A 60948-nucleotide genomic window follows, 5' to 3' on the forward strand; every position below is an offset into this window, starting at 1 on the left:
TCACAGTGAGTTTAGCTGTCCCAGTTTAGCTTCATACTGTTGTTTGTATCGCCTTTTCCCCCATTCTGTTAATAAAGCTATATTTTGAGTTAAGTCCCAGTTCTGGTGAGTTTGCGTTTGGGTCCCTCTCCTGCCTGCACACAGCGTTTCATGACATTTACCATAATATTTATTGTTAAAGTTACCGCCCTCTAAATCTTCTGGATCTTCTCACATTCCCATAAGCGGTGGAAAAGAGTTCCCTTTTCTATACCACATTTCACACATGTATCCAGGATATTATTAGTAAATGAATGTAACTTAACAGGTGTTAAGTTACAATTATTTGTAACTTAAGTCACATTCATTGTGTTAAGTTACATTCATTTGTAACTTAAGTTACATTCATTTGTAACTTAACCCCTGTTAAGGGTGCAGGGCAGGTGTGCCGCAGCGGTCATTTCAGTGGAAGGATCTTGTAAAAGCTGCAATCTGGTGTTAACAGTTTGAGTATGAGCTTTTAAGCACACTGATTTCCACTCTTCTAAAGATATATCAGTTCCTATATCGTTCTTCCACGCGTTTAGCCGGCCAGCAGAGGATTCAGTAGAATTGGAACATATCATACAAATATGAGATCTGCCGCTTGGTGTAAGGATAGTCAGAAGCTGCTTTTTCTATTAGTGACAGGCATCAGTAACTAATTACTGATTACTTCCCCCAAAAAGCAATTCCATTATTTTACTGATTACTTTTTTCAAAGGTAGTTAGTTACTTTTGAAAAACTTGATTTACAACCTGAATAGGTAATAAAGCAATAGATCTTTCAGCCCAATTCTACTTTTTCTGCATAATCCATCAGATAAAATGTAATCAAATGAAAAAGTCTCTTTGTAAAACTTGTTTCATTAGTTTTAATCTGTTAACTTTATGCATCAAGCAAATAATTAAATTATATGCACCATTCTCTGACTGGGAGAAATTTGTTTAACATTTAAACTTATTTTCTGCACATTCCAGCACATAAAATAAAATATTTTTTTGTGTTTACACTCAGTCTTTCAAATAGATGCAAGTAAAACACAGCAGAAAATAAATAAAATCACAGACTCGGCGGTCCTGTTGTTCTATTTTCACCTGTTTAGCAGGAGTGGGGCAGGCGGAGGTTAGCCCTGGTGCAGGTGTGCCGCAGCGGTCATTTCAGTGGTAGGATCCGGGAGTTTCTCTGTGAATTTCACATTCCCGTGGCAGCGTACTCGGTGCTTGCTCTGAAGTTTAGGGGTTTTTTCCACGGTAAAAAGAAGTTTTCTTCCCACGCGGTGAACAGCGGACACTAATGTTTTTGTCATTTTTTACGGAATCAAACTCAAACTAAGGTCAGTACTTCCACACTTTAAACGCTGCACGCTCATACTCTCTCCCGCACTCGTTATATTATCCGTTTTTGATCTGCACACATTGTCATGAGACTCTCTCGCAAACGAAATCGTGGTTTAGTAACGCAGTAACGCAGCGTGCTTACGGGAAAGTAACAGTAATCTAATTACCTTTTATTGCAATAATAATCCCTTACTTTACTCATTACTTGAAAAATTGTTATTTTGTGAGGTTGCCACAAAGCTCCTTACTTGTAAGTATCTTTAAAAAAATTGTTTTAGGTAAGTTAAATTTAACTTAGGGGGTTAGTTTAGGGGAGGCTGTAGCTCAGGAGGAAGAGCAGGTCACCCACTGATCAGAAGGTTGGTGGTTTGATCCCTGGCTCCTCCAGTCTGCATGTCAAGTATCCTTGGGCAAGATACTAACCCCAACTTGCTCTCCGATGCATCCATCGGTGTGTGAATGTACTTAGAAAGCACTGAGTATAGATAAAGGTCTTGTGAGAATGGGTGTGATTGAGTGAATCTGGCATGTTGTATAGAGCGCTTTGAGTACTCCAAAGAGTAGAAAAGCGCTATATAAGAATCAGTCCATTTAACTCTCAGCTGTTTAAATGACATCAATACACCATCACAAAAAAAGTCCTCAATCTTATTCAGCCCAGACCTAGTCCAAGTTCAAAATCCTGTATCGATCATACCAGGTTTAAAATGTTCGTTTCCCTGAATCAGACTAAAACGAGACAGGGGTTTCCCTACTCCCAAAACATCATGTACTTTTTGCCATACATTGATCATGTTCAAAATTGCTATGCTTCTTTTTAGAGTTTTAACTGGCGCTGAGTACAAATATGCACTTAAGGGCAGTTCTGAATTAAGTAAGAACGATTCCATGTAAACCCATGCCGGAGGTGGATCAGATGAGAAATAGTACATCAACATGCACAATTGTGCAGCCCAATAGTACCACTGAAAGTTAGGAGCCTTAAGCCCACCCCTGTCAAATGGCAGATATAGTAGAGTTAACCGAAGCTGATGGCGACGATTTTGCCAAATAAAATTGGTAATAATTTTCTTTAATTTAAGAAAGAGACCTACAGGTACTGGTAGAGGGATAATCTGAAATAAGTATTAATTATTAATAAGTATTAATTATTAATAAGTATTAATGCGCCCAATAGTTGATATGGATAGATTTACCCACCTATCTATCGATTCTGTAATAGATTGAAGAGTAGGGTCCTAATTAACCTCGGCTGTCTTGTTAACATCTTGTACTATACGAATTCCCAAATAAGTCAGACATTCCGTTGGCATCCTCGAAAGCCAACGTTCACATTTTGGACAGAGAGAACAGATGGTTTGAAAGAGGAGTGAAAGAAGCATCTATGTCCACTGTGAGCGACCATCTTTGAACAGAGGCGGGGGTTTACGACACCAACTGTCTGCCATCTATAATCCAGTTTTGAGATCCCTCCCCAGACGCCTTAAATCCTTAGATTTTGTTATGTAAAGTTTACATGTACTAAGACGCCAAGCTGTTTAACCAAACTTGACAACATTTCTGACCCCACGGAGCAGAGTGACGGTTTCAGTGTAGAGGGTATCGGGCTGATCGCTGCTGGACTCTGTCCACTTTGGTCAAACTCGTTGTTTTTAAATGTCCTATACAAATAAACCTGACCTGAGAGTTTCAGCATGTTTGAGCCTCCGTACATCCATCACACCAAACACGTGTGACATCTGCGTGTCAGTGCAGCGTGTGGGGCAGGTGTGGGCTCAGCACAGGTGTGCTTTAAACCCTCCCCCAGCTGTGGTGACCTCACAGCTGTGTCAGCTGCTGGGTGCAGGGAAACATCGCCCTCTGCTGGACGTCCTGCTCACCATCTGAAACAGGAAGTCCAGCAAATGTCGTTGATTTTTAAGACTTTGATGTTTCCACATGGACCGGGAGAACTATTGATCAGATTATTGATTTCTCCAGAATAAAGCTTCACTTCCTGTTTAATAAGTCTGAACAGCACAGAGTGGCTAAAGAGGAACTTTGCAGGTGTGGACTCTCAAACGTCATCAGTGGTCTGATCATTGATCCGTGTATTGATCAGAGGCTGGTTTCTTCCTGTCGTCAGAGAAACATCAGCCTGCAGCTGGATGGAGACGTGTGTTTAATGTGCAGCTTGACCTGTTTGGAGCTCACACATCGCCCACCCTTCATCATCATCATCCTCAGACCACCCTCAGACATGTGATGACCTCACAGAGGGTGAGGTCATCATTCTCAGTCAGCTAAGTGTGCAAGCCGAGCTCCTGTGGGTTAGACACTTGAGCTGCTCGCTGATCAGGTGGTCAGGTGAGCACGCTGACATCATGCTGACATCACGCTGGTCCACTGTGTTATCCTGCTCAGACACCAAGGGAGCCTTTGGGAGCAGAGGTCACATGATGGACTGGTTGCTGGGATACCAAATCAATACGGGTCCTCAGGAAGTACAAACTGAAATCCAACCTGGTGCTGACCTTCTGCCACTCTTCCAATGAGAGCCTGCTAACAAACTGCATCACAGTATGGTACGGCAGCTGCACTAAGGCAGACGGAACGAGACTTCAGAGTGTCGTCAAGGCAGCGCAGAAGATCATCAGCTGCCCTCTCCCCTTCCTGATGGACATTTATTCCTCCCACTGCCTCAGCAGAGCAACAAACATCATCAAGGACGGCTCCCACCCTGGTTTCAACATGTTCAGCTTGCTTCCCTCAGGGAAGCGTTACAGGTGCATTAGCACAAAGACCCACAGACTCAAGAACAGTTTCTTCCACCCATAACCACCCTGAACTCACACATGCACTGACATCATAGTTCTACCCCCCATTCCAAGAATTCCCTCTATAACCCACCACTGTGCAATAACCCAAACTGTACATACTATTCATTTACGTATTTGTTTTCCTTTTTATGCCATTGTACATTTGCACATTTTCTATATTTTTTCTGTAAATACTGGCCATATGTATATAGTGCTGCAGAAGCTGTGCACATCACCCCCCCCCCCCCCCCAGAGATCAAAGGTCACACAACTGTGGAGGCCATGCTCTCAGCCTCTTCTCAACCACAGCAGTCCCAATCGTAAGCTCGCCCACAGCCAGAAGAAACATCTGTAAACATCTGTATCGCTGTGAGCCAATCAGCTCAACTCAGACCTGCCGTCCACAACACAGATTCAAAGCGTCACTGAGCGCGCTCAGACAGACTGCACCTGCTGCACCAGGAGCTCCTGTCCTGTCCTTTGGTCACCGCGTGCCAGAGGACCCCACTCATCCTGACGAAGAGCCTGAAACATCTGGAGACATCTGAAACATCTGACATCACTGAGTGTAACGCTGAGCGTGGCCAGCAGGGGGAGCTGTTTACTCTGACTGCCTGTGTTTAACACACACACACACACACACACACACACACACACACACACAGGGAGGATCCACAGAAGCTCTGTCCAGGCTGACCTTTGACCTCCATGCTGCCAGCAGCTGAAGGGCTTTTATGATGAACAAACTCACTAAAGTGATGTTTCTGTGTTTACAAAATTAAAGACCGAGCTTATCTGATGGGGCCTGCATTCCTCCACAATAAAAGCCTGTGTTTACATACCTGAGGAAGCAGCTGCAGCTCAGACTCTTCATTAGGGAGTACCTCCTCCTCCTACTCCTCCTCCTGCTCCTCCTCCTCTTCTGTTAAACTCCAGCGTGAGAATAAATATTCTTGTTTTCATCACAAACATGTTTTAAGTCTTTCAGATTTTTATTGTTATATATCTTATATAAAAATAAAATATTTTTATTCTGAAATTTGTCTTAGAAATTTTGTTTCTTCTTGAAATATTTTTGATTTCTTGTATTTTCTGTTATTTAAAAAATGACCTGCAGAGTTTATAATTCATATTTTTATTCGTGTGTCTGCTGTGGTTTATCTCTGTTACAAAAATAAGAAAATTATGTTTTAAATCTGTGATCAAAAATAATATGTGTGTGTGTGTGTGTGTGTGTGTGTGTGTGTGTGTGTGTGTGTGGAATGTGCTGATCTGCTGAAGGTAAACACACAAGGTCAAAGGTCAACTGTAGTCACTTCTTCTGTCTTTTTCTTCTGTGGTGGCAAGATGCAGTAGGTCAAAGGTTAGCGCGTCACACACACACACACACACACAGTCATATTTGAGCTTCTTTCTTGAAGCTGCTGCTTTTAATACTCATGTCGTTATGATCACCGGTAATCAGTGATCAATAAAGCAAACCCCACTGAGCATGCTCAGTGTGAGCCTCTGTGCCTGCTCTGATTGGTTCCTTTAACATGAGAAGTTGCTGATGACCGTCCCTGCTCACAGAAGTCCATTCAAAAAATGCTTGATTTAAGACCAGAAGACAACAAACACAGTCCAGCTACTATTAACACACACACACACACTGTGAGGTTGCTTACTGACGTCACAGATTCCACAGGCTGACCTGAAAATCCTCAGACTGAGAGACAAATAATCTGCATCAGAGTGAGTGCAGACAGGAGGAGGTCTGGGGGACTCCGAGGGGCTGTGAGGGGGTCTGAGGAGGTATGAAGAGGCCTGGGGGGGGCTCTGAGGGGGTCTAGGAGGTCCTGAAGGATCCTCCAGCCCTGAGCTGCCTCAGTAAGTCTGATGGTGACTCAGTGTGTGAGCATGAAGCAGAGTATGGGTTTGAGGAGTCTGGTTTTTCAGATGTTCCAGGGGTCTTTGGAAGGTCTTGAAACTCCTTGGCTCATCCTGGATCAGACTACAGAGGTCCTTAAAGGCATGAAGAGGTCTGAAAGTTCACCTGTTGAGCATGCTCAGAGCCGTCGCCATGATGACTCGGGTCCCTCTCAGGCCTGTTGAAATTCCTCCTGCTTCTCCTCCCCTTCTTTCAGTGGTTGCCATGGCGTCCGGCACGGTATCCGCAGAGAGGCCCGGCAGCGTTTTAAGCTTTCTGTGATTATTTAAAGAGTTCACCTCCTCTCACCCGCTGAGCACACTCAGTCTCTGTGACCTCAGCACTCTCTTTGTTGGGAGGTGAGACCTGCTCTCATTACTTCACTCAAATCCTCAGATAATCTGCAGATCAGCCGCTCACAGAAGTCCATTCACAAAACGCTCGATTTAAGCCAGAGCCCGCCGCGCATGAACAGCTCCTCCTCACCTCACGAGGATGTTTCCTGAGAGGTAAAAATGATCCGGATTTCAGAAAATGGTTTCCTGACGCACGCTGAGAGGTCCTGGAAGGACGTTTTAAAGTGTTTTAGGTCCACAGTTGGGTCAGAAGCTCCTCCCACTTTTTCTCAAACAGGTGTGGATATACCTGCCCTCAGAATCAGGCTTTGACCTCACGCAGGTTGTGAGCCTCTGATTGGCCCACGCGTCTTCATGGTTACAGTTACATAATTTCCTGTTGCTTTAGTGTCTTTCAGGTTTTTTTTAAACTTTCTTCTGGTCTTTGATGTTTTTAAAAGAAAATCCTTTTTAAAGAAGAGATTCTGGCAAACCGTCAGGCATCTCGGGAGGGGAAAGCGGTGCTCTACCTGCACTGTGTATAGTGCTGGAGAGGACCTACGTAATCCCACTGACATGTCTTCCCAGAAGGAAGCAAAGTCTGGGGATGAGGGGGATGACCCGCCAATTTCTGAGGACGAGGTCACTGAGGCAGTTAAACAACTTCTTGGTGGCAGAACCCCTGGTGTGGATGAGGTCCGCCCCGAGTTCCTAAAGGCTCTGGACGTTGTAGGGCTGTCCTGGTTGACACGCCTCTACAATGTTGCGTGGAGATCAGGGGCAGTACCCCTGGACTGGCAGACTGGGGTGGTGGTCCCAATCTTTCAGAAGGGGGACCGGAGGGTGTCTTCCAACTACAGGGGGATCACACTCCTCAGCCTCCCTGGGAAAGTCTATGCCAGGGTGCTGGAAAGGAGAGTTCATAATAATAATAATAATAATAACTTTATTTATAAAGCGCTTTCAAACAAAGTGCTGTACAACTAAAGAGATAAATAAAATAAAAGTGATACATAGCAATACAGGTAAAAGACACAATACAAGTTAAAAACAATAAAAATGTAAAAACTAAAAGCCATAGAATTAAGACATATAGGATAGGGTGAACAAATGTGTCTTCAACTTAGTTTTAAAAACCTCCACAGAGCAGCCTGCCGAATATCTTGAGAGAGGTTGTTCCACAGAAACGGGGCACGAAAAGAAAAAGCACGCTCTCCAATTGTCTTTTTTCTGGCTCTAGGAACCTTTAGAAGGCCAGAGTCCTGAGATTGTACAGCACGAGATGGAACATAAAGGTGTAAAAGGTCGGAGAGGTATGCACGTGCCAATCCGTTTAAAGCCTTGTAGGTGAGCAGCAGGACCTTAAAATCTGCTCGACCCTGACAAGGTAGCCAACGAAGAGATCTCAGAACAGGGGTAATGTGCTCAAATTTCCCAGTTCTTGTTAAAATGCGAGCAGCTGCATTTTGCACCATCTGTAGACCTCTGAAACTTTTCTTTGGTAGGTCAGAAAGAAGAGCATTGCAATAATCAATACGGGAAGACACAAATGCATGGACAAGAACCTCTGCAGTGTGGCTTGACAAAACTTGTCTGATTCTGGCGATGTTCCTCTAATGATAAAAGGCGGTCGTTGTTATCTCTTTTACATGAGATTCAAAGGAGAGCACCATGTCAAACCACACACCCAAGTTTTTTACCTTGTTCCTGCAATTTATGACACTGTCATCAATTTTCAAGATGAAATTTTGGGACAAGTGCTGAAATTTGTGTGGCCCAATGACCATCAACTCTGTCTCATCAGTATTTAGGAGCAAGAAATTATCTGATAACCAGCCCTTAATTGCAGATGGACAAGATTCTAGTTTAGAGACTTCAGCACAATTTCCAATGGTTAAAGGAACATAAAGCTGCAGGTCATCAGCGTAACAATGAAAGGTTACATTAAAAGAACGTAAAAGAACACCAAGAGGCAGCAGGTACATAGAAAACAGCAATGGTCCAAGTACGGAGCCCTGAGGGACCCCATGCCTCACTGCACAGGTCTCTGAGAGATCATTTTTAAAACTAACAGTCGGAGATCTCCCAAGCAGGTAAGATCTCAGCCACGATAAAACATTTCCTGTAATTCCAATAAAATGTTCAAGCCTATCCATTAAAATGCAGTGATCCACAGTGTCAAACACAGCACTTAGATCCAGCAATAATAAAACTGAAGTGCGATCGTTGTCTGCATTTACCAGCAGATCATTTACCACTTTGACTAAAGCTGTTTCTGTGGAGTGATTTGGTCTAAAAGCAGACTGAAATGCTTCAAACAGATTGTTTGTTGACAAATGCTCAGTCAGCTGCTTAAAAACCACTTTTTCAAAGATTTTAGATAAAAAAGACAGATGTGAGATGGGTCTATAGTTTGCAACCATGTCCACGTCCAGTCCAGGCTTTTTCAAGATCGGCACTACCACAGCTGATTTAAAACATTCAGGAAAGACTCCGGTCGTCAATGAAGTATTTAAAAGAAACAGAATGTAGGGTCCTAATGCTGACCACAACTCCTTTATAGCCCAGGCTGGTAGAGGATCCAAAGAACAGGTTGTACACTGAGCTGCTTTTACAACCTTAGTTAATCCAGACAGAGAAATAACCTTGAAGTCAGAGAACAGTTTATCAGCACCAACAGGCAAAGCAGCCGAGTAGTCTGAGAACAGCTTGAGGAGGGAGTAATATGATTTCTAAGTGTTTCAGCCCTGTCTCTGAAAAACATAAGAAAGTCACGAGCTGTCAAATTAGAACAGCAGAGAGTTGACTTACTCTCTGTAAGTTGCGACACTGTGTTGAGAAGGAGTTTTGAGTTATGTTCATGGCTCATGATGAGATTTGAGAAATAATTTGCTTTCGCCGTCAACATCGCTGATTGAAAAGAAGACAATGAGTCCTTCCAAGCCTGGAGAAATACTTCTAGTCTGGAAGATCTCCAGTGACGCTCTGCTTTTCTACAATTTCTTCTCAAGTTCAAGAGCTCCTCATTTAACCAAGGCATAGGGTTCGTTTTTTGACATTTCAACTTCCTTACAGGAGCAACAGAGTCCAGTAGTTCAAGAAGTGTATTATTAAGATTCGCAGTCAAGGTGTCCACACATAACTCCTGGGTAAAAATAGGGTCCAACACATCAGGTAGATGTAATTTAACTCCAAGCAATGCTTCAGGGCTAATATAACGAGAGGATCTGAGGGGCAAGTTTCCCCTCTCAGAAGCTGGAGATTTAGGGATTAAAATATCAAATAAAATTGCTGAGTGGTCTAGAATAGGAAAAACACAATTTTCAGTCATTGATACATTCAGCCCGTAGCCCAAGACAAGGTCTAGAGTGTGGCCCTTACATGTTGGCCCAGACACAAATTGTGTGAAGTTTAAGGAATCAGTTACATTTAAGAAATCTTTGACCAGGGGTTTATCCTCACAACACAGATGAATATTAAAGTGTCCCACTATAAGAATCCTTTCATAGTGAGTGATAATGTCAAGAAGTCTGAAAATTCTGAAATAAACAAGTCATTATATTTAGGTGGACGATAGATGACTATAATTAGAACCACGGGACAGCCTAAAGTCAGGAGTTGGGACTCAAATGAGGTAAAAGCACCAGGACTTTGTATGTGTTTGCATTTAAAACTGTCATGATCCTGGGTCTTATGACTCAGTGTTCTGAGTTTAGTTTATTTGGATGTTTATATGATTAAGCTCATGAGTTTTTCTAGTTCTTTGTTATTAGATTCCCTTTGTGTCTTCCAACACCTGTTAAGTCTCCCTTGCCCTTCATGTGTTTCATGTCTGTTATGTTGTCAAGTTCATGTAGTCATGTCTGCGTTTCATTATGTTTCCCATTTTATTTTCTAAGAGGTTCTGTGTTTTGTTTTACTCTTTCCCTGTGGCGTTGTTATGTCCACGTTGTGTCTACTGTGCCTTTCTGTCCCATGTTTCAGGTCCCTATGTTCTGTCTTCTCAGTTGCTGTTAAGTTTGCATGTCTAGAGTTCAGTCAGTGTGTTTCCTGTTTTACTTTGAAGGTCCATGTCTCATGTGAGTGATTCTAGTTTTGCTTCCCTTGTCTCGTCCAGCCTGATTACTCCCAGCTGTGCTCTCCTTCTGTGTCTCATTCCCTCGTTATCCCTCTGTGTATTTAAGCCCTGTGTTTCTCTTTGTCAGTGTTGTAGTCTCCCTCATAGCTGTCCCAGTTTAGTTTTGTTTTCCATGCCATTCTGCAATAAAGCAGCTTTTTCAGTTTAATTTTGTTGTCGTGGGTTTTGCGTTTGGGTCCTTCTCCTGCCTGTACACTGCTGAAACATGACAAATACAGTCATTGATGATAGAGGCTACCCCGCCTCCCCTCCCAGACAACCTGGGGGAGCTGAAGAAGCTGGCATCGGTGGGGCAAAGTTCCAGCAAGGGTGCCACTTCACCAGCGCGCAGCCATGTCTCAGTTAGGAGCATGACATCCAGCTTATGAGTACCAAAAAAGTCCCGAAGAACATGAGTTTTATTTGATACAGATCTTGCGTTTAAGAGAGCTAATTTAACTCTCTGTCCATCCGTGGTAGCAGGCAGTAATTGTAGGTTGTTCATATTTGCTCCACCTCCCCTCGTATCACGCTGGCATGGCGACCAATAAAGCAGCCTCGGGTGAGGGTGCTCCGATGACGTCGGGTAAACAGGAAGAAGGCAGCGCTGTTTGAGGCCAAAATAAAGTCCTTAACAGCCAGGGTCACCGATGGTAAGGACCCGCCGCATCCAAGTTCTGACCCAAACATGCTTCCTAGAGCGCATGCCGCGCATTTGTCCACTTCTCCAGCGCTTCCATTTCGAAGGATTCCAGGGGGGATCACAGCGATGCAGTTCCTCCGGTACCGACGCCAGAGGGGGCAGGAGTCCTCCACATCGCTCGCTAACGCTGGGGAGCTTCAGTAGTGAGTCACGGATATTAAGCAGCGTCTGTCGCTCATATACCAACAGGGAGTGGGTTTTTAAAACTAGCAGGGACACCACTAAGAACATAAAACATAAACATTGCCGAACCAAGAGTCGGCGTGCCATGACATCCGGCGCCATCTTCTTACAAACAGTCGAACCTCAGATACAGGAGGAACAATGCGGTTTTCGTCCTGGTCGCGGAACACTGGACCAGCTCTTTATCCTCTCGAGGATACTTGAGGGTGCATGGGAGTTTGCCCAACCAGTCTACATGTGTTTTGTGGACTTGGAGAAGGCATTCGACCGTGTCCCTCGGGGTGTCCTGTGGGAGGTGCTGCGGGAGTATGGGGTGTCTGGCCCATTGCTATGGGCCATTCGATCCCTATACAACCGTTGCAAGAGCTTGGTTCGCATTGCCGGCAAAAAGTCGGACTCGTTCCCGGTGGGTGATGGGCTCTGCCAGAGCTGCCCTTTGTCACCGATTGTGTTCATAACTTTTATGGACAGGATTTCTAGGTGCAGCCAAGTAGCGGAGGGCTTTCAATTAGGTGGCCTCAGAATCTCATCTCTGCTTTTTGCGGATGATGTGGTTCTGTTGGCTTCATCGGGTGAGGGCCTCCAGCTCGCACTGGAACGGCTCGCAGCCGAGTGTGAAGCAGCGGGAATGAGGATCAGCACCTCCAAATCTGAGGCCATGGTTCTCAGCCGGAAAAGGGTGGAGTGCCCACTCCGGGTCGGGATGAGTTCCTGCCCCAAGTGGAGGAGTTCAAGTATCTCGGGCTCTTGTTCGCGAGTGATGGGAGAAGGGAGCCGGAGATCGACAGACGGATTGGTGCTGCGACTGCAGTGATGCAGACGTTGCACCGGTCCATCGTGGTGAAGAGAGAGCTGAGTGTAAAAGCGAAGCTCTCAATTTACCGGTCGATCTACGTCCTGATAAATATCGCAATTCTTTGATCTTTGGGCTGAAGGAAGAACAACACTCGGTGTATAAATGCTCAATCAACAATCTCTTTAGTCCATATTCCATACAAACACAATGAGCATTAAAACGTCTAGACGGAAGATGTGGACAGGCGGGTGTCTGACCGTTTCTCACATTCTTATAGCTTTGGCCCCCCTCCACACTAAGCAGTCACATTCTTTCTCTCTTACGGCGCCTACGTGACGGCCTTGGCTTCCTGTTTTATCTCCTCCTTATGAGATGGGGCAGAAAACCTCTACAGTATGTTCTGTTCTCATTGTAATCAGAAAAGAAAGGCCATGATTCTGCACAAACAGCATTTCTTATAACTCAGCAGTATACTGCATCATAAACAATGTAATTCATTCACAATATATCAGCAGTCTAATGTAATACAAATCAGTCTAATAAATGTAATAGTTATCACCTTCTGAGTCAGGAGAATAATGCAACCTAAAACTACATAATGATTTCACAATCTTTAATTAGAGGTATAACGTGGCATAAGATAGTATAATGATCTCACAGTCCCTATTGCCAGTGGGTAGTGACCGAAAGAACGAGATCACAGATACAAGCGGCAGAAATGAGCTTCCTCTGAAGGGTGGCTGGCCTCTCCCTTAGAGATAGGGTGAGAAGTTCAGCCATCCAGGAGGGGCTCAGAGTAGCGCCGCTGCTCCTCCACATCGAAAGGAGCCAGCTGAGGTGGTTTGGGCATCTGACAAGGATGCCTCCTGGGCGCCTCCTGGGTGAGGTGTTCCGGGCATGTCCCACCGGGAGGAAGTGGCTGGGGAGAGGGAGGTCTGGGCTTCTCTGCTTAGGCTGCTGCCCCCGCGACTTGGCTCCGGATAAAGCGGAAGAAGATGGATGGATGGATCCTTGTTAAAAGTAACCTGACACATGACACCTGAAACACGCCTGACTGCAGCTGCTGATGGATAATCCACGGCTAACCTGCTACCTGAGCTCTGCTCCTCTGTTCCTCTCCTTTCTTTCTTTTGATCCTGATGCTGGAGGAAGACATGACTGACACCAGCAGCAGCCGCAGCACTCTCAGGCTCACCTGGATGGAAAAAAGGTGAGTCTGAGAGCGTTGCACACAAAACCTAACCAGACCTTTCACTCCAGGCTTTCCACACCTTCTGTTCAATACCCACTTCCTGCTGTCAGGAAGAGGTCACAAGGTCAACACATGCTGACAAATCAAATCAGATCAAACATACTGACTTTATGTACTCTAAAACTATTTTAATAAAGACTTTTTATGCACATCAAAATAGCTGCAGGTGTCACAAAGCCTCACGGATACCTTGTATTTTCATGTTACTGTCAAATTTGATATGCTTCCTGTCTTTGGCGTTCAGCGGCCTGCAAGGTTCATTGGACCTGATGAACCTGAGTTCATTAATCTGCAACTTTAATTTTAAATGAAATAATAACTGAACAGTTATATTTCACTGGTGTAGTAATGAAACATTATAATTATATATTTATTATTAACCTCCTAGGACCTGACGTCCACATATGTGGACACCACATTTTGGGTTGTCTAGACCACAATACTAAATTCTGCTCTACAAGGGCCTGTGTTACGCCCCAGGTCTAGGCGTGTTGAGACGCACAAAAGATTCTGAGGAGAGAGAACCAAGTACCCGCCCTAGTTCCCAAAACAAACCACGAACCCGGTTATGACCAGAGATGGGCAGTAACGCGTTACTTGTAACGCGTTACTGTAATCCAATTACTTTTTTCAAGTAATGAGTAAAGTAAGGGATTACTATTGCAAAAACGGTAATTAGATTACCGTTACTTTCCCGTAGGAACGCTGCGTTACTGCGTTACTAAAACCGTGATTTTTTTGCGAGAATGTCTCATGACAGTGACGTAAGCGAGTGCGACGTTCGTGACAACAGCTGTGTGCAGATCAACAATGGATCATATATCGAGTGCGGGAGAGAGTATGAGCGTGCAGCGTTTAAAGCGTGGAAGTACTGACCTTCCTTTGAGTTTGATTCCATAAAAAGTGACAAAAACATTAGTGTCCGTTGTGCGTGGGAAGAAAACTTCTTTTTACAGCGAAAAAAGCCCTAAACTTCCAAGCAAGCACCGAGTAGCTACGACGTAATGGGAAATTCACAGAGAAACTCGCGGATTCTTCCACTGACCGCTGCGGCACACCTGCACCAGGGTAAACCTCCGCCTACACCACTCCTGCTTTACAGGTGAAAATAGAGCAACAGGACCGCTAGTCTTTGACTTTATTTATTTTCTGCTGTGTTTTACTTGCATCTATTTGAAAGGGTGAGTGTAAACACACACAAAAACATAATTATGTGCTGGAATGTTCAGAAAATAGGTTTAAATATTAAACAAATTTCTTCCAGTCAGAGAATGTTGCAGATAATTACATTTTTGCTTGATGCATAAAGTTAAAAGATTAAAACTAATAAAACAAGTTTTAAAAAGAGACTTTTCCATTTGATTACATTTTGTATGATGGATTATGCAGAAAAAGTAGAATTGGGCTGAAAGATCTATCACTTTATCACCTATTCAGGTTGTAAATCGTGTCTTTAAAAAGTAACTAAGTAACTAAGTAATTAATTACTTTTGAAAATAAGTAATCAGTAAAGTAACGGGATTACTTTTGGGGGAAGTAATCAGTAATTAGTTACTGATTACTTTTTTCAAGTAACTTGACCATGACTGGTTATGAGTAAAAAAAAAAGGGTGATTTTATTGAGTGACAAGAAGCACAACCCCAGGGTGAACCCAGGCCAAAATAATAAACAAAACCAACCAAGTCCTGTCAGTGAAAACTAACTAAATCCTAAGAAAAAACAGAACAAACAAATGACAATAGCCCCCTCGCTTCCAAGCCCAGAAACAGGAGAAAAAAGAAAAAAAGAAAAAGTGGCTCACCCCTTCAGCTTCAGCACAAATAAGCACTGAACTTAAACACACGCCTTTGGCGGCTCTCAAAGAGCACGCTTACACATATAAAGAATTACACAACGAATTTGGAAGCCAGGACCAGGTATGAGTCTGCTGTCAAATCACTGTCGCACTCACTCGCTTCTCTCTCCCGGAAGCTGTCAGAGCGGCTTTAAACCCTGGTCACATGGTCATGGTTATCCAATCTGCAGCCCGGTGCTCTTCCTGAGAGGAATAACCTGCAGAGACTCTTAAACATAGTAAAAAACACAAAACAGCAGCTACACAAACATCTTATGGCCTCGGGCCGTAACAGCCTGATTTCCACTTACGAGGACGTTACACTGCCACTGTTCTAAGGAAATTTAAAGAGAATGTCCTAATATGTGTGGATATCAAGATCATTCTTTGTTTTTACATTCACCAGGTCCCAATTAGCCCAAATAGCAAAGAGAAATTAAAAATGTATGCCATGAAAGAGTCATTCTCCCTCCTCTTAGAAATGAGCTCATTTACAATATAAAAGGTTTGCTATTAAAAACAGGTTTCAGTGCACGCAGGTCACATGTCTGTGTGCATGTTTCCATGTGAGTGCAGCGTGTTTTCCACATACCTTGACACGCTTCTTGTGTATTTGTAATATTCCTGGTAGCAGCTGTTTATCATTCCAGGCTGGAGTGTGTGTGTGTGTGGTGGAGGTTTCCAGTAACCACGGTGACTCAGGACTGGAACAGTCGGTTTTCATGGTAAACGGTTCTCAGAACTCAGAGTTCTTTTCCACTCTAGCTGAGCACTCAAAGCATTTTATACAACTAATTCATTCACCCACTCACACAAGCACATTTTCTAAACTGTTTAGTGCTTACTGTCTAACATTCATAATCTGATGAATGCATTGGAGAGTGTCTTGCCCAAGGATATTTGGCATGCAAACTGGTGGAGCCTGGGATCGAACTGCCAACCTTCCAGTTAGTAGCTGTAGCTCGGGTGGTAGAGCACCACCTGAGCCACAGCCACTCTGCTTTTTGTGGAGCGTTTAGTTGGAGCATCACAAGAACTTTGTTTTGGCTACAATAGGAGTTTCACATTCACCGCCAAAGCAGCAGCCCCCCACCATGCAGGCTGAATCACTCCAGCCCCTCTGTGATGCTGCTTTCCCTTCGCCAGCTACGGGAGTAAAAGTTGGCGTGTTCAGTCTCCCGCCTGTCTCCGTGTCCATCCCGCAGCAGACAAGTGCTGCATTTTCCTCACCGCAACCGGTGGCTGCTTCCAGCACCACATTCACCTCAGCCATAGCAGCGCCAGGCTCCACGACCACGGCTTCCAGGAGGAGGCGACGTCCACGTCGTCACCGCAGCTTACAGCAGCATGAGCTATGAAGAGACTGTTCATGTTCATGAAGTGAATAAGACTGAGAATTTACCCGCCAAGTCTCCCTCGGACTGTCACAGTATGCAGCACTGTATGAATTTGCGAAGAGGACCCAAAATGCAGACACCGAGGAACGTGTAACAAAACTTGAATGTTAACAAAAAGTGAGCTGTTTAATAGGCCGATAAAAAAACATTACAAAACAAAAGGCACACGGACACTGGAGGAAACTAACAGAACTAAACTGGGAAAACTGAATGCTGACCACAAAATACAAAGAGCAAAACCTTAAACGTAGAAAATCCTGGCAACATGGAGACATGAAAACATGATGACCACAACAACAAACACACAAACATGAACCACACACACACTCATCTTCATCTCCATCTTTATTACAGAGTGAACCTGAAGCAGAAACAAGCAGGAACGAGCAGGAGATCATACAGGAAACAGGAGTTTTTTTACACAGAGTTTGGTTCTAGTGCAGGAGCTGTAATACAGAAATGAAGCACATCGTCACAGTCTGGTAATCTGACAGCAGACAGATTAAATATGCTGATAATTAACAAAAAAAAAAACCCTTTCTGTTTCTTTCTGAGTTTCAAAATAAAGTTTCCTGGAAAGAGCATGTGGATATTTGTCAAAAACATTACAGAAAACAAGGATTTCTGCCAGAGACAGAAAGTTCTTCCTAATATTTTGTTGTTAATGTGATGTTTGTGCGTCATTCGCCAGTTTGAACCCAGAATTTCCCGTTAATAGTTTCCAGCTTGTTGGACAGAAACGCGTCCACAGATTTCAGGGTCGTCTCTGAAGGTGAAAAATGTTTTTCTCCATCGTGTTTCCACCTCCGATTCATATAAAGTGGAAAAAACAACTTTTTTTTACTGCCTTCAGGTGATCCTGTGAGTTTCAGGTTCTTCAGGTCATCTCTCAGGCGAGTTTCAACCCTCAGCTCTGACTGTCAGGGCAAACAACTACATGACTGAAGGTTTGTGGATGCTCACTCTACATATTCCAGTGTTCCTCTGACCTGTGAACTTCGGTTAGGTGGTGAAGGATCTGAGCCAGGCGCAGCGAGTAGCTGTTCCTGACACTGAACACTGACCTGCTGATGTTTGAGCCTTCATTCATTTTCTACGTAAGAGAGTTATAATACATCTAGGAGGATATGACTTTCACATTCAGTACATTATGTTGGAGTATTTAATACACAGCGTGTGTCAGAAACAGGTGAAACCTCAGTGAGTTAAAGCAGCTGATCAGAGCAACGCTGACACGTTTAGTCATGCTGTCCACAAACCTTTGTGCTGTCTTTGTTTTGATTACTTAGAAACAGCAGAGCATGAAGAAAAGTCTGTTTTTATAGATACAAATGATTATCTGATGGCCAGAACGTCTTTCTGTCACCAGTCGATCCAATAACATACGACGTGTCAGATAGGTGTTAGGATGCATTCCCGAGTCCTAAAAAGCTTCTAATGACTCAAAAAGCATTCCCAAGAGACATCAGGGCATTGGGTCAATAAACCATCCAGGAATCACAGCTGGTGCGGTTCACCTGGCTCAAGCTGGAAAAGACTGCAGCTAGCACCAGCAGATGGAGGAACCGACTGCAGGTCCTGAACGAGTTGAGCCAGCCCAGTCCATTAAAACTGCTAAAGCACGCACACTCTAACCTGGTGCAGGTCTGAAGGCCTACTCGTCGTTGCTGTAGCAGTTCCTCTGGATGAAGTTAGGTGTGCCACCAACAGGGGTAGGTGGAAGTTATTTACAAGTCTTTGAAAGAGTCCTGGAGGGCTCTGAAGTTCACATCGGGCTGTCCATGGTCATTGCTGAATACTCGGTTTCTGAGACATGCGAGGCATCGATGAGCCTGGTGAGCCCGGTCTTGGTGGAGTACTTGAAGATGAAGGCCTTCATGAGGTCATAGCGGTAGTTCCTGTTCAGGGAGTTGTACAGGATGGGGTTGACACAGCAGTGGACCAGCGAGAAGCACTGTGTTAGGTGCAGCGACACGTCCAGGAAGTTCTCCAGCCGGCAGCTGAAGGGCAGGAGATTCAGCAGGGACAGGGTGTCCAGCAGGAGGACAGCGTGGAATGGCAGCCAGCACACCAGGAAGACTACAATGTACGTGAGGATGATCCGCCGGCTGACGCACCGCTCCTGGTCTGAGGTGGGAGGGATGGCCGTTGCCAGGAGTAGGTAGAAGATGGTGATGACAGGGAAGGGGATGGCGAAGCCGAGCGCAAAGAAGCTCAGCTGGATGCCCACCATCCACTCCTTCGGGTTGCTGGGCGGGTACACTGGACGGCAGACGGCGCCATCATAGTGCGCTGACTTCACCGCCTGCAGGAAGTAGGTGTCTGGGATGGAGGCCACCAGTGCCATCATCCAAACCAGAACACAGATCAGCCGGCGCACCACCTTCTTCCTGCGGCTGTCGGGGGTGTCGCCAAACAGCGTGACGGACAAGTAGCGGTCGACACTCATGCAGGCAAGGAAGAAGATGCTGCTGAAGAGGTTAACGCTGAAGACCAGGTGAGTAAGTTTACAGACGGATTCTCCAAACGGCCACTGACCGCCCTTCAGCAGTGAGGTCACCCAGATCGGCAGCGTGGCCACGACGCACAGGTCAGCTATGGCCAGGTTCAGGATGTACAGGTGTGTCTCGTAGCGGTTCCTGCCGGATCGCAGGTTGACCCAGACCACCAGGGCATTGGCGGCGAGGCCCACCAGGAAGATGAAGATGTAGAGGACGGAGAGGGTGTGAAGGAAGGCGGTTTGGTTGACGGTGCCCGAACACCTCAGCGCCTCCACGTGGGACAGGTTATGGTCAGTGGAGGTCAGGTTCAGCTCCTCCCACAGCTCAATGAGCTCAGAGAGGTCGTTAGCACTCAGACTCATGGCGACGAGGTTACACCTGGAAAACAGGGAAAGTCAGAAATATTAAATAAATAAAAAACAAAGATGTATTTTTGATAAAAATACATTTAAATTAATGCACTGAATAAATTTCACATAATAAAAATAATAATAAATAATATGAAAATGTCATAATGAATAAATAAACCCCCAAACAACATAATTCATAAAAATGTACAAACTGTATTTGACTATGTGAAAGTAAAGTTTTCTGAAAGCATTCAAATTTCAAATTAAAATCTTGATGCCCATTCGGCCCACAGACCTCAGGCTTGTTTATAAGAACAGTGTTTCCCACCAAACTCCATTCAAAGATTCTTTAATTTAAGAATTTTCTTTGCGCTCCCAAATAAAGATTAAAGCGGACAAAGATGAACGGGAGGTCGTATCAGGCATATTGATTACAAGCAGGTTCAGGACTCCTGCTGACAAACTGTGGCCCTCCATCAACTCGACCACACACACTGAGAACACCAGCAGCCGGACAGACGGACGGAAGTCAGAGCAGGTCAAACATCCAGACTTCATTAACAAATTGAAGTGACTGAACCAACAATAACGTCAGTGTGTGATCACCAGTGATCAATAACATGTGAATGACCAGTGCTGAGAGGTCTGAAGGTTTTACTGCTGCGTTCTTTTTCCTGCTCCCGCCTGAGCAGGAAAAAGATAACCACGTCTTCCTGTTTTAACCCTCGGGAAATTCATCAGGTGCAAAATCACGAACTGAAGATCAATAAGTTTGATTTGGCAGTGAACACAGATTTAACACAGGAAATAATAAAAGACTAATATTGGAAACAAGACACGTGCTGATTGTTTGCATCAATAATCTGTTCTTCTGCTGCGAGTGAAACTCTCACCAAACTCCATTAAAAAATTCTCCGATTTAAGGATTCTTTGACTTTTGGATGTTTGGGAGGGAATAAAATCTATAAGATATCAGGGTCAAAGGAGCTTGCAAAGAAAAATAGACACAGACAAAAAGACACAGACATATAAGATATCAGCTTATTCCTGACAAAATGTTAGTGAAAATCAAAAACCTGTCATATTTTATTAGTTAAAAAGTCATTATGAATAAATGGTCTTAAACGTCTCATTCTTCTGCCTCTAAAACTCCTACATCATAACATCGAAAGCTTTACTTTCTTATTTTAGTTCTTTTTAATCAGATCAACATTACTATGAATAATTCTTCCTGTGGACTCAGAGCATATTTTAAGATTAAAACTGATCTTGATGAGTCCACGTTTGTTCTGAGAACATTAAAACCAGAGAAGAAGAAGAAAACTGAGCCCTCAGACAGCAGACGGAGGATGAAAAGGAGGAGGAGTGTTTTATTGCTGCTGCACATAAAAACTCTGTAGGGTGCTTTAGACTGAAAGGTCATGACCTTCAAAATCAAATTTTACTGCAGCGCTGTGACAAAGACTCAGTTAGCTCTCCAATGAAACTCTAACCGGTGTCTTTTAGACCGAAAGTCTCAGATTTTACCAAAAAAAAAAAAAGCATCTAAGAGCTGAGCTCAGCACCAGTCCACACACACACACACACACAGCTGATAATTATAATGATGACAGCGGGCCTCGATAGGCTTTAATGCATTACAGTAAATATGAGCTCCTTATCATGTGACTTACACACAGGTGTGCATACAGTAAGCACCAGCTTTGATGCTTTAAAAGGGTGGAAGCCAACAAGGCTCAGCGCAGCTGTTTGAAACATCTGGATGAACCTCCAGCCACAGACACACTGTTACATCTGTAATAAGTGACGGCGTGTCTGTGTAATAAAGCAACGTGGGTCACACCTGTGTTTACCTGCCAGGGCTCGTGCTGAGTCCTCATACATACAGTCAGCACGGAGCTCCATTCAAAGGGAATCCAGGTCCCTGAACGCAGGGTGAGACACCAATCACAGGGCCATAAATTGACCTCAGCGCCCTCAGAGCCAGAGTCCGTTCAAAAATCCCCTAAGGTTCGTTTGGAGTTTGAGGCATTTCAGCATGAAGTGTGAGGCCTGAGCGCGCGCACAGCCCCCTTTTTAACTCAGCTCAGGCGCCGTGGACACAGCTCTACACGGACCCACTCTTTAACCCTTTAATCCCCGGATCTTCCTACTGCAGGCGCAGATCTCATTAAGATCCACGGCAGTTCACGTGCCTGCGCGCTGAAATCATCTCACCTGCAGGCACGTGCACGCTACAAAAACAGCTCATGTTGGCGCGTGCACACGTTAGCTACCTGTGTGCACGCGCGCTGAGCTGACTGGGTACTGCGGGTTAAAAATGCGTTAAAACGTCCGCTAAGTAAAGTTTGCTGGTAAACACAAACTGCCTAATGCAAACACGAGTGTTCGCAAACGGACAAGCTGCATGCCGAAGGCACGGGGCGACTCCAGCGGCTCGTGGGAACTTTTAGCCGTCCGCATGCATGAGACCGTGCACGTGCCCGCACAGCTAAACTTAAATAGGACATTTTTTAAACCGAGTCTGGCTAAGCCGCTGCAGAAATAAGCTTTTCCGATCAGCTTTAGTGGAGCACAAACTGGAGCAATAACGAACTCCATTTAAAAAAACGCCTGATTTAAGAATTGTTTGCTCGATGGTTTAAAGTAAAGTAGTAATATTTAAGAAGACTGATGACAGGCTTCCTGTCGGCGCAGAGTCCGCTCTGCTTCATTGCCCGTTCATCTCTGAGTCACACCTGATGCTATAAACAGCTTTTACCTGCATCCCTAACCTGTAAAAACGTCTCTTTTCCCAGCGGACCCTGGAGCGGACATCAGCCTGAACGCTGCACAACTTACAGCACAAGAAGGGCGGCTCGGTCCGGATCAGTCCGGATCCACGGCGGGTCAGAGGGCACAGAGTCCGGCAGAGGGTCGCAGGCGGTCTCCCCGGGTCCCCCCACACTCTGCGGTTTAAATGAGAGAAGAAGAAGAAACGCCCACAGAGGCAGCCCCACTCTGCGTGATTTATTACAGCTTCAGCTGCGGAACAATGAAACTGCGGAGGCGTGAGAGAAAGCGCCAAAAACAAAGAGGAACGGAGGAAAGGAAGAAGGAACACCACTAAACTTAAATAGGACATTTTTTAAACCGAGTCTGGCTAAACGTGACAGCCGCTGCAGAAATAAGCATCAGGAAGAAATAAAACATCCACTATTAAAACTGGTCAAATAAAATATAACAAAATAAATAAATTCATTACAAATAAATGCATAACAATCTTGTTTTTATTAAAAGTGAAGTTAAATTTCATAAAACATATTTAAAATTGAATACTATCCAAGAACTACATGGTAATATTAAAAAATAAAATAGATATGATTGTATTCTATCAGTATCATCAATAATTTACTGCATATTTATTCATCTGTTATTTTCACATGTTAAATGAACCACATTAATAAAGCTCTGATGGCGTCTGTAGCTTGGACCATCAGTCCGTGCCAGTCTGTGACCTATGGTCACTGGACTTTCACAGAGGCCTGTGGGCTTCTAACCTCTCAGCAGTCCCCCCTCTGCTGTGTTGGCTCAAACCTGAAGGCCTTCCCTGATAAACACGTCTTCACCAGCAGGTGTTTCTCTAAAACCTGTTCACTCCTGTCAGCACTAATGGAGCCTTTCCAGATGTGCCAGCTGTCAGCACCATCAGCAGCATCTAACACTGATCCCTGCACACAGAGATTCCTCCAGATTTTCTGTCTGTGGATGAAATGACATTCTACAGATGATGAGACTTTAAAACTGAAACTGTTCCATCTAAGATGCTCTTCTTATACCCAATCACAGTATGGACCTGCTGCCAAATAACCTTTTCAGCTGCTAAATGTTTCTACAGCTGTTTCTCCTTAGTCCCACCTACTTTTACAAGTTTATGTTGCCTGGTTACAACTTTCTGAGACATTTTTCAGCCACCAAGTTCAAAATAAGCTCAGTTTTCTTTCTTCTAATGTGAATAAATTGTTCTGTGTTATTCATGTTTGAAACGTTTCACAACTTTTTCAGGACTGAGTTGAAAAACATCAAATTAAACCAGGTTCTGTGTGAACCACAGTGTGGAGTGATGTGGGTCAGAATTTCAAAGTAAAGTCCAGACTGTATTTTAAAGATGGCTGTCACTCATAGACTCTGAGCTGTACTCAGAAACATCCAAATAAAATCCAAGAACTTCACCAAAACGGAGCTTCAGACATTCAGGCTGTTATTGTGAAGGAGCTAACACTGTCGCAGCTTTAAAAGTGAAGGATTTTAAAATAAAACCACAGGCCCTGGTGTGCTGTGGTGTTAAAGGCGTCTGAGGCAGGTTTGAGTGTAAACTCTACAAACAGGAAGCCAAACAATGAACACAGCTGAGTATTTGAATCCACAAACTTTATTCATAAAAATAGTGAGCTTCCTCCTCCTCGTCTTCCTCCGCTCCCTCAGAGGAACAAACACCGAGGATTCCCACAGGCGAGGACGAGGAAGGGGGGGCTCCCGGGCCTGCTGGTCACTGTGGCAACAGGCCGAGGTCTTCAGGTATCCAGATTCCAGGGCTCAGTTTGACCACAGGAGCTCAGCGAGCCCTGTCTGACCTTTGACCTGCAGCACACAGCTCATGTCAGCAGCAGCAGTTTGACCAAACACAGCCAATTAACTGCAGCTATAGACGGCAGCAGGAAGGTCACGCCCCCAATAATCAATGATCAATAATCATCAGTCATCATGAAAATAAATACAAATATTTACAGAAAGAAGAAGAAGTAAAACATTTAAAAACATAAAACAGATAACAATAAAGAAATAATAGAAAAATAATTATTTATAAATGTATAATGAATCAAATAACATAAAGTAAAACAAATAAATAAAAAATAACTGACAAAAAGTCAATAAAATCACGAGAAAATCACAAAATAAATATAAATATTCAGGAAGTTTAAAAATAAATGAAACAAACACATAAAACAGAATATATAAAATGACAATTAAAATAAGATGATAATAAAAATACAGTACTACTATGATTAATAAGAACAACAATAACAATAATAATTGTAGTGATGATGATGATGATGCTGTGCGAGGTCGCCTCAGGCTGTCTCGGATGTTTTTTGTTTATTATTGTGATTTTATCGTCCAGCTGCACGCCGTCCTTTGCAGGAAGTTGACGTTTCCCAACAGGAAGTGCTCATTCAGCTGCACCTGGAGCACTTCCTGCCTTGTCCTGAGAAAATGAAGCTTCACACACACACACACACACACACACGTACACACACACACACACCTGGTCCTCTGAGTGTGTGTGTGAGACAGGAAGTGGAACAGAAGTCAGCGTGTGCACACAGAGCTGCCACAGACTCACCTGACCTCACCTGTTTGCCTCTGACCCACCAAGATGCTAACAAATACTTATTATACCACTACTAGTACTCAGTACCAGTACTTCACACAGTGCTAACAGCACCACTGGTACTACTGCTGCTGCTCAGTGTGGAGAACTCAGTGTGTGCTGCCCCCTGCTGGCTGCTCCACCTCACATACAACAACAACAATAATAAGATTATTTGTTTATAGCTATAGTTACAGTACGTACACATGTTCAAATACACACACACTGTGACTTCCTCCATATATCATAAATTAGCAGGTCATTTACTGAACTGAAGGTTGGTGGTTCAATCCCTGGCTCCTCCAGTATGCATGCCAAGTATCCTTGGGCAAGATACTAACCCCGATGTATCCATCGGAGTTTAGCTTAGAAGTAAGTGACTGGGTGAATGTGGCATGTTGTATATCTTTGAGCGCTCCGTACCAGAGATGGGCAGTAACGCGTCACAAGTAACACGTTACTGTATTCCGCTTACTTTTTTAAAGTAAAGGGATTGCTATTGCAAAAAGATAATGAGATTACTGTTACTTTCCCGTAAGCATGCTGCATTACTGCGTTACTAAACAGTGATTTCATTTGCGAGAGTGTCTCATGGCAATGACGTAAGCGACTGATTACATTTTATATGATGGATTATGCAAAAAAAGTAGAATTGGGCTGAAAGATCTATTGCTTTATTACCTGATCAGGTTGTAAATTACGTTTTTAAAAAGTAACTAAGTAACTAAGTACTTTTGAAAGCAAGTAATCAGTAAAGTAATGGGATTACTTTTGGGGCAGTAATCAGTGATTAGTTACTGATTACTTTTTTCAAGTAACTTGACCAACACTGCCCGTGACAGTAGAAAAGCTCTATATAAGAATCAGTCCGTTTACCATTTCATTGAGAGGAACTACAGTTAAAACTCATCAGTCACAGAGCGTCCCTGACTGTACACTGAGAGGTGAGAGAGGCAGACCGCCATTACTGTGTCAGAGAGGCGTCTCAGTGGATCGGACTCACAGCGCTCTGTGGGTGGTGTGGATGCCACCCAAGTGGGATACATTCATCCTCTCAGGGCTCCTCACTGTGTCAGCTCAGGATCTGTGGGACGGAGAACAATCGTGTTTCAGGTCCAGACACATCCTGAAGGAGTTTGATTTAATCAGAGAGTCAGAGGAGGAGATCAGAGCCCTGCTCCAGTAAACAGCTTCCACAAACTCAGAGTCAACAGTCAACAATCAACATAAACGAACTCTGGTTGATGTTGATTGTTGACTTTCTCCTGTGGAGACCTCTGTGTGGTAGAAGGACTGTTTCATTTTCTTATACATGTTTCAGTGATTCCACTGACCCCCTCCTCTCATGCTGACTGGGTGTCTCGGTCCTGTTAGACACTTTGTTTTCTTCACTCTGCTGATTTTTCTCCACCAGACTGTGAGTTATTCTTCATGCTGGTCTCTATGCTGAGGAATGCTCATGTGAGTTTATCTCAGACATCACAGTCAGAGTTCATGTCACAGCAGTTCCATAGTTCAGTGAAGCACATGGAGACACGAGGCAGCCACCCCCCGTTTAAGACAACAAGATTACAAGCAGCTGTGGATCAGAGGACTTGGAGGACTCGAAAGACTGCGGTCGACCTCAGCAGTCTTCAGGAAAGCAGGTCTCGGTGTCACTGCGGTAAGTCTCTGATGATTCTCTATCGGTCCGTTAGCATCAGACTGTGAACCAGGACAGAAACATTAACCATGAAAGCCTGAAATTTTCAATTATTAAATGTATCCTCTGGGACAGATGCATGAAAAATGTTGGAGTACTGAAAGCGTCCAGCACTCTTGCAAAGTCCCAGGTGTGAGCAAACACACTAATAAAAAACTTCATACTGTAAAAGATACCTCGTGAAATCATTTTGAAATATTTATATTTCTCAGTGGTGCAAAAATAAAGAATACTTTGTTTACTCGGGTTCTTTGTTACTTTGCTGGATGGAGCAAATATGACCATCTGTACCACAGAAATCATCAGCACATAGTCTGATCCCAGATTCCAGATGACACTCTGACTCTGAAAATAATCTTGGTAAATATGTGCATGTGTGTACATATTTGTGCATATCCTTCATGTTTTATTTGGGAATATTAATGAATTGTAGCTCATTGAATTATCACGAATGTGGATTTTTTATGAATATGCCTCTGATATGTTTTAATGTCTCTCACATTACAGCTCCGCATTCACTTTGATGCTGAGAGCAGAGAAAATGTCAGATCTTTATCTTCGTTCCTTATCAGATATATTTATGCTCCAACATTTCAAAATATAAACACAGACTGACTCCGCCCCTCTGACTCCGCCCCTCGTCTGTCGCTTCCTGGTTGATGATCACACGAGAGCGCTTCACTCTGCAGCAGACCATCTTCATCTATGACGCTCTTATCTTCAGTCTGTCAACGGTGTGGGACAAAGATGCCACCATCGTGGTTTGATCTGTTCCTCTGATTGGATCACAGAAGTTCATTCCTGTTATGTTTCAGGCTCAGGCTGTGATCCTCCAATCACAGCACTCTGATATGACGATGTGATCTTCACTGTGGCGTGCTTCTGTCACCACTCTTCTCTTTTCCTAGCTCCTTACTGCCGCTCCTGCCCACCTTTCTGTCATGTCAGGACTCAGGATCACTGCTGGGAGTCTCTGATCATTCAGCTCTCATTTTGAACAGCAGCAAACCAAGCTCAGTGCTCACTGAGACCACAGACTGCTGATACTTTACCATAAACAAAACTCCAGCTGTCAAACATGAGAGACTAAAGTGAACTTTATCAGAAAACCACTCAGATCTGAAGTTTCACTTCCAGAAAAGAAGCAGCAGTAAAACAGTAATGCTGAGGACAATCAGCAAGGACATGTTTGATCAAAGAGTCCCTGAAACATCATAGACAGATGTTCACCTGCAGACAGGAACAGACAGCAGCAGCACTGTCCTCTTCTGAATAACTCTTAGCTCACACTGCCCTCTAGTGGCAGACTGAGTTACCCACAGGAGTGAGGAGGATGAGTGGTCAAGCTGTTTAATTTAAACGTTATAAATGAAGGGTTGGAGTGGCGACCTTTGGCTTTGTGGATATGTTATCTTCCTGATGAAGCCCTTTCTGTTATTGTTGATGTGAACAGTCACATTATCCCAGCACACAGTCAATATTCATCATAATGAATCCAGATCAGGCTTTCCAAACATCACAGGACAGATCCAGAACAGGCGCAGCAAAAATAGGTACACCGTTTGCTTTACTTGAACACATTTCATTGATCTTAAACTGAAAGCAGGTTAAACCACTCTTCTCCTGACATATCTGAGGGTTTCTTCTGTGATAACCTAATTATTATGGAGACCGGGATCTCTCCTTCCAGACTATGGTTCCAGTTAACATACTACCAAAGCTTCTCAGGTACTTCAAATTTGAGAGGTTTGCAGATTCCTGTTGTTTCTGGATTGTTTTTCCGCCTCGTGTCAGATTATTTAAATCTTTGAATTTTCATTTGCTGGGAACGCCTAGCAGAAGCCCCAGTCCATGAGATCTTCAACGCACACCTCCGGCAGAGCTTCAACAGCATTCCGAGGGAGACTGGGGACATTGAGTCCAAATGGATCATGTTCATCATCTCCATTGCCGAAGCTGCTGCATTGAGCTGCAGCCGCAAGGTGGTTGGTGCCTGTCGTGGTGGTAACACCCGAACCAAATGGTGGACACCAGAGGTGAAGGAAGCCACCAGGCTGAAGAAGGAGTCCTATCGGGCTTAGCTGGCCTGTGGGACTTCGGAGGCAGCTGACAGGTACCGACAGGCCAAGCAGAATGCGGCTCGGGCAGTGGCTGAAGCAAAAACTCGGGTGTGGGAGGACTTCAGAGAGGCCATGGAAAAAGACTTTCAGACTGCCTCGAAGAGATTCTGGCAAACCGTCAGGATGGGAAAGAGGTGCTCTACCTGCACTGTGTATAGTGCTGGCGGAGCGCTGCTGACTTTGACTGAGAAAATTGCGGTGGAAGGAATACTTCGAGGATCTCTTTAATCCCACTGACAATCCAACCTCATCCGAGGAGGAAGCAGAGTCTGGGGATGATGGGGATGACCCGCCAATTCCCGGCCCCGGATAAAGCGGAAGAAGATGGATGGATGGATGGAATTTTCATTTGCTGATGTGGGAGCAGGAGGAGGCCGGGGGTCCATGTTATTATCTAAAGTCATTTTAATGTCTTCAGGCACTGATGTTCCACAGCCTGGGGTAGGCAAGAACTAAAAACATAAAAAAGAAAAAGATATGGACTTAGTGACAATAACTGAAGGGACCCTGGATTATATGGATGGATGGATGGAGCGACCATGGTTCAGGGGGTTGGGAAGCTCATCTTGTAACCGGAAGGTTGCTTGTTCGATTCCCAGCTCTGTCTGTCCTGGTCATTGTGTCCTTCACCCAAGACACTTCACCCAACCACCTACTGGTGTTGGCCAGAGGGGCCGATGGTGCGATATGGCGGCCTCGCTTCTGTCAGTCTGCCCCAGGGCAGCTGTGGCTACAACTGTGATTTGCCTCCACCACTCTCACATTCCACCAGTGTGTGAATGTGAGAGTGAATGAATAGTGGTATTGTAAAGCGCTTTGAGTGTCTAGAAAAGCACTATATGAATGCAGTCCATTATTATGAATGGAGGGATGTATAGACCAGTTTCAGGCCTCAATGGTGTTCACTTAAAAGTATCTGAACTCTCTTGGTGTGTGAATGCCATTAAAATAAAAACCCCTGTGGGCTTACTTTGTGTTTGGATAATGGTGCTGGTGGAGCATGCTGTCTAACATGTCACTCCAAAATCTCCCACAGGTGTTCAGCTGAGATCAGCACTTCATCTTCATGCTCATCAGAGCATTCAGCAGTTCTACCGACATCCACCTCTGCATTAGAGTTCACACTGGATCATCCTTAGGTTTATGTTGTAAGGATGGATGGACCTGTAGAGGAGAAGATGATGGGATCAGCAGGTAGGAGATAAGTAGTTTGTCTCAGTACATGTTAATGAGGCAGAAACACATGCAGTCCAAGCTACCCAGTCATAGCTGTTGTTGTTTCCATGGAGAACCTGCTGCTCTGCATCACTCAGACCCTTAATGTCAGGGTGGCCGGACTGGAGACGCGCTAACTCCATAGAGGGTGTCACACGGTTTTCTCATAGAAACTCTGAGAAGAAAAAAATCTGATCTGCATTAAAAGAGATATTCATTCAATTCAAATTTATTTATAAAGCGCCAAGTCACACAGTCGCCTCAAAGCACTTTATATTATAAGGCAGATCCTACAACAATGCATACAGAGGAAAAACCCAACAATCATATGACCCCCTATGAGCAAGCACAATGGGAAGGAAAAGTTTCCTTTTAACAGGAAGAAACCTCCAGCAGAACCAGGCTCAGGGAGGGGCGGGGCCATCTGCTGCAACTGGTTGGGGTGAGAGAAGGAAGACAGGATAAAAGACATGCTGTGGAAGAGAGACAGAGATTTAACAACAAGCACGATTCAGTGCAGAGGTCTATTAACACATAGTGAGAAGAAGAAACACCCAGTGCATCATGGGAATGCCCCAGCAGCCTACACCTATTGCAGCATAACTAAGGGAGGATTCAGGGTCACCTGGTCCAGCCCTAACTATATGCTTTAGCAAAAAGGAAAGTTTGAAGCCTAATCTTAAAAGTAGAGATAGTGTCTGTCTCCTGAATCCAAACTGGCAGCTGGTTCCACAGAAGAGGGGCCTGAAAACTGAAGGCTCTGCCTCCCATTCTACTTTTAAATACTCTAGGAACAATAATATGTATACCCATAATGTTGTGCTGTGGACATTTATGTGCTTTTTTGTGCAGAGGAGTTTTTTTGTTTCCTGTTCTCATGCTGTCCTCCCAGGAGCCCAGCATGAGTAGAGGTCTCTTTTTTTCCTCTTGTACTTTCCCATTGTAGTGTATATTTCAGTGGGTTTTTTTTCTGTAATGCTACCGATCTCCAACCTGTATCCCCATATGATGTCTGTGTAAGGTCGGGGGGGGGAATTGATTGATTGATTGAAGTAAGCGTGTAGTGTGAGAGCGAAGTGCTCTATGATATGGTACTATAAGGTCATTAAGATAAGATGGGGCCTTATTAAGGAAAGCATGTATAATGTAAGCAGCACTGAACCCTGTGGAACTCCATAATTAACTTCAGTGTGTGAAGAAGACTTTCCATTTGCATGCACAAATTGGAGTCTATTAGGTAGATATGATACAAACCACTGTAGTGCAGTACCTGTAATACCTAGAGCGTTCATAAGACCATGAGTTAATGTTTTACTTATATATTTGTACGTATTTAAGTCGTGTCTTCTCACGTTCTAGTGACTGGTCTGTCTGTTTTTCTCCTATGAATCTCCTGTGAATCCATCGTGTGTTTTCCCTGCCGTCCACCTTCCTATGCCTCCATTCATCCTCCGTCATGTTCGTGTTCATGTTTGCTGTTTAGTTTGTCCCAGTTCAGATTATCTTTAGTCCCGTTTGCCATTTTCACCTTATGTTTTACTTTTCAATAAACCTCCTTCGCACCTCCACGAGTGCCTGCACTTGGATTGTACAACAGGGTTAGGTTTGTGTATGGGATTTCCTATGCCCCCTGAATGCACCATAGGTGTGCATGTCCGCAGCTTCAGTTCAGAGACAAACGGCAGCCGAACAACGGACAGTGTGCACGTTCATGAGACCGTGAGTTAATGTTTTACTTCACTCAGTTATGTTGGTGTTTAGCCATGAGTGTATTTGATGACTTACCAGCAGTTTCTGCTTCTGCTTAAATGACTTTATGCATAAGTGGCAGCTGGCTAGCATAACAGATTTGTTCGCTAATTGCTTCTAGCAGAGAGTTTCGTTGTTATCGTGTTGTTGTCACGTCCGGTGTAGCGGACGTGTGGAGTTTGTAGAAAGGACCCAAAATGCGGCAGCTCTGGTGCAGGTGAGTATTTATTGAACAAAAGTGGACACAAACAGAAATGGCGAGGGTGAGCATGAACTAAGAAAACCTAAACTGGAAAAACTAACAGAACTAACCAGAGACCAAGATACAGGGAGGAAATACACGGTGAGACGGACGGAGACGGAGATGGACGGACAGACTCCAGACCATGACACCCCCCCCCCCCCCCCCAAAGGCTGGCTTCCAGACAGCCCAACAAGAAAAACAAAACCACCACAAAAACAGAAAACAACCCGACCAGGGCGGGCGGCGGGGGTCCAGGAAGGAGGGCTCGAAGAAAAACAAAACAGGAGCACCAGGAGTCCAAAAACAAAACGTGCACGACAAACACTGGCGCACAAAGAACAGTTCACTAGTAAGCCAGGGGGCCGACCGCGTGGACGGCAACGGCGGCAACAGGGAAACAGTTCAGGGGGCCGACCCGGAGGTCGCCGGCACAAAAGTCCATAAGTCAAACGGTCGGGGGGCCGACCAGGTGGGTGACCGACCAGGTGGGTGACCCAGGTGACAGAGCTGGTCTGGAGGCCGGCCGTGCGGAAAGCAACGGTGGCGACGACGTAGAAACAGGTCAGGGGGCCGGCCGTGAGGAAGGCAACGGCGGCGACGACGTAGAAACAGGTCAGGGGGCCGGCCGTGAGGAAGGCAACGGCGGCGACGACGTAGAAACAGGTCAGGGGGCCGGCCGTGAGGAAGGCAACGGCGGCGACGACGTAGAAAGAGTTCAGGGGGCCGGCCGTGCGGAAGGCAACGGCGGCGACGACGTAGAAACAGGTCCGGGGGCCGGCCGTGCGGAAGGCAACGGCGGCGACGACGTAGAAACAGGTCCGGGGGCCGGCCGTGCGGAAGGCAACGGCGGCGACACAGGCGAAGGGGGTCTGGGGACCGCCCACCGCCCGACCAACAGCCTAGAAAGCGGCCGGTTAACTGCAGACCCAGACAAGGCAGGACCAGGCGAGGCTGAAGCTGAAGCTGGACCAGGCGACGCAAAGGCTGCTGCAGGCGAGGATGAAGAGGCGGAGGCTGGACCAGACGAGGGTGAAGACGCTGCAGGCGGCGGCGTGGAAGCCGGAGGCGCTGCAGGCGGCGGCGTGGAAGCCGGAGGCGCTGCAGGCGGCGGCGTGGAAGCCGGAGGCGCTGCAGGCGGCGGCGTGGAAGCCGGAGACGGAGGCGTGGAAGCCGGAGATGGAGGCGCTGCAGGCGGTGGTGTGGAAGCCGGAGACGGTGGCGCTGCAGGCAGTGGCGCAACAGGTTGGACGGGCCCCTCGGACCCTCCAGCGGAGGCCAAAACAAAGCCAACAGGCATGAAGTCCTTTGGCTGACATAAAGGCAATTGGTGCTGCACTGAGCACTGACTCTGCCCAGGCAACGCTGACATGTTCTCAGGAGGCTGCTTAAACTTCAGGGGTCCAGAATCAGCTGGGGACTGAGACCTAGCCTCTGGGGAAGCCCTGGAGTGGAAAACTCTGCCAACAGCGGCTAAACCATGAGAAACGCACTGAGTAGAAACAAGATTTTCTCCCTGCATGGAGTGAATGAGTGAAACTGGGGACTGAACGAGTGACGGGGCTAGCGGTGACACTGGAGCCTGTGCTGAAAGTGACACAGGAGGCGCTGGAGACTGAACTACAGGAGGCGCTGGAGACTGAACTACACGAGGCGCTGGAGACTGAACTACACGAGGCGCTGGAGACTGAACTACACGAGGCGCTGGAGACTGAACTACACGAGGCGCTGGAGACTGAGCTGAGAGCGAGAGAACAGCTGACACTGGAAACTGAGCTGAAGGCTGCTGGGCAGCAGATAAGCAGTTCTTATTGCCGTCTGCTGCACAAAACATACCCCTGAATAAATAGTCCCATAGTTCGAAAAAGAGTCCTCACTCACCACAGCTGGCGATTCAGAAGTCCCAACGTCCGGCTGTGGGGTGACGCGCCGGCGGCGCGATCGTCGTTTTCTCCCCGCAGACGGCTCCGACGGGCCAGGCAAAACCACATCCGGCGGGTCAGACACAAACAGAAATGGCGAGGGTGAGCATGAACTAAGAAAACCTAAACTGGAAAAACTAACAGAACTAACCAGAGACCAAGATACAGGGAGGTACGAGGAAACACGCAGGGGAACAACACAGACGAACCAGCAACTAACAGAGGCAGACACGAGGTTTAAATACACAGAAGGATAACGAGGGAATGAGACGCAAAAGGAGGGCACAGCTGGGAGTAATCCGACCTGACGAGACAGGGGAAAAGTAAACTGAACACACTGAGAACAAACACGGACCTTCAAAGTAAAACAGGAAACACATACACGTAATGACATAACACACCAACTTAACACAGACTGGGGGACACAGAACATAGGAACATGAACCATGAAACAGAAGAGTACAAACACCCAAGGTAACCAAAACCACAGAATAATAAACTAAACTAAAACATAAACACGGAGTCACAGACTCCAGACCATGACAGTTGTTGATTCTGTGCTCTGTGTACCAGATGGTAAAACAGTGTAAAGTTGCCTTCAGTGCATAGTTGTATGCGGTGTGTTAATGCATAATGTCTGACTGAAAGTTTACGTAACCAGTCTGAAGTGATAGGTCAGCTTATTTACTTGTATACTGTATTTAAGTACACCTCAGTTGTATATTTATGTTTATTATGTAATTAGATTTCTAATTGATTTGTATCATTATGCTTTGTCTACAGAAACCACACACACACACACACACACACACACACACTCACCCACCTGCAGGCACATTCTCAATTGGAAATACAAAGAATGACAACTTTATTCCTGGACTCTGCCTGTTTGTTCCTCTCACATCTGAACATTTGCAGGTGTTCTGACCCGACACTCTGAAGTGATTGCTGCCAGCTCAGATTTCTTTAACCCTTCTAAACATGGATCCTCCTTTATTTTTCTCACACGGCTTATCCCTTTTGCCATGACACTAAAAGACACGTTGATGGTTTGGAGGAAGTAATTACTGAAGTTAACTCAGAAAGATCAATTGGAGAAAAAGCATCTAAATGTCATGATCCTGGGCCATGTTGGCCCAGCATTCTTAGTTTTCATGTATTCTTGTATTTTGTTCTTCATTTAGGCCACGGTTCCTGGGTCAGTTGTTCCTTATTTGATTTCCCCTTGTGACTTTTACCCCCTGTGTGCCCCTCTGTATATCTGTGAGCCCTCGTCTCCCCTCCTTGTGTTTCATTCAATGTTTTCCCCAGCCCGTTATGTCTGTGCTCTCTCTCTCTCCTCCTGTCTGAACCTCTGTGTACTTCCTGTTTTACTTTGACAGTCTCTCGTCAGTATGCGTCATGTTGTGTCAGCTGTGTTCCCCGTGTGCTCCCACTTCCCTCGTTAAACCTCTGTGTATTTATTTCTTCGTCTCCCTCTGTTCGGTGTCGCATTCTTCCTCATTCATGGCCGTGTGTTTCTCTGTGTGCTAGTGTATTGCTTCCCAGTGTAGTTTCTTATCAGTTTGTTTCGCCGTTTCCCTCCAGCAATAAAAGCTGTGTTTTGAGTTCATTCCTGCCTGTGTGAGCTTGCGTTTGGGTCCACTTCCTGCCTGCCACACAGCCGAATCATGACATAAATGAATATCAATGGTACTGAAAGTATGTGTAGATAATGTTACATCTGTGAGATGATTTTGAATTTTTTCTCTAATGGTTAAAATGTTATTTGTGAAGAAGTTCATGAAGTCATTACTAGTTAACGTTAAAGGGATGGTTGGCTCAACAGAGCTCTGACTGTTTGTCAGCCTGGCTACAGAGCTGAAGAGAAACCTGGGGTTGTTCTTATTTTCTTCAATCAGTGATGAATAGTAAGATGTTCTGGCTTTGTGGAGGGCTTTCTTATAAAGCAACAAACTTTTTCTCCAGGCTAAATGATGATCTTCTAAATTTGTGACACGCCATTTCCTCTCCAGCTTACGAGTCATCTGCTTTAGGCTACGTGTTTGAGAATTATACCACGGAGTCAGGTACTTCTGATTAGAGACCTTAGTTTTCACAGGAGCTACAGTATCCAGAGTCGTACGTAGTGAGGAGGTAAAATTATTAACAAGATAACTCATCTGACCTTGTAGTACCATATCACCCTATTAGAGCACTTCGCTCTCGCTCTGCAGGCCTACTTGTTGTTCCTAGAGTATTTAAAAGTAGAATGGGAGGCAGAGCCTTCAGTTTTCAGGCCCCTCTTCTGTGGAACCAGCTTCCAGTTTGGATTCGGGAGACAGACACTATCTCTACTTTTAAGATTAGGCTTAAAACTTTCCTTTTTGCTAAAGCATATAGTTAGGGCTGGACCAGGTGACCCTGAATCCTCCCTTAGTTATGCTGCAATAGACGTAGGCTGCCGGGGGATTCCCATGATGCATTGAGTTTTTCCTTTCCAGTCACCTTTCTCACTCACTATGTATTAATAGACCTCTCTGCATTGAATCATATCTGTTATTAACCTCTGTCTCTCTTCCACAGCATGTCTTTTATCCTGTCTTCCTTCTCTCACCCCAACCGGTCGCAGCAGATGGCCCCGCCCCTCCCTGAGCCTGGTTCTGCCGGAGGTTTCTTCCTGTTAAAAGGGAGTTTTTCCTTCCCACTATCGTCAAAGTGCTTGCTCATAGGGGGTCATATGATTGTTGGGTTTTTCTCTGTATCTATGAAGCGCCTTGAGGCGACTTTTGTTGTGATTTGGCGCTATATAAATAAAATTGAATTGAATTGAATTGAATCTCTGTTGGAGTAGCGTTCAGGTAGCTGCTCATTGTGAGTTTGAATCTGCTCCATTAATATAACTACAACCTAAAATCCAGCCTTTCACAGAAAGCTCTTTACTCTTGAGACGTTGTCACAATTTAAACTGTGTGTTTTTCTTCTATATTTTGCTATTGATCAGCTATTTTGCTGCCATCCCATGCGCAATATTTTGGTCTCAGTGGAATTACCATCCCCACCCTAAATGACCATAGCCCCTCCACCCTTATTTATTTATTATATTCTATAACTGCCCTTGTATACAGCCCCACAATGTTTCTGTTTCAATGTTTCTACACATACACCATGTATATAGTTTACTCACATATATGTATAGATACATATTGCTTTTTCCCCTCATTGTATATTGTTTTCTTTACTTTTGCACCTTTGTGTTCCAGCTACCTAATTTCCCTGTGCAAGAAACTGCACAATGATGATAAAAGGTCTAAGGTCTAAAAATAATCAGTCTTTTCTTATTCGGCCCCTCACAGTTGTTCACTTTAACCAGAAAATGCTTGACTCTAAAGGTGCGACAAAGTTTTGAGCAACTTGTCAGGAAGCAGTAAATAAATCACAGGGAAACACATCAGTCAAATTTAGGACATATGGGGAGTTAAGAAATGTTACCAGACTTCACTCATATTGAAGAGTGAGTGATCAGTGGCTCATATTTAATGTTTGCATATTTCTGAGTGTGATGCATGTTTATGTCTCTGTCTCCTTCCTGTAGAGGAGAAGCTTGGGAAAATGCGGACAGAGTTTGTGTCGAGGGTGTCAAAAGAAATCCTCATACAGCTCCTCGAGGCCCTGGTTGCAGAAGGTGTGTTTAATGATTTGGAGAAAGAGAGCATTATGGAGAACAACCGGGTTACAGCAGATAAGGCACGCTGTATCATTGACGCAGTGAAGAAGAAAGGAGACAAAGCCAGCGGCATAATGATCAGACATCTTCAGACCAGAGATCCAACTCTCTCCTCTCAGCTGGGTTTATGCTCCGGTCCATCAGCTAAGCACGGTGAGGTTGATGGCATCTTCTCAATAATCAATCAATAATCTTCTATTAGAGGGATAAGAGCATGCTGCAGTGGTTTGTATCATATCTATCTAATAGACTCCAATTTGTACATGTAAATGGAGAGTCCTCTTCACACACTGAGATTAATTATGGAGTTCCACAGGGTTCAGTGCTAGGACCAATTCTGTTTACATTATACATGCTTCCCTTAGGCAGCATCATTAGAAGACATAGCATACATTTACACTGCTATGCTGATGACACCCAGCTCTATCTGTCCATGAAGCCAGATAACACACACCAATTAGTTAAACTGCAGGAATGTCTTAAAGACATAAAGACCTGGATGGCCGCTAACTTTCTGCTTCTTAATTCAGATCAAACTGAGGTTATTGTACTCGGCCCTGAAAAGCTTAGAAATATGGTATCTAAGCAGATTCTTACTCTGGATGGCATTACCTTGGCCTCCAGTAACACTGTGAGGAACCTTGGAGTCATTTTTGACCAAGATATGTCCTTCAACACACTTATTAAACAAATTTGTAATGTATTTGCAACTACTGAAGCGTCGGGAACTTCGGGCCAGGTTGTAATGCTTTTAATGTTTCTGGCCATTGACATCTTAACCTCTCTTCTTTTATTCATTTAGAGGCTCTTCAGAAGTGTCAGATTAACTTCAAATCAAAACTAAAGAAGAAGTTCCAGTGTGTGTTTGAGGGCATCGCTAAAGCAGGAAACCCAACCCTTCTGAATCAGATCTACACAGAGCTCTACATCACAGAGGGAGGGACTGCAGAGGTCAATGATGAACATGAGGTCAGACAGATTGAAACAGCATCCAGGAAACCAGACAGACCAGAAACAACAATCAGACAAGAAGACATCTTTAAAGCCTCACCTGGAAGAGATGAACCAATCAGAACAGTGCTGACAAAGGGAGTGGCTGGCATTGGGAAAACAGTCTTAACACAGAAATACAGTCTGGACTGGGCTGAAGGCAAAGCCAACCAGGACATCCAGTTCATATTTCCATTCACTTTCAGAGAGCTGAATGTGCTGAAAGAGGAAAAGTTCAGCTTGGTGGGACTTGTTCATCACTTCTTTACTGAAACCAAAGAAGCAGGAATCTGCAGCTTTGAAGACTTCCAGGTTGTGTTCATCTTTGATGGTCTGGATGAGTGTCGACCTCCTCTCAACTTCAACAAAACTACAATCCTAACTGACCCTAGAAAGTCCACCTCAGTGGATGTGCTGCTGATAAACCTCATCAGGGGGAAACTGCTTCCCTCTGCTCACCTCTGGATAACCACACGACCTGCAGCAGCCAATCAGATCCCTCCTGTCTGTGTTGGCATGGTGACAGAGGTCAGAGGGTTCACTGACCCACAGAAGGAGGAGTACTTCAGGAAGAGATTCAGAGATGAGGAGCAGGCCAGCAGGATCATCTCCCACATCAAGACATCACAAAGCCTCCACATCATGTGCCACATCCCAGTCTTCTGCTGGATCACTGCTACAGTTCTGGAGGATGTGCTGGGAACCAGAGAGGGAGGAGAGCTGCCCAAGACCCTGACTGAGATGTACATCCACTTCCTGGTGGTTCAGGCCAAAGTGAAGAAGGTCAAGTATGATGGAGGAGCTGAGACAGATCCACACTGGAGTCCAGAGAGCAGGAAGATGATTGAGTCTCTGGGAAAACTGGCTTTTGATCAGCTGCAGAAAGGAAACCTGATCTTCTATGAATCAGACCTGACAGAGTGTGGCATCGATATCAGAGCAGCCTCAGTGTACTCAGGAGTGTTCACACAGATCTTTAAAGAGGAGAGAGGACTGTACCAGGACAAGGTGTTCTGCTTCATCCATCTGAGTGTTCAGGAGTTTCTGGCTGCTCTTCATGTCCATCTGACCTTCATCAACTCTGGACTCAATCTGCTGGAAGAAACAACCTCCTGGTGGTTTAAATTATTTAACACACCAAAACTCCAATCTCTCCACCAGACTGCTGCGAACAAGGCCTTACAGAGTCCAAATGGACACCTGGACTTGTTCCTCCGCTTCCTCCTGGGTCTTTCACTGCAAACCAGTCAGACTGTCTTACGAGGCCTGCTGACGCAGACAGGAAGTATCTCAGGGACCAATCAGGAAACAGTCCAGTACATCAAGGAGAAGCTCAGTGAGAATCTGTCTGCAGAGAAAAGCATCAATCTGCTCCACTGTCTGAATGAACTGAATGATCGTTCTCTAGTGGAGGAGATCCAACAGTCCCTGAGATCAGGAAGTCTCTCCACAGATGAACTGTCTCCTGCTCAGTGGTCAGCTCTGGCCTTCATCTTACTATCATCAGAAAAAGATCTGGATGTGTTTGACCTGAAGAAATACTCTCCTTCAGAGGAGGCTCTTGTGAGGCTGCTGCCAGTGGTCAAAGCCTCCAACAAAGCTCTGTAAGCAAGGACATACTTCTCATTTTATTTTTAAAATACAGTCATTGAGTTTTGTTTAAATCGCTGGTCCATAGCTGCTGCTGATAACATGTTTTAGCTTATAATTTATTTGAGGTATTGTGGGATACGAATGATGAGCTTGATCACATTCTTCACACCTTTATTACCAGTTGTTGTACCTTATACTTTCACGGCTGCAGCTTTCCAGCCCCCAGCCAAACACACACCAATAACAACAGTATGGACCCAGTTCAATCCGTTTTAAGCCGGCAAGGCGTGATTGCGGATGCCGCTCTGGTGTGTCCACCTCCTCCACAGCCGTGCCGCAGACCACACCCTAAAAAAAAAAAAGCCGCGGACCACACCCCGCCACATACCCCATCACCCTACTGAGCCGAACCTACCCCCCCCGCGCCCGCAAGCAGGAGAGGGAATCAGCCCCATCCGCTGGCATCCGCAACTCATGGCCCAGCGGGGGGATGTGTTGGTTCCGGGGGTCTGCCGTTTGTCCCACAGCGATGATGAAGCTGATCTGGTGGCCACCGTGTGGACCGGAGGATGCCTGTGTGGCAAGTGGAGGTGGCGCAGCAGTCACGGCATGATCCGAGGCTCCCAGGCGGCTTGGCAGGCAGCCGTTACGCAAGACCACACAGAGCCCCAGGTGGAAGGAAGGCTGGTCTAGACAGCACGCCAACCTCAGGCTTGGCAGGGTCCTCGCGCACCCCGACATCTAGCCCCGGCTGGGAAGGGCTCTTGTGTGCTCTGACCTTTGGAACCTGCTGAGCAGGTCCCTCACGTGCTCCGACCTCAGCTGCCCTCTTCCGGGGAACAGGCACTTGTGTAGGCATCTGCCGGGCACCAGCCGCTTCTACCCGCGGAGTGGGTAAGAAGCTTTAGTCAGAAGCTGCTGCAGAGCAGGGCCAAACATTCCTACTGGCCAACTGCTATAACTACAAATCCTATAGTATAACCCATCAAATTAACCTAAATATTTCCTGACTACAGAAGTTTTCCACCTGAGTTGGCATCAAGCTCATCTCTTTAATAGATCACGGGGGCAGCACCCTAAGCAAAGAAACCCATTCCTCCCTCTCCCCAGCCACCTCTTCCAGCTTGTCCGGGGGAACACCAAGGCGTTACCCAGTGTGTCCTGGGTTGCCCAACAACTTATTGGGAGATATCTTTGTCAGATACACGAACCACCACAACTGGCTCCTTTCCATGTGGAGGAGCAGTGGCTCTACTCTGAGCCCCTCCCGGTTGGCTGAACCTCTCACGCTATCTCTAACGGTAAGGTCAGCCACCCTTCAGAGGAAGTTCATTTCTGCCGCTTCTATCCACACTCTCATTCTTTCAGTCACTACCCACAGCTCGTGACCACAGGTGAGGGTAGAGACGTAGATCCCCTCTGCGAATCACTACCTTATTGTGGTGGAGGGGTTTGTGTGTCCCAGGGATCCCAGGGGCTATTTTGTCCGGGGACTTCTGCCCCTGGTAGGGTCTCCTATGGCAAATTGGTTGTAGGTAGGTGAGGAACAAAGAGCGATTCAGAAGATCCCTATGAGTAGAACACCAAGAGAACAGTTCACCCTGCCAAGCATCAGGTGGGCAGGCCTTAGTCCATGGGGCCTGGCCCTGCACAGCCCAAAAAAGGGCCCATGTCCCTTTTTTGGGCTGTGCAAGGAACCTGCTGCCCACCACCCGCAGGTGCCGTAGGGGTCGGGTGCATTGTGTGCCGGGTGGCGGCCTGGAGCAGAGGCCCTGGTGGATCAATCATCAGCTACCAAAACTGGCAATTGGAACATGGAATATCACCTCTCTGGTGGGGAAGGAGCCTGAGTTAGGCATGGGGTTGAGAGGTACCGGCTAGATATAGTTGGGCTCATCTCAACGCATGGCTAGGGCTCTGGAACTAGTCTCCTGGAGAGGGGCTGGACTCAGTTGCCCCTGTACTAGATAACTCTATAGATATTAGAATTATAATAGTGACCAGCAGTACTGAATGCCTGTGCCACTCAATGACTGTAGAAAACATGGACGACGCGACAGCTCCCCCAAAATGAAGCTAAAATGTCTCTATTGCCCCCTGGTGTCTGGCTGCAGTATAGGTCATAAACTCCGCCTCCTCCATGTTAGCGGATGGGATTGGGGACAGACAAAAATAAATTAATTCTCATCAGATAATTTTTTTCCAAAGATTCTTTCTTTTGTTATCAATAGTTCTCATCACGCTGATTTATGTCCAAGGGGTCTCCTTTCCCATAAGTTTGATTCTATCGCGGTGATGTTAAATTGGCGTGTAACTTCATCATAACAGTTTTGACTGGCAGCTGCAGTCACAGAGAAACTTGCGTATCTCTGTTCAGGAATAGCAGATAGAGCATAGGCTCTGAGAGAAGGGCCAGCGTTTTTGTTACGAAAACACGAACGACTGTTTTAACCTGACAGCCTGAGGTGTTCTTCAGTAAACTGGACTACCCGACAGAAGGACTCAAGGCCCCACTGCACCTTTTTGGTAAGTTAAATGTGTTTGTAAGCTAATCCGTAACTACCGTCCATAGCTAGGTCCTGAGACCTAGCTAGCTAACATGAGCACTCGGCTGTCGGGGAAACTTGTTTTGTAAAGTTCGTTTATCTAATCCTTGCAGGTGAATGAATTTATCCTGGCTAAAAAAAATCAAGAGAAACGCCCCGGGCTGCTCAGTCATTAATTACCGTTACTGTACTTTTATTACAAGTATTATACTGTAAAAGTGACAGGCTGCACTCTGCTTCAGCTCCTGTGCAGAGCTGATTATTAAATATGTGCAAACAACAGTTTTCAGTCTCTTGCCACATCTGTAAAGACAATAAATACCAAATTTTAAAAAAAGCTTGTACTTCAGTCACTCCTCATTAATCAGTATCTATGGATTAAACTGTTGAACTGAAAATGTAAGAGAAGAACTTCAGATCCTGAGTGTGTGAGGACAGAGAAGGACCAGCTTTATTTCAGATTTGAGAGATAAACTTTATATTTGAGTTTGTGATGGTTCTGTTCTCTTTGTGATTACAGGAGCTGTCCTCAGTTTCAGACCTCAGCACCACCCAGTGACAGCAGACAGATCATCCAACATGTTAACTGCAAAATGAACTGATGAAAACAGTACAAAGGTTAAAGTACCACATGTGCTGCAGTGAAAGCTGCAGCTGTTTTATTGATAAAGTTAAAGACAAAAAACCAAAAGGATTAATCACCCCTGTAACAGTGTCACTATATATCAGCATTAACAGGACCTCAGTTTGGTGTTTCACAAAGCTGCTGATCTCAGACTTGCACAGCTTCCGTTTTAAACACTTGATGTATTCAGCTGCATGAAGAGCACATTTTTCTGACACAATTAAATAAAACCTGATGAAGGTCAAAGGTCGTCACTTGTATTCGAACTACAAACTTGTCATCTGGAATTCTTTCACAGTTTTTTGCCGATGGTGTGTTATTTACCATAAAGTAATTCAAAGTTATTTATACCAGAGTAACTAGAGAGGATAATATATTTTTAAATATATAACTTTCTACAGGACTGAGTATAATATCTCTATGTAAAAGTCCGGAGCCTCTGGGGAGAATCCGAGTATTTATAACATTACACAAAGCAAAGGTCTCCATCACAGTGTTCATGAAATGCTCGGTGTATCCATCTCCTGGGAGGAGTGCTGAAGATTTCCCTGTGAGGGAGCTGCTGGTGAAGATCATGAGTCCTGCTTGATCAATGCGATGAGCTTCAGTCTTCCTGGTGTTTCTTAAATGAAGCCTCTCTCAGTGGGTCAACAGAACGTCTGGCACAGGACAGCTGTGATGAAAGAAAGGGAAGAAGTTTCTCCAAACCTCTGGACCCAGGAAACCCAGCTTGGTCCTCATGGTGTGTGTCCTCATGGAAATGGATAACAAAACCTAAGGAGTGCTGAACAGTGTTGGTCAAGTTACTTGAAAAAGGTAATCAGTAACTAATTACTGATTACTTCCCCAAAAAAGTAATCCCGTTACTTTACTGATTACTTATTTTCAAAAGTAATTAGTTACTTAGTTACTTTTTAAAACATGATTTATCCCCTAAATAGGTAATAAAGCAATAGATCTTTCAGCCCAATTCTATTTTTTCTGCATAATCCATCATATAAAATGTAATCAAATGAAAAAGTCTTTTTAAAACTACTTGATAGGTTTGTAGCATAAACCTATTCGCTGGAACGTTAAGGACAATTTACTACACAGAAAAAGCAAGACACAAGTAGGCAAAATTCTTTGTGTTACTCATGCATGAGGGAGAGAACCACGACAAGCGCCGTTCCTTCGCTTGACCCCAGTCGCTCTCGTCCGCTCCCCCATAACATTGTTCTTTTATTGAGCTCACATGAATATACATAGGTTCATTAACATAAGACGTCTACATACACACAAAGAGTACCTTGTCTGTGCGTTGTGTAAGTTTGTGTGTGTGTGTGTGCGTGTGTGTGTCATGATGGCACCGGTTCTGACATAAACGGTAGTAACCAGACCGAAAAGCAGCGCACATTTCGGTGCTTTATTTCGGTGCTTTTTTTTCCTGAGCTGTGATACACTTTAGATTCTAGCCAATCATTTTACGTTTCCGAGGATAGTAGGCGGGTCCAGGTACGTACGTTCTTTTAGAGCAGAGCTACAGATTAAAAATGCCCAAGGCGAAGCAGTCAAAGTCTGGCTGTACTTCACAGCAAAAGATGCAAACTCAGCAGCCTGCAACAAGTGCTTTAAGGTGATACTGTGCAAAGTAGCTAACACCTCGAATCTGATGAAACACCTGGCGATGCATAGCGTTTTTTTTAAAAGCCGAGAAATGCACCGTATTTGATAGCAGCAGCAGCCGTTCTTCTCTGCGTGAGTAGCTTAATGTTGTTCGTGTGTAATTTACGTTGAGTAGGCTAACCACGTTATTACATTAATGCATGTAAGGTGAACTAGCAAACATCATCATAGCTACATGCGGCTGTCTTCTTGTTTGATGGCAGATACTCCCTTCACCCTGGCCAAAAAGGCTAAAATGACCAAAGAAAAAGTGGGAAACAGTTAAACATGAGAGGTTTTTGGACAAAGTTTGTGTTTTTTCCATTGTTTAAGCACTGCTTCCAGCCAAGAGCGATATCATATATGCCCCATAGCTGCAGAAAAGGCTAACATTGTTATCTTTTTACAAAAAAACAGCTGAACATGAGAGGTTTTTGGACCAATTTTGTGTTCTCCATTCTTTAAGCACCGGTTTGAGCACCGTTTAAGCACCGGCACCGTTTCAAAAGTACCGGTTTGGCACCGGTATCGGATAAAGCCTAAACGATACCCATCCCTAGATATACGTGTTTGCTATACCATATATCAGCAAGAGAAGATACGACCTCTCCTAGGAGGTGTGTGATCTATGCCAGAACACTCTGTAGAGGAGTGAACGCACCCCCCTCTTCATGCTACACAGAGTTGTTACAGACCTCCTAGGATGAGACATTCTTTCAATCTACAAATGATTATATACTTCTAAGCATATATGAGTAAATATTTCTAAGCATAAATGACAATAAACGATACAAATCTAACACTAGTTTTATTAGTTTTAATCTTTTAACTTTATGCATCAAGCAAACATTAAATTATATGCACCATTCTCTGACTGGAAGAAATTTGTTTAACATTTAAACCTATTTTCTGCACATTCCAGCACATAAAATAAAATAGTTTTTTGCGTTTACACTCACTCTTTCAAATCGATGCACGTAAAACACAGCAGAAAATTAATAAAATCAAAGACTCAAAGGTCAATCAAAGGTCCTCTTGCTCTATTTTCACCTATATAGCAGGAGTGGGGCAGGCGGAGGTTTGCCCTGGTGCAGGTGTGCCGCAGTGGTCAGTGGAAGGATACGGCAGTTTCTCTGTGAATTTCACATTCCTGTGGCAGTGTATTTGGTGCTTGCTCGGACGTTTAGGGGTTTTTTCGCTGTAAAAAGAAGTTTTCTTCCCACGCAGTGAGCAGCGGACGCTAATGTTTTTGTCACTTTTTACGGAATCAAACTCAAAGTAAGGTCAGCACCTCCACGCTTTAAATGCTGCACGCTCATACACTCTCCCGCACTCGTTATATTATCCATTTGTGATCTGCACACAGCTGTTGCCACGAACGTTGCACTCGCTTACGTCATTGTCATGAGACACTCTTGCAAAAAAATCACAGTTTCAGTAACACAGTAACGCAGCGTGCTTAGGAGAAAGTAACAGTAATCGTTACTTGTAACGGGTTACTTATTATAACGTGTTACTGCCAATCTCTGGTGCTGAATCATTCAATAATACAGACTATTAGAGTAATAGGTGTGTAGCATCACTAGCAACAAGCCCCCAACACATTGCGTATGCTAGCGGCTAATTTAGCAAACAACTTAACAACAGAGTGATTTTAGATATTTTAGAACTATAAGATGATAAGCTGTGTGTCTTTTTCATAATAGTGACATGGTTGTATTTACCTCAATTGAACGAGTCGTCAGTCGCGGTAAACCCATCAGCAAATAAACTGGGCGTGTTTGCGGTCACGCCCAGGGGGTGTGTGGGCGGGAGCGTTACACAGTCGCTCCACCTGAAGTCACTACTGCGCAGACTCTGGCTCCAAAAATGCAAGATGGCAGCCTCGGCAAGCGGGATATTTTGGCTTAATTTTTGCACAATGTGCTGTAGCGTCATCCATGTTTTCTACATTCATTGGTGTCACTCTGTACTAGTATAAGTAAATCTAGTAGCTATTCACTGGTTTCCCTTTAGACTTAATAGAGGTCTAATTTAGTTTTCTGTTAGGAAATTTAACTTAAAGTGTTTTATTTGTCCCAGGGCAAAATCTCAGTTAATTATTTTTTTTAATTAATTAATTAAAATCTGAACTGTGGTGCAAACTGAGATATTCATCTTGAAATCTAGATTCAACATTAAAATCATTTTTGTTTGATGAAAAATGTCATTGTTTCTTCAGCCTGAACAGGTGTAACCTCTCTGAGAGAAGCTGTGAAGCTCTGTCCATGGTTCTCAGCTCCCACTCCTGTAGTCTGAGAGAGCTGGACCTGAGCAACAATGACCTGCAGGATTCAGGCATGAAGCTTCTTTCTGCTGGACTGCAGACTCCCCAGTGTATGTTGGAAATTCTCAGGTTAGGATTTTTTGACTGATGATTCAGAATTATATAAGCTGACAGCTTTTATATGTGCCTTTAAAATGTGACAAATGGTCTTTGATTTGATATAAATGATCAATTCTCACAATAAAGATCTGAGGACATATATGATGATGCAAGAAAAAATGATATAAAATAAGACTTTTTTTGCTGATACAAAAGGTTAACAAAACGTGATGAATCAAGATAATTATATTATTAATAATTATTATTATTACTGAGCTGGAAGAGATGGGTAGAGTCTGGACTTCTCTGCTGCTCCCATGAACCGAACCTGGGTAAGTGGTGGACAATGGATAGATGGATTCTCCTTCTCAAATATATATAAAAAAAACCCTCTCACCCCCGCGGACTGTCTATCCTTCAAGCTTGGGTCCTCTACCAGAGGTCTGGGAGCTTGAGGGTCCTGTGCCGTATCTTAGCTGTTTCCAGGACTGCACTTTTGGACAGAGATCTCCTTTTTATTTATTTTTTTTTTTTTGCCTGTCCCGTTTGGTTCTTTTGCCATCAGAATTATTGTCTGAAGGTCAAGAAAGATACCCAACAGATTTACTATACCAAGTGGACCATCCCGGCCTTGCCGTATTGGTCCATTTGATTGACCTTTGTTTTTATTGTTTATGTATTTAATTTTATTTTCAGTTGTTACATATGGAACAGACATGACTGTTGGAAAGGAAATGGAGAAAAAAGAGTGGGAGGGAAAGAAAAACAGCGGGGAAGAGGAACGGTGATAAAGGGCACAAAAAAAGGAGGGGGGGGGGGAATGCAGCTTAAAAACACTACAAAAGACCAAGGATAAAAGGATTAGATCTACCTAACTTTCAACACTAGTTACACATCACTACTTACACAACACTTCAATTTATCTCAGGATGGCTAAAACATACATTCTTAGATGACTCTTGGCTAGATGTAGAACAAGCACTTTGCAATAATCTAGAAATTTCAGATCTACTATTTATCAGCTCAAACATCAAACGACATGAATGCCCCAGGGAGGGGCCACTTGCCCCTCCCTTCCTTCCCTCCCCATCCCCAGCTGCCTCCCTATTCCCGCTCCACCACAATCACCCATACATGCAGGGCCTTGGGGTGCAGGTGTGTCACCAGGGTGCAGGGGAGCCATTCATGCCCTGGGGGACGGGGCTACCTTAGAACACACATGCATCAACACTACATATGAGCGGGCGGAGGTTGCCCGTCGGAGCGGGGGGCTGGGAGGAGGAGTTGGCCATCCGATTGGGGTCTGGGATGTGGGGCCTTCCTGCTACTGCGGGGTCAGGGGCGGTGTGCTTGTCTCCACCCCAGGGAAAAAGGGTAACACCTCCTGGGTCTGGGTGCAGTTTCCCCCTCTGGGGGCAAGGGTACCTAGACCGGGAGTATAGAGTACGTTTGGGGAATGTGATTGTGTGTACAGTGTCTACTTATGTCTGTCTCCACATTGGGTGAGTGCTGAGTATTTGCATATGTGTGCATGGGGGTGGGAATGGATGTTCGTATCTGTGTGTGCCTGTTTGTCTGTGTCTATATTTCAGGTTGGGTATTAGACGCCATCTCTCTAGGGACATCTCAGGCCCTCCAAGGTATGGAGGCCTATCTCCCCTCACCACTCTCCCTGCCGGTGGCTGGTGCCCTCCGACATCGGTGAATTGGTGGTTCTTGGTGTCTGAGGCAGTACCGGCTCACTCACAGTGGCTGCTTGTCGGGGCCTGGCACCTGTGGCTCGGTCGGGCCCCTTCAGGGGGTGGCGTCCACTCTGGCACAGCTGGCTGCCAGTGGAGCTCAAGGGCACGTCACTGCAACCCCCTCTGGCTTCTGCTCCGTGGCTGCTGAGTGACTCCTCGTTTGGGGCTCTTCTCAGCTTTTTCCGGGAGGGTGGCACGGTTGCCCATCTGTTAGTCTTCCTTGGACTCTTGCGCTCTGGGATCTTTGGATGTCTGGAGCCTGGATCTCATCCACACCTGCTTCATGCCCTGGGGGACGGAGCTATAGCTCCCCACACCCTCTAGCAGATGGTTACATGAAGGAACCTTTTGAATACAAGCCCGCTCATGCTGCACAATAATATTCAAAATTTAGTATTTACTGTTATATACACATAGATTATTGCGATGATGTTGTTTATTATATTGGTCTCTTTTGTCTTTGTTTGTTTTCTATTTTTGTTTCTCAACAGGTGATCCAGGTGATACATACATATAGAGATTTATATATATATGTGTGTGTGCGTGTGTGCGTGTGTATATATATATATCTGGGGGTTTTCTTGAATAACAAACTTCCATTTGAGAAACAAATTAATTCAGTTGTTCAGCCTATCCAAAGTGAGATCATTTTTATCCTTTACAAACCTGGAATGAGCAATCCATGCGTTCGTCCTTTCTTAACTGGACTACTGTAATTCGCTATACGTTGGTGTCAGTCAGTCCAGCCTGGCACGGCTCCAACTCGTACAAAACGCTGACCCGGGTGAAGAGACACAGAAATATTACCCTGGTGCTTGCCTCTCCACATTAGAAAGGCCCAACTGTCACTCTTTTTAAATCCAATCTTAAAACATATTTCTTCTCTTTGGCTTTTTATACTGCATGAGAGTTACCTTTAAAAAAAAAAAAAAAGAGTTAATGTTATTGTTTAATTATTACGTTGTACAGCACTTTGGTCAACTACCTGTTGTTATTAAATGTGCTTTATAAACAAATAAGTGAAATGAAATCAAATTTAATGTTTCCCTAAAAAGAATGAGTTCTTAGGACCCATTCTTTATTTACTTCCATATGCATATATTTTATACCTGGAGTATAACCTGGAGTACCTGGAAAACTCTAATGTAAAATAAAATAAAATACATTAGAATGTATTTATTTATTTACTTCCTGCAGTGTCCCTGGTTGTATGATAACAGAAGAAGGCTGTACCTCTCTGGTCTCAGCTCTCAACTCCAACCCCTCCCATTTGAGAGTGTTAGACCTGAGCTACAATCATCCAGGCAATTCTGGAACACAGCTGCTGTCGGCTGGTCTGAAGGATTCACAATGGAGACTGGACACTCTCAGGTATGGATATTTGTATTGTGAGGTACAGACCATACAATGATACAGACAGGATGAAACCTTTGGCAGAACCAGGTTCAGGAAGGACAACCAGTTGAAGGGGAGGGATCAGTGGAGCCAAATGTCTTTTATAAAAAGCAGTTAACATGAATGGGTAGTCTTAAATAATCACAAGAAAGTGTGACAAAGGGTAAAATGCATAAGGGTCTAGTGCAGTGTAATTTTAGAGATGTTGCACAAATGGAAGAAAGCAGTCTTACATATTTGTTTAATATGTGCGTTGAAGGACATGTCCTGGTCAAAAATGACTCCAAGGTTCCTCACAGTGTTACTGGAGGCCAAGGTAATGCCATCCAGAGTATGAATCTGGTTAGATACCATATTTCTAAGATTTTCAGGGCCGAGTACAATAACCTCAGTTTGATCTGAATTAAGAAGCAGAAAGTTAGCGGCCATCCAGGTCTTTATGTCTTTAAGACATTCCTGCAGTTTAACTCATTGGTGTGTGTTATCTGGCTTCATGGACAGATAGAGCTGGGTGTCATCTGCATAGCAGTGTAAATGTATGCTATGTCTTCTAATGATGCTGCCTAAGGGAAGCATGTATAATGTAAACAGAATTGGTCCTAGCACTGAACCCTGTGGAACTCCATAATTAACCTCAGTGTGTGAAGAGGACTCTCCATTTACATGCACAAACTGGAGTCTATTAGATAGATATGATACAAACCACTGCAGTGCAGTACCTGTAATACCTACAGCATGTTCTAATCGCTCTAATAGGATATTATGGTCGACAGTATCGAACGCTGCACTGAGGTCTAGCAGGACAAGCACAGAGATGAGTCCACTGTCAGAGGCCATAAGAAGATCATTTGTAACCTTCACTAAAGCTGTTTCTGTGCTGTGATGAGCTCTGAAACCTGACTGAAACTTCAAATAAGCCATTCCTCTGCAGATGATCTGTTAGCTGTTTGACAACTACTCTTTCAAGGATGTTTGATATGAAAGGAAGGTTGGAGATTGGCCTATAATTAGCTAAGACTGCTGGGTCAAGAAAGGTTTAACTACAGCCAGCTTGAAGGCCTGTGGTACATAGCTGATTATTAGAGATAGGTTGATCATATTTAAGATCGAAGCATTAATTAATGGCAGGACTTCTTTGAGCAGTTTTGTGGGAATGGGGTCTAAAAGACACGTTGATGGTTTGGAGGAAGTAATTATTGAAGGTAACTCAGAAAGATCAATTGGAGAAAAAGAGTCTAAATCAATATCAATGGTACTAAAAGTAGCTGTAGATAATGTTACATCTGTGATTTGGTTAGATGATGATCTCCTAAATTTGTGACACGCCATTTCCTCTCCAGCTTACGAGTCATCTGCTTTAGGCTACGTGTTTGAGAATTATACCACGGAGTCAGGTACTTTTGATTAGAGGCCTTAGTTTTCCAGAGTGCCCCACTTGTTACGTTCCCCTGAGGGGTCTAGGCGGTGAGGGGGAAGTAACAAAAAGTGTCCGAGTCAGAAAAAGGAGTCAAGAAGGCAAAAGGGTTAAATTAAAGAGTTTTATTAAAGTTTCTATTAATACTAACTAAAAGAGACGGACAAGCCACTATTACCGTTTAAAGAAACAAACAAAACTCAAGCGTTAGTCAATAAAGTACAAAGTAAGTCAAAAAGAGTGCAGCTCACTAGCTGAAAACCACACTAATGGCACTCTGGAGCTACAGTATCCAGAGTCGTACGTAGTGAGGAGTTAAAATTATTAACAAGATGATCGACCTCTGTTGGAGTAGCATTTCGTTAGCTGCTCTGCTTTATGTTGGTACAGGCCATTGAAGATGATAACAGTGGGTGGATTATATTCTTAATTACAGCACTTTCAGAAAGACATCTACTGTGATGAAGTCTACTCTCCACTGCTGTGTAATCAGTTATTGTAAATGTAAATGTTATCAGGAAATGATCAGACAGGAGAGGGTTTTCAGGAAACACTGTTAAAGGTTCAGTTTCTATGCCATATGTTAAAACAAGATCTAGAGTGTGATTAAAGTGGTGGGTGGGTTCTTTTGAGAGAAGCCAATTAAGTCTAATAAGAGATTAAATGCCATGTAGAGGCTGTAATTTTTAGCATCTACATGAATGTGAGCTGAGCTGAGCACTAAATGAGATAAAAAGTCTGAGAAATCAGACAGAAACTCTGTCTAAGGCCCAGGTGAACGGCAAAGCTGTGCAAGGAAATCACACATTTCTTTTCTAATACATGTTTCTAATAAATAATCTATGGAATATTCCCTCGTATAGCAGCACCTCTTTAAAAGTAATGACTCAGATGGAAGGATCCTGGTGATCATAAAATATTCTCTCCACTTGAAATGTTCTTCTTAAGATCAACTTACATACTTACAGAATGGTGGAGCCACTCTGTAATGCCCATGTGTGCATGCTGACTGTGCTGCTCTGACCCCCCTCCTCCTTTCAGGGTGGAGCCTGCTGGAGTCCGATGGTTGAGACCAGGTCTGAGGAAGTGTAAGTGTGTTTTTAATGGGATTCATGAAAACAAAGCAACACACATTCAACCATCTTCAAACTGTCAATTCACTCATTCTCATCTCTGATGTCAGGAGTCATCATCAAAGTGTCAATCAATGAACAGATGATGGATCAATAACTGCAGCTGGATTATGTTTGTTCTCTCCATCAGATTCCTGTCAACTCACAATCGACACAAACACAGTACACAAAAACCTCCAACTGTCTGACAACAACAGGAAGGTGACACGTGTGAAGGAGGTTCAGTCATATCCTGATCATCCAGACAGATTTGGTTATCGTCTACAGCTGCTGTGTAGTGATGGTCTGACTGGTCGCTGTTACTGGGAGGTCGAGTGGAGAGGAGAGGTTCGTATAACAGTGAGTTACAGAAGAATCAGAAGGAAAGGAGTCAATAATAACTGTGTGTTTGGAAAGAATGACCACTCCTGGAGTTTATTCTGCTCTGATGATGGTCCTTATTGTGTCTGTCACAATAACATAAAAACATCCATCTCCTCCTCCTCCTCCTCCGTCTCTAACAGAGCAGCAGTGTATGTGGACTGTCCTGCAGGCACTCTGTCCTTCTACAGAGTCTCCTCTGACACTCTGATCCACCTCCACACCTTCAACACCACATTCACTGAACCTCTTTATCCTGGATTCAGAGTTTATTCTGGTTCCACCGTGAGTCTGTGCTGAGTTTAATCATTTAGTCTAAAGAGTGTCCTCCTGTTAGAGAAACAGGTTGAACAGATTAGGATTCAGAGTCAACTTTATTGTCATTACACATGTATAAATACAGGGTAACGAAATAAAGTTTGCATCTAATCAGAAGTGCAAGAGCAGTAAGTGCTCTTGCACTGATTAGAAGTGCAATAAGAGTAGATTATATACAGGTAAGTGTAGAAAAGGTCGGAATAGTCCTGAACAGATTATTTACAAATAAGTCAAGTCTACAGATGTTTATATTGCTATACAGAGAGCAAGTATACATATGTGCTACATATATACAGCTGTACTGGTGTGTGGTAAACAGATCTACAGAGTGCTATGAATATAGTACTCTGAACAGACTATAACAGTGAACCATGTATGCACTGTAACAGAGACTACACTATCATGATCATGGTCATTGGGAGGGATAGGGGGGTGTGGGTGGAAAGGTTCGGCGGGGGACTGACTTCAGTAGGGTGACAGCTGTGGGGAAGAAGCTCCTCCTAAACCTGCTGGTTTTAGCCTGAAAGGTCCTGTAGCACCTTTTGGAAGGGACGAGCTGGAAGAGTTTATTGGCAGGATGAGAGGAGTCTCTGAGAATGATGCGTGCTCGGCGTAGACATCTCTTCTTGTGGACATCCTCAATTGCAGGAAGTGGAGTCCCTGTGATGCGTTGGGCAGTTTTCACCACCCGCTGCAGTGCCTTGCGGTCAGCAACAGAACAGTTCTCATACCAGACTGTGACACAGTTGGTCAGGATGCTGTCTATCCCATAGCGGTAGAAGTTACAGAGTATGTCAGTAGCAGGGATGGGCAGTAACACGTTACTTGTAACGCGTCACTGTAATCCGATTACTTTTTTCAAGTAACGAGTAAAGTAAGGGATTACTATTGCAAAAACGGTAATTAGATTACCGTTACTTTCCCGTAGGAACGCTGCGTTACTGCGTTACTAAAACCGTGATTTTTTTTGCGAGAATGTCTCATGACAGTGACGTAAGCGAGTGCGACGTTCGTGACAATAGCTGTGTGCAGATCAACAATGGATCATATATCGAGTGCGGGAGAGAGTATGAGCGTGCAGCATTTAAAGCGTGGAAGTACTGACCTTACTTTGAGTTTGATTCCATAAAAAGTGACAAAAACATTAGTGTCCGTTGTGCGTGGGAAGAAGACTTCTTTTTACAGCGAAAAAAGCCCTAAACTTCCAAGCAAGCACCGAGTAGCTACGATGTAATGGGAAACTCACAGAGAAACTCGCGGATTCTTCCACTGACCGCTGCGGCACACCTGCACCAGGGTAAACCTCAGCCTACCCACTCCTGCTTTACAGGTGAAAATAGAGCAACAGGACCGCTGAGTCTTTGACTTTATTTATTTTCTGCTGTGTTTTACTTGCATCTATTTGAAAGAGTGAGTGTAAACACACAAAAAAAATAATAATTATGTGCTGGAATGTGCAGAAAATAGGTTTAAATGTTAAACTAATTTCTTCCAGTCAGAGAATGTTGCAGATAATTACATTTTTGCTTGATGCATAAAGTTAAAAGATTAAAACTAATAAAACAAGTTTTAAAAAGAGACTTTTCCATTTGATTACATTTTGTATGATGGATTATGTAGAAAAAGTAGAATTGGGCTGAAAGATCTATCGCTTTATCACTTATTCAGGTTGTAAATCGTGTTTTTAAAAAGTAACTAAGTAACTAAGTAATTAATTACTTTTGAAAATAAGTAATCAGTAAAGTAACGGGATTACTTTTTTGGGGAAGTAATCAGTAATTAGTTACTGATTACTTTTTTCAAGTAACTTGACCAACACTGGTCAGTAGACAGGTGGTTCTTCTTCAGCGTCCTCAAGAAGAAGAGGTGCTGATGGGCCTTCTTGACCAGGCTGGAGGTGTTAGTTGACATGGGTGTCTGTCTTCTCCCTCGTGAAGTCCACAATGAGCTCTTTGGTTTTGCTGTTTGGTTTTTATGGTGATGGAGTTGTATCCATACCTAGGTCTGCAGTCATAGAGAAATGGGCTCAGCACACAGCCCTTTGAAGTGCCAGTGTTGAGTGTGATGGTGGTAGAGCAGTTACCTAACATACTGGGGTCTGTTGGTCAGAAAGTCCATGATCCAGGTACAAATCTTCTTAGCAATAAAACCTTTTTGAAATAAAGTTAATGAATGTACTTTGTTTAACCCTCTGGGGTCGCCGGACGTGCCGGTGCGTCAAAATCATATGACCAATTTAAGACGACACAGCTACAAGATGCAGCACGTCAGAGTCTCCATTTCAACTTGGGTCGAAAGTGCGGACTTCAAACTATATACCAGTATTTGAATTGTGTCGATGGGCCACGTAAAACCAGAGTTATGATAAAAAATACACATGATGTTTTTTTCTGAACAAAACAGCGGCGTTTACAGCGGGAAGAACGGCGTTTTCTACAGACAGCGCTAGCAAACACTCTCCGCTTGCGAGTGAAAAAAGAAAAAGAAAAAACACCCCTTCCCTATTGGTGTTAGAGTTTACCATGTCAGCCAATCAAAAAAATAATAAGGCAGCATGTGACATTTGGTTGTTTAGGGAGAAGGGGAAGTTTTTAGGAGTGACACCCGCGGCGGAAAGCGGGCGAGCGAAAGACAGAGAGAGAGCGAGTTTTCATATGTGAGACATTAGTGACGTTTAGCGTGTTTGGAGGCTGTAGTTAGTGTGTTGTGTAGTTATTGTTTTGTATTGTGTGTCAGTTAGACTGCTGAATTTCATATTTGCTCTAAAAAAGCCGTCAAAGGCAGATTCCCGTGTAAACGCTGTTCCCACATGGAAAACTGGACTGATGCGCCTCCTGCTGTCAGACCTGCAGGGTTTAGGCCTGTGTTGTTCCCCTCTGTCTTATACTGAACACAAACTACATTTTTTGGACTGGCACAAATAATTTGTGTGCCTTCTTATTTGATGCAGCACACCTGATTGTTCTGTAAATAGATTTAAATGGTTATATAAAACACGCCTGAGGCCTTGGCTGCATTTTTAGGTAAATAGTACCATATAACTTTGTTGTTTGCAAAACTTGTGCATAATTTTTAGAAATGTACAATTTCTATTTGCATTTCAAGTTATGACAATGACTCGTTAAACATGTTTGTGGGTTTTACAGTAAAAAATATTACTTTTTTCTACTCGCATTTTGAATTTTTTGTCTGAATTTAGATCAACTGTGCTAATATAGTATACTAAAATGAAAAAATAACTCAAATTTCAGATATTTGAGGTTGTGCTGAAAATACCAAACAAGGCAAGAAAAACATATTTTAAAGGTGAAATATAGAGGTAAAATCAAAAGTAGTCAAAAACGGCCAATTATACCCTGGACCCCAGAGGGTTAAAATATCCAGAAAATGATATTTTATTCACAATATACTCTGAACTACAGATCTTATCATATACATACTGCTTACTTAATGTCATAATACTGCTGGAATACTGCATTACTACATTTGACTTATATAATGATTTAATTTAACAATGTCAACTTTTAAACAATTAGGACACGTATTTCTTGTGTCTCAACATTTAATTCTTAAGAAGACCATTAGAGAAAGCTTCTAATAGTTTTTTGTTTTTGGTCTGTTGTTCCGATCCAAATGGCCTTTGATGGATGGTAAAAACAAAAAAAACAAAAATTAATAAAATCTAACAATTAAACCAGTGGTAAAATAAATCTAGACGCACACTGAATATGTCAAGTTTCCCCTGCTGCAGACACCTGAGGATGTTTGGACACTTTAAACATCAGTTCCAACCCAGACACAGGTGATAACAGGTACAGTTCTGGTTGACCATGAAACACAATGGAACAACTGCCCACCTCCGAGGAAAGGTGGCCAAAGACCGTTGCTCTCTCCTAATTCATCCTGGCTGACTGTCTCTGGTTTTGTTTTCTGCTACTTTACTTGTCACCACTGGTAGCATGAGAAGGTACAAGCAGTCCATTCATGTTGCACTGGTAGTCCACCTCAACCAGGATGGTGAGTCTGGGTGCAGTTGTAAGAAGGGTTGCTGTGTCTTTGCTGTGCGTGAGAATACTCGGCACAGTACAGAGTGTTAGAAACACCAGGAGGAGAGCAGGATAGGATTGTAGAAGAGCATCACTGAGCCTCAAGACCAGTGGCTCAGTTACTTCTTTGTGCAAGAAAGTACAGAAGAAACAGCGACAAGACCTTTGTGGGGCTTGAGCTAAGAGTCCAGCACCATTCAAATTGATTGGCATTGCCCAGAGATTACCAGGACAGGCTCGTCTGTCACTGGCGTCCATTCTCTTTACAGCTGAAAGCAGTTTCTAACAGCTCCTGTTATCAGGGACAGACAGCCACGTGCTGCAAGTGTTATTTTTGTTTTTCATCTTTGCATTTATCTTAAAGAGCCATCTGTTCAGTTAAACTCCAAAGAAAAAACTGTATTTGCAGTCTGCCGAGTGTGGTGAATGGACAGGTTCTTATACGGCACTTTTCTACTGAGCACTTAGAGTGCTTTATATAACATGCCTCATTCACACAGGCACTTTTTTCTACACCTCTGTGCTTTCTAAATAACAGTAACATGCCGATAAATGCACTGGAGAGCAGAATGGGGTTCAGTATCGCACCAAAAGATACTTTGACATGCAGACTAGAGTATCCAGCTTTCCAATTAGTAGATGATGTGTTCTACCTCCTGAGCTACGGCTACGCTCAGTGTTGGAAGGAAGGAATACAAATGGACTACTGAGAAACCTGCAGGTTAAACTGAAAACTAACCTTTAATTAGGATGCATGTCCTCAGAGTGAAAAATAAACAGCAAAAACTTCTTTAGAGAACAGGAGCCACACGATGTGAACTTCAGTTTGCAAGAGAAAGCGAGTTCTTTTGCCAACAAGATTGAGCCTTTGCATGAGGTTCCCCTAACAGAAGCTGGCTGAACTGCAAGGATCTAAAAGTGCATATGTCCATATGTCATTAACTACCTTTAATGGACTATATTTGAACTGGCAGAATGGAAAGTAGGCCACTGTCTCTTCCTGGCCCCTGTATGACCACAAGTCTTTATAGGAATTATGTTTTACAGAGTGAAGGCTCTCTAGAGGATTCTGGACATAAACCATCTGTGTCTCTGCTCTCAATATGGAGGACAGTGGGATGACCTTTACCACATCTCCTACATGTCAAACGCTTAGCACAGTCTTTACTTATGTGCCCAACACATAAGCAGCCAAAACAGCCCTTTGTCCTTTAGAAGAAGCATTTTGTCTCTGTGCTTCTTCCGCTGAAACTGTTGACACTAGTCCAGTGTGTGTCGTTGAGTACAGCAGACACGTGGTGGCTTTACTGTAGAGTCATGGTTTGTTGTGGTAATCAGCAACAGGTTTTATCCATGTTCGTGGGTGTGACTGTAGCAGCAAAGCTGTTCCCTTTAACTCGTTTGGTTGGCTGTGACTTCAGTCTGTTGTCGACCTTTGAGACAGGGATGATGTTACATTCTGAATGTTGTGAAAGAATTTTTACTTGTTTTTCAATAAATACAACCACATTTTGAAACCAAGCCCTACTTTTAGAAGTTTCCTATATATCATATGCAAAGACTCTCCATTTCTCTCTCATTTTGTATGGCAATTTGCACAAAATGATTTTCATGTTCATTGGCATGTCCAGTTCTTGAATATATTCCTCCGTTTAATGACATTACAACTATCACGTAAGAAAAGAGAATATGCTTGAAACACTTTCACATCTTCATTTTAATGGCAGGCCAGGCTAATGACTTTTCAAGGTGAGCAGTTGTGACTTTATATGCATCTCCAAAGTGTTCTTTGAGCAGTTGCTTTGCTCGTATATAGCCTTGTCCTGCATACTAGCTCTCTCGGCTGTCCTTTTGTAAATTGCTCCAAATAATACAAGCAGTGTTGGCCTTTTCATCCACTCCTGTCCAGCTCTTCAAGAGTAACTGATGTCTCATGGAATCTCCTCCAAGCCATCTCTGAGACATACAACAAACCTTCTGGTACGTACTGGAGGAGTTGGACTACCTGTGCAGCATCTGTAGGGTCCAAGTATCGCATTATGCTACCAGCAGTGACACTGACCTTAGCCAAATTAAAAGCTTGTGAAAAAAAGGGTCAAAGATCAAGAGGCAAAAAATACCAGTGTTCTCCACCCTAACACCATTCCTTATCTGATCTTGTTTCATTCTTGCCCCTCTAGTGCACCTGCTGTTACCTTAATGAAAACTCATTAACAACCTCCTCTGTTACTAAACTGACCAGATCAATATTTCAGAGGTTTGCTGACTTGATTTTTGTGGTGAAACTTAATTTAAAAAAACAGGTCTATGTAAGATACCTACACTTCTTTTACTATCATGGTGTTTAGATGTGTATTTACTGTATTATATTACTCTATGTACAGTATGGTGCATAACACACAGAAAGCAATGTTCGAGATAGAGCTCGTTATTAAGTTATTGTTTGGTTTCTCATTAGTTCTGCTCTTCACCCTACATTTGAGCTCTTTGTCTGCTTTGAATAAAACTTAAGCAGGTTCATCATGTTTACAACGATGGTTATCAGTGTCTTTACTTCTCCTGTCGCTCACTGTTTAAATTGGTTTGTTTAAATCGATCACAGCCTGTGTGTTACCTGTGAACAGCCACTAGAGGACGGCAGAGCTCCCTCACACCCACCTGAGACAGGGGCTGTGTCCCAATCCAGCGACCGCACGCTTCGGAGTACGCGCAGTTCGCGTACTACGTACGGTGCGTACTAGGAAGTACGAGAAGTGCGGAAGTGAGAGGCTTGTGAAATGGGACGGTCTGGCTGTTGTTGCGCTGTTCAGGTTGCCTAGCAACCATGATACTAACCGCGAGAAACGTTTCATACAGCTTTGTTTGACAGAAATGAAGGAGAAAAATGTTTTGTTGTTCATTCATTATTTTTTTTTATGACATCACTTAATTAATTAATTGAGTATCTGAGGCTGAGCCCACGGGACTGTAAAACATGATAGTTGGGCTTCATTTCTGTGCTGAACACTCATTTAAGATTAGTTAGTAAATAACAATTAGCTAATGTTGTTCATGAGACTTAAGTCATCTCACTTTGGTAATGTAAATATAATATGGCCAATATTATAGTTATTGTCAGATTATTATGATATATATCTATATATATATATATATAGATATATATTACAGCAGTGAGCT

At 44.0% G+C, this 60948-nt stretch overlaps 2 protein-coding genes across 4 annotated transcripts; one reads left to right on the forward strand and one right to left on the reverse strand.

Annotated features, from left to right (window-relative positions):
- Positions 1-16791: 16791 nt before the first annotated feature.
- On the reverse strand, positions 16792-22556 carry LOC146372703 (atypical chemokine receptor 3-like). 3 transcript variants are annotated; one of them, XM_084954093.1, is made up of 2 exons: positions 22377-22556; positions 16792-19563 (listed from the first exon to the last, which is right to left on the reverse strand). In XM_084954093.1, exon 2 carries the CDS (start codon positions 19545-19547, stop codon positions 18450-18452), a length of 1098 nt encoding a protein of 365 aa, XP_084810219.1. In that variant the 5' UTR covers positions 19548-19563; positions 22377-22556; the 3' UTR covers positions 16792-18449. The 3 variants fall into 3 exon arrangements, with proteins under 3 accessions (XP_084810219.1, XP_084810220.1, XP_084810221.1); XM_084954094.1 differs by having other exon boundaries at positions 22310-22556; XM_084954095.1 differs by having other exon boundaries at positions 22297-22380.
- A 3993-nt stretch (positions 22557-26549) lies between these two features.
- On the forward strand, positions 26550-60433 carry LOC146372704 (NLR family CARD domain-containing protein 3-like). Its single transcript, XM_084953389.1, has 8 exons — positions 26550-26608; positions 29804-29961; positions 37469-37753; positions 38403-40194; positions 47220-47393; positions 50303-50476; positions 52956-53002; positions 53178-60433. Exons 2-8 carry the CDS (start codon positions 29922-29924, stop codon positions 53705-53707), a joined length of 3042 nt encoding a protein of 1013 aa, XP_084809515.1. The 5' UTR covers positions 26550-26608; positions 29804-29921; the 3' UTR covers positions 53708-60433.
- The last annotated feature ends 515 nt before the right edge of the window (positions 60434-60948 follow it).

The sequence above is a fragment of the Perissodus microlepis genome, chromosome 15, assembly GCF_051167445.1.
Source record: "Perissodus microlepis isolate ML-2025 ecotype Zambia chromosome 15, ASM5116744v1, whole genome shotgun sequence".
NCBI classification, from domain to species: Eukaryota; Metazoa; Chordata; class Actinopteri; order Cichliformes; family Cichlidae; genus Perissodus; species Perissodus microlepis.

Excerpts from the sequence above, each read along its gene's own strand:
- LOC146372704 (XM_084953389.1), top strand. The coding sequence starts at position 29,922 with ATGGATGGACCTGTAGAGGAGAAGATGATGGGATCAGCAG. Across the intron at positions 29,962-37,468 it reads GAAGATGATGGGATCAGCAG|AGGAGAAGCTTGGGAAAATG; the intron begins GTAGGAGATAAG and ends TCCTTCCTGTAG. Across the intron at positions 50,477-52,955 it reads TGGAGACTGGACACTCTCAG|GGTGGAGCCTGCTGGAGTCC; the intron begins GTATGGATATTT and ends TCCTCCTTTCAG.
- LOC146372703 (XM_084954093.1), bottom strand. The coding sequence starts at position 19,547 with ATGAGTCTGAGTGCTAACGACCTCTCTGAGCTCATTGAGCTGTGGGAG.